The sequence below is a fragment of the Ornithorhynchus anatinus genome, chromosome 7 (genome assembly GCF_004115215.2).
Source record: "Ornithorhynchus anatinus isolate Pmale09 chromosome 7, mOrnAna1.pri.v4, whole genome shotgun sequence".
Taxonomy (NCBI): Eukaryota; Metazoa; Chordata; class Mammalia; order Monotremata; family Ornithorhynchidae; genus Ornithorhynchus; species Ornithorhynchus anatinus.
In genome coordinates this window covers 15,319,648-15,387,470 of record NC_041734.1, presented here as the reverse complement: position 1 = coordinate 15,387,470, position 67,823 = coordinate 15,319,648, and the positions used below count along the sequence as shown (strand labels likewise).

General features: G+C 45.0%; 1 long non-coding RNA gene across 2 annotated transcripts; it reads left to right on the top strand.

Moving 5' to 3' along the window:
* The first annotated feature begins 7,795 nt into the window (after window positions 1-7,795).
* LOC120638502 lies at window positions 7,796-59,090 on the top strand. 2 transcript variants are annotated; one of them, XR_005660197.1, is made up of 4 exons: window positions 7,796-7,907; window positions 39,673-39,845; window positions 40,706-40,734; window positions 57,543-59,090. It is a non-coding gene; the product is annotated as an uncharacterized LOC120638502 (long non-coding RNA). The 2 variants fall into 2 exon arrangements; XR_005660196.1 differs by lacking the exon at window positions 39,673-39,845.
* The last annotated feature ends 8,733 nt before the right edge of the window (window positions 59,091-67,823 follow it).

Here is a 67,823-nt window from a genome sequence, read left to right as displayed (position 1 = left end):
TAATCCCAGCTCTACCAGTTGACTACTGTGTGTTCGCAAGCATGTTGTTTAACTTCTCTGTGCTTCTGTTTCTTCAACTGTAAAATGGGGATTCAATATCTGCTCTCCCTCCCCCTTAAACTGTGCACTCCATTAAGGGCAGGGACTAAATCTGATCTTATTATCTTGTATCTACCTGATCACTTAGTAGGCACAGCTGCCCACTGACAGAGTATTTTGGCTTCTCCACTCTAGTGTGATCTTCGACCCCATTAGTCAGTCAGTCATACTTACTGAATGCCTACAACTCATTCATTCATTCATTCAATAGTAATTATTGAGCACTTACTATGTGCAGAGCACTGTATTAAGCGCTTGGAATGTACAATTCGGCAACAGATAGAGACAATCCCTGCCCAGTGACAGGCTCACAGTCTAAACGGGGGAGACAGACAGCAAAACAAAACAAAACAAGACAACATCATCAAGATAAATAGAATCAAGGAGATATACACCTCATTAACAAAATAAATAGGGTAATAAATAATATATACAAATGAGCACAGTGCTGAGGGGAGGGGAAGGAGGAAGAGCAGATGGAAAGGGGGGCTCAGTCTGGGAAGGCCTCCTGGAGGAGGTGAGCTCTCAGTAGGGCTTTGAAGAGGGCAAGAGTGTTAGTTTGGCGGATGTGAGGAGGGAGGGCATTCCAGGACAGTGGTAGGATGTGGGCCAGAGGTCGATGGCATGATAGGCGTGAAAGGGGGACAGTGAGGAGGTGAGCGGCAGAAGAGTGGAGTGTACCGGGTGGGCAGTAGAAAGAGAGAAGGGAGGAGAGGTAGGAAGGGACAAGGTGATGGAGAGCTTTGAAGCCAAGAGTGAGGAGTTTTTGTTTCGTGAAAAGGTTGATAGGCAACCACTGGAGGTTTTTGAGGAGGGGAGTGACATGCCCAGAGTGTTTCTGTAGGAAGATGATCTGGGCAGCGGAATGAAGAATAGACCGGAGTGGGGAGAGACAGGAGGAAGGGAGGTCCGAGAGGAGGCTGACATAATAATCCAGTCGGGATATTATGAGAGCTTGTACCAGCACGATAGCAGTTTGGATGGAGAGGAAAGGGCAGATCTTGGTGATACTATAAGAAGAGCACTGTTCTAAGCTCTTGGAAAAATAAAATGGAGGAAAAGGACATAATCACCAATCTCCAGGATCTTACAACCTACTAGGGGAGGCAGGCATCAATCAAACAATGTCATTTATCAAGTATTTTCTGTGTGCAGAATACTGTACTAAGCACTTAGGAGAGTACTAGATGGAAAGCTTCTTGTGGGCAAGGGACATGTCTACAGAAGCAGTGTGGCCTAGTGGAAAGAGCACAGGTGTGGAAGTCAGAGGACGTGGGCTCTAACCCCGATTCTGCTACATGTCTGCTGTGTGACCTTAGCAAATCACTTAACTTCTCTGGGCCTAAGTTACCTCACCTGTAAAATGAGGATTAAGACTGTGAGCTCCATGTGGGACAGTTACAGTGTCCAACTTGATCACCTTGTATCTTCCCCAGTGCTTGGAACAGTACTTGGCAAATAGTAAGCCCTTAACAAATACCACAGTTATTATTATTATTATTGTACTCTCCCAAGAATTTAGAACAGTGCTCTGCACACAGAAAGTGTTCAATAATTACCACTGATAATACAACAGAATTGGTACAAATGTTCTCTGCCTTCATGGAGATATATGTAATTTCTGAGGGTGGGACATATCCTCACTAACACACTGCACAGGGCATCAGGGAAGCTCCCAGAGTCCTGGCCAATTGAAAACTGGGTGAGGAGAGCAGCCCAGAGCCACTAGCCCCCCAAAGGTGGCAACTCGCATCAGGCCTCTCTGGCCAATCCTGAGGCTGGATGAGGATGTGAATTCATGGAGATCACCTTGTCTCACTTATGACTTGGAAACTGCAGGCTGTAGGCTCCTCCCTCTAGACTATAAGTTCCCTTCTTTAAAATGGTATTTATTAAGTGCTTAGTAAGTTCCAGGCACTGTACTAAGTGCTGGGGTAGATACAAAATAATCAGATTGGACTCAGTCCACACCCCACGTAGGACTCACAGTCTCAATCCCATTTTACAGATGAGGCAACTGAAGCACAGAGAATTTAAATGACTTACCCAAGGTCACATAGTAGATGAAATGCAGAGCCAGGATTAGAACCCAGGTCCTCTGACTCCCAGGCCTGTGCTAGTTCCACTAGGCCACACTGTTTCTCCTTGTGGGGAGGGACTTTGTCTAACAACTCTTTCAAACTGAGCCCTCCCTACCACTTAGTACAATGCTAGGTAGACAGTAAATGCTTAATAAATACCATTGATGGATTGATCGATGGATTGATTGATTATCAGGATCCAAGTGGATTGAACTGCAATACTAAATGCTATCAGTCAATCAATCAGTCAGTCAATTATGGTTGTTGAGGACTTATTGTTTGCAGAGCAGTACTAAGCACTTGGGAGAGTCCAATACAACAAAGTTAGTACACATGTTCTTTGCCCACAGTGAGGTTACGGTCTAGAGGTGGATACAGACAGATGTTGACATTATATTTTGAGAGCTGGGGGCAGGGATGGAACTTGGTAGGGAGCAGGTAGGCTAACCCCTGACAGACAGGTTGGGGCAGGGAATTGTTACCTGCCTTCCACATCACATGGCCTCCAAGCATTTCCACACTTAGCTCAGTCCTGTTCTTTTAGGAAGCAGGGGAAATATTTAGTTAGTTTAGGAAATAGGAGCTTCACAACTAGCTCTCCTTTCCTCTTCTCCCACTCCCTTATGTATCACCCTGGCTTGCTCGCTTTATTCATCACCCCCGCCCCACACCCAGCCCTACAGCACTTATGTACATATCTGTAATTTATTTATAGTCATGTCTGACTCCTCCTCTAGACTGAAAGCTTATTGTGGGTAGGGAATGTGTCTGTTTATTATTACATTGTACAAAGTAAGCTCTCAATAAATATGATTGAATGAATGACTGACTAGTCTCAAAGACTTCTGTTAGGCTTTCAGTGCCAGTTGCTTCTGGCTGCATGACCAGGCCTGACTGCCATCAGAGCTGAACCACAGTTTGGGACTGAGCATCTGGAGAGTGTTGCATTGTGAGGAAGGACAGGAAGCAGAGTGAGGTCAGGAACAGACTAGGGTCAGCTGTGGAGGGAGAGAGGAGCAGGAGCTGTGAAGATACTGATGGAGGGAGGGATCTGTGGCTGAGTCAGCAAGCGCTGCCAGAAAGCAGTTCAAGTCTCAGTGAAGAATTAAATAGAGCAAAGACAATCGGTGCTCCCGTTCCAGGTTCCACTCATAAAACAACGTGGGGTAGGTCAGGGGTCAGTGATTGGAAGGAACTTGGCTTCCAACAGGCCCCAGAGTTTTGTATATTATCATCAGTGGTGTTTACTGAGCACTTACCTATGGAGAGCACTGTCGACAGAGTCCCTGTCCCACATGGATGGATGGAGAGCAGAATTCAAGCAGGGCTGCCCTCCCTCTTCCCCATTGTTCAGGGATCTGCATAGGGAATGGTTATGTCGCTGCCGCTGAAGATCACCTAACATTTCTACCTCAGTCCACCTGCCTGTCCCTGAGACCCTCCAGTAGCCTGATAGACTTTCCTTGAAATTCCTCTCCCTTTGTTTCCGAATTCCAAGCATGCCGCGGATTAAACTTTACCCAGCAGACATTACCACCAAATAATGAATGCCGAGGAAGGATTTTACTCTCCCCTGACTTTCTGGATGGTATTTGTGAATACCCATTCGTTTTTCCACAGATTTTCCCAGGACAGCAGACTGTTCAACATAATCTCGCATTTTAGGAATTACCCATTCCGCACTGTCTGTCTATTGTTTGTGTCGCTGTCTGTCAGAGACCCGGGGTTAAAACTATTGGAGGTCCAGATGACATCTGGCTTCTCAGCTCCACCAGAATATTGGCTGCAGTGTTTATCAGTGCATTATTCATCAAAACTGATGATGCAAAGTACAACATGCTGTCTGCAGCTCAGTCGATGAGTAGTTGGCAGAAATGCCTGGTGTACTGTGAGCAGCATGTAATCAATAGTCTAGGTGCATGTTCACTTTATGTTCATGATTATTCCCTCTGGTACATCTTTGTATATTTTGGGGTTCTCTGTATTGACAGCTGGGCATTTTTTCTTTCTCTCCTTGATACTAGTTACGATAGAGCAGAAGGGCCAACCTTCCTGTACTAAAGGTGTCAAATTAGATAAACAAGTCACAGAAAGTGTGGCACCAGGTACTGGAGACAAAAGACAAGTTCAAGAATTTCCAAGCGTGACTGATAATAAAATTCAATAGAATTGGGGCTAATTTCTATCGAGAAAGATTCCTTTTCCATTCAGGCTAGAATAAGAGAAAAATCGAAGAACACCAGAACACCCTAGACGTCTTCAACGATTTCTCTAGATGCTCGCTTTATTTTCCCTGAAACTTGTGTTTAAACACGTGTGTGTGTGTGTATGTGTGTGTTTGTATGTGAGACAGACAGTACTCTCATGTGAAAATTTGTTACTCATAATTTTATGGGTGCTTCCATCAAATGGAGATTAAATACCTTTTCTCCAGCCCTGATTAAATACCTTTACTCCCACCCTTTTAGACTGTGAACCTCGGGAGAAATAAGGACTACATTCGACCTAACTATCTTGTATCTTCCCAAGGACTTAGTATGGTTCTTGGCACGTAGTAAAAACTTAACAAATACCACAATTAAAGCACTATTCTGTAGTCTGATTCTCTCTCATCATCACTTCGGTTGTTGCTAAGCAATGGTATTTTCTGAGGGCTTACTCCATGCAGAACACTGTATTAAGGACTTGGGAGAGTACAATAGAGTTAGTAGACAATCTCTGCCCTCAAGAAGCTTACAGTCTGACACTATACTAAATTACAGGTAGGAAGAAGCCACTGAGTTCAAAGAAATCAGTGTTATTATAGGGGGAGGGTGGAGAAGGGGTGGTACCGAAATGCTTAGCAGGTAAAGATTCACAGCTGACACAGTAGGGAGGGAAATAGGATGTGGATATGAGATGTTGGTCAGGGAAGAACTTCTGGAGGAGATTTAGATAGAACTTTAAAGATGGGGAGAGTTGCGATCTGTCAAATGTGAAGCAGGGAAGGAGTGTCAGGAAGGAGGGAGAGCATGAGCAAAGGGATCAACAGTAGGAGACAAGAAAACGGCACACAGTGAGTAGGTTGGCATTAGAAGAACAAAGCGTGAAGGTTGAGTTATGTGGAAGAAGAGCAAGGATAGATGGAGACACCTTCTAGGCTTAGTTTTCTTGAGGAGGCAACTTATTTTTTAATGCTATTTGTTAAGTTCTTACTTCGTGCCAGGCATTAAGCGTTGGGGTAGAGTCAAGCTAGTCGGGTTGGACACAGTCCATGTCCCACATGGAACTCACAGTCTTAACCCCCATTTTACAGATGAGGTAACTGAGGCTCAAAGAAGTGAAGTGACTTGCCCAAGGTCGCCCAGAGTAGATAAGTGGCAGTGCTAGGATTAGAACCCAGGTCCTCAGACTTCCAGGTCTGTGCTCTTTCCACTAAGCCGTGCTACTTCTCATATAACTTTTCATTATAAAAGATCACTCTGATGGAGAAGGCAGGCTCTCCTTTTCCATTTAATCAATCTATCAATTAACTAGTTGATTAATTGATGGATTTTTATTACAAAAGAGAAAGAAAAGATCACTCTGACAGAGAAACCAGACTCTCTGTTTACAATCCAGTCTCAGCATATTGGCGCAGAGCCTACTTTGGCTGCTATTCATCATTTCAGTGGTCTCCAGTAAGATGGAGATCGAGTAAGCTGAGCCTAAAGTGGGGTGGAATTTAGTGGTGAGGCTTCAAAAGCAGGAACGACTAATCAATCCATCAATCAGATTCATTGAGCGCTTACTGTGTGCTGAGCACTGCACTAAACTTTTGGGAGAGTACGTTATAACAATATAACAGACACATTCCCCACCCACAGCAAGCTCACAGTCTAGAGGGGGCGGACAGATATTATTATAAATAAACAAATTATGAATATGGACTTCAGTGCTGATGGGACTAAGAGAGGGGTGAGTAAACAGAGCAAATCAGGGCGACACAGAAGAGAGTGGGAGAAGAAGAAATGAGGACTTGGTCAGGGAAGGCCTCTTGCAGGAGAAGTGCCTTCAGTACGGCTTCGAAGGTGAGGAGAGTAATTGTCGGATATGAAGAGAGAGGATGCTCCAGATCACAGGCAGGATGTGGGTGGGGGATCTGTGGCAAGATAGAAAAGATTGAGGTACTGTGAGTAGGTTGGCATTAAAGGAGTGAAGAGTGCAGGCTGGGTTGTAGTAGGAGAGGCCTTAGCCCGGGCAACCTCTGATGAGAGGGACTGACTCTTAGGGCAATGGAGAGGTACCAATCATACAGTGAAGAAACTTTCCACATGGGCTGAAATTAACAGCTTCATCTTATCCTCAAGCCAATCGACAGTAAGAGCTACTCACAAGTCTCATTTATGCTCAGTGGAGAACCCGGCTGCTACCGTTCGTGCCATTAAGAAATGCATGGACCCCGGACTTTCCTGTCTTTCAAAATGAACGTTGGTTAGACCCCAGACAGAGAGCAGTCAGCATTCCTCTTTGGAAGATTGGAATCCATCTGGCCAGCAAATCTAGGTGCCTTTACGTTCAGCATTCCAATTGCTGGTTCTCTCTTTCAGTACCTCTTTTACTATAAAACTTTACCGCTTGCCTTATGGGAAATTTGATGATCCTTGTTGCCAGGAGACAGTGAAGAGGTCTACCCTTTGAGTGGCAGCCAAGTGCTCAGATTGGTCCCCAGACTTTCTGGGGTGTCCTATCTGTCAAGTTAACTAGAGTCTATATATAAATTTGGGCCCAAATTGTCTGGAAACCACAGCCAAAATAAACCCACCCATATGAGAAAGTTGAAGCTGAAGGGGATTGTTAGGGCTTGAATGAGCTGGAAAATTTGGGTGCCTAAATGTAGCTTCAGCCCCTCCTTTTTATGGTTTTCTTAAGCGTTTTTGATGTGCCAGGCACTTCTCTAAGCACTGGGGTAGATACAAAAAAATCAGGTGGGACATAGTCCCTATCCCCCATGGGGCTTACGGTCTTAATCCTCGTTTTACAGATGAGGTAACGAGGCCCAGAGAAGGCAAGTGGCTTGCCCAAGGTCACACAGCAGACAAGTGGCAAAGCTGGGCTTAGAACCCAGGTCCTTATGACGCCCAGACCCGTGCTCTATCCATTAAGCCATGCTGCTCCTCAGAGAGAAAAATACACTCTTTATATTGGTGGTCATTGTGGTTTTGGAAGCCAGAATGAAGATACCGATTTGGAGAAAGAGTTGCCATGACACAGGGTATATGTGATGCCCGCTGTTCAGCAGCGACTCCTAAACCCATAAAATTAAACTTGCAATCCCAGTCCACCAAAGCTAAGAGTGCACAGCTTTCTGCATCGGTTCCCTGGCTTAACTCTTTGTGTATCTAGGGGAGGGGGAGAGAAGAGAGCGGGGTGGATCTGTTATAAATGTTAAAATATTCACGTGGGGCAGCTGGGTGAGAATCCTTTACAGATGGCCCAGAAAGAAAAAACCAAGTCTGTTGCTTTTGGTCAGTTTCCAGGCAAGAGATGTGTCGTTTGGCCAACTCTGTCATTAACAGGAATCCCACCCACCCTTGACCCAGGAAGCAGAGAGCAGAGAGGGACTCCAGCTCAGTGCTTTCTCCAGCAGGGTTCAGTCGGGGAAGGGGCTGGGTGATGAGCAACAATCAGTATCACATCAGAGATCCGGCAGCGGGGAGGAGAGCAGTGGAGACCCAGAATGCTCAGGAAAACATCAAGAGAAAATGGGTAAAACTCCTCTTCTTTCACTCTGTGTTTTATATCACTGAGCAATTTGATTAAGGCAAATCAGCAGGACAAAAAAATGGAGTGGCTTTTCTATAGGGAGAGGAAACCGATGAGAAGGATCGAGGGTGAGGATATATCCCACGGAGACACAGGGGAGACAACACATTGGCTGGAAAGAGAGGGGAATTCTTCAGAATCAGCCACCTTCTTCAACACAGACAAGGATGCTTTCATTTCATGGTTTGCTTTCTATGCCAGGGAAATGTCTAAGGATTAATATCCCACAGCCTGGAAGGATCTTAAAAGTATTTAGCGTTCCTGTCTTAGACTTGATGAGAGGAGGCTCTTCAGAGTATTAATTTTAGACTCTAAAACAAGAAGTGTCTTTCTAAAGACATGTGGGTCAGAATCACTTTAATCCAATTCTGAGATAAACGATATGGTGGAATCGATGAAATCAATCGATCAATCGATGGTATTTATTGAGCACTGTATTAAACACTTGGAAGAGTATAATAGAGTGATAGGACATGATCTCTGCTCTCAGGATATATGTACATAAGTGCTAGGGCCAGGAATTGAGGGTAAAAAGGATTGTATTATTCTTGCCCAAGAGTTTAGTATAGTGCTCTGCACACAGTAAGCACTTGATGAATACAATTGAATGAATAAATATAAATTCAAGTCCATAGGTGACATGGGGTGGGGGTGGCGAGAATACACATTAGTCAGGGAAGGCTTCCTGGAGGAGATGTGATTTTAGGAATGCTTCAAAGATGGGTAGAGTGGTGATCATGCTTCAAAGATGGGTAGAGTGGTGATCTGTCTGATATGAAAGGGGAGGAAGTTCAGACTGGCTCTTAATTTCAAGCCAGAATCCATATCTACTATTCTCCTCATCACTACTGAAAACAGTAGCACATTTTAGGGTGCCTTATTGTGATTTTTTTGTGCGGGTCAGGGAGGTAAGCGTACTGCTCTGGGAATCAGGAGACCTGAGACCTGAGTTCTAACCTTGTTTATGCCCCTACCTGGCTAACATGGACAAAGACTGCCCACACACTTCACAATGTGCTACACACTTTACTGTCTACACACTTTTGCAGTCTATGCCCTGCGGGAACACCTCTGCCTAGGAGGAGAGAGTGAGAGTGGCAGAAGCCACAAACACTATAATCAATTCCCCGGCACAGATTCCGGGTCTGGAAATCTCAGGTCCGAGGCTCATCGGTTGTTCCTGACGAGAGACTCCATCTCCTTTTTCTAAAGTCACTTTCAGTTCCTGTACCTGTTTGACTGTGTCCGGATCAAATGCTCAGTAATTGTTTTTCAGAATCCTGTGCTGACTAGCCTCTCAAAGGTAGGCTGCAGCCTTTTGAAAACTGAAAAAAATGACTTAGCTTGGAAAGAAATCAAATCCTCTAAGAAATTGAGAGCTTCTTATTTTGCCTTCAAAGTTACTTCATTTAAAATCAACACCAAGTTTCTTGAAAATATAGAACCGAGTATGTTTTTGAGTGTCTCAGGGAGCAAAGAGATAAATGATAGGGCAAGTCTTTCTCTTCGAGAAATGTCTCTTCCCTGATAATGCAAAGACAGTTGCCATTCTTAATGTGATCCCTGCTGCTGCCAGCACTATCTGCCTTAGTCAAGACAAAACTTGGGAAGCAGCATGGCCTAGTGGACAGGAAATGGGCCTGGGAGTCATAAGGACCTGGCTTCTAATCCTGGCTCTGTCAGCTGTCTGCCGTGTAACCTTGGGCAAGTCACTTCAGTGCTCTGGGCCTCAGTTACCTCATCTGTAAAATGGGGATTAAGACTGTGAGCCCTCTGTGGGACATGGACTGTATCCAAATTGATAAACTTGCATCTTGTATCTACTCCAACGCTTAGAACAGTGACTGGAACATAGTAAGTGCTTAACAAATACCATGAATGAAACAAACAGAAAAAAACTGGTCTGTACCAATCCTCTCAGATCTATTAATCAATCAATGAAATGTATTTGGCGCTTAGAAGAATACAATATAATTAGTAGGATCTCTGCCCTTAGGGGAGTCAGATTTAAAAGACATTACAGATAGGAGAAGCAACCTGGTAGAAAGAGATGCGCGTAAGTGCTTTTTACCTCTACTAGTAACTTTAAGAAGGAGGACACAGGAAGGCATAACTCCCCAGTTTCAGAGGAAGAGTGGCATAAGCCAATAACATGTGAGTATTTTTAAAATATTATTTAAGTTTTTACTATGTGCCAGGCACTGCACAATGAGCTGAGGTAGGTATAAGCTAATCAGGTTGGACACAGTCCACGTCCTACATGGGGCTTACATTCTTAAACCCCATTTTACAGTTGCGGTAACTGAGACATAGAGAAGTGAAGTGACTTGCCCAAGATCACACAGCAAACAAGCAGCAGAGCCAGAATTAAAACCCAGGTCCTTCTGGCTCCCAGGCCCCTGCTCTATCCACTAGGCCACACTACTTCTCTTAAGGCACTTAAAGCACTTGCTTGAAGCACTGCTGACTTTCTATGGTTCAGTATTATGCTTCAAAAACTTCCAAATTCCCTTCATTTTTCAGGATTTCCCTTTCCTCTTTGTTTTCTAGCTGGCAATTGCCCCTGAGAATTGTTTCTTCTCATGTTAAGGAACTCCCTCACAGAACCAAAACCAAGACAAAAGACGTGCATTTAGGATACAAAATTTTTTGAAAACAACTCACCTCCCCTGCTAACCTTCCCCCAACAAATAATAATAAAAAACCCCCAATTCCTTAGATTTCCAACAATCTTCTGCCTTCTATCCAAACCACCACCCTCCGCTCTGAAGAATGATCTCAACCAATACCACAGGAATTGAGAAGACCAATTTCCAAATCATCTGGTGTAATTAATTCCAGTGGTTGGAGTTAATTATGATGAGGCAATTCATAAAGTATACAGTAGAAAAAATGAAGCAATTGATGATACTTCAGTTGCAGTGGGATTTTTTTTTTCCAAAGGCATTAGGCTGAAATGCTGTTCAAAGTTACATGTCCATGTGCTTCTGTGTACTTCAGCGCTATTCTTTGCGTACAGCCCTACGTGCATAAATATACTCAGTGAGAGTAGTATACTTACATGCTAAGTTTACTAATTTTAGAATCTCTCTTCTACTTGAGTGTAAGCTCCTCGAGGACAGGGGTCATGTCTACTATCTCTACAGAAGCAGTGTGGCTAAAAAGCAGTATGGCTTAGTAGATAGAGCACAGGCCCGGGAGTCAGAAGTATCTGGATTCTAATTCCAGTTCTGCCACTTGCCTGCTGTGTGACCTTGGGCAAATTGCTTCACTTCTCTCTGCCTCACTTGGAAAATGGGGATTAAGACTGTGAGCCCCAAGTGGGACAGGGACAGTGTCCAACGCAATTACCTTGTATCTACCCCAGCCCTTAGTATAGTGCTTGGCACACAGTAAGTGCTTAACAAATACCACAATTATTATTATCATTATCATTACTTTTCATCTCAAGTGATTAGTTCAGTGTCTACTCATATTAGGCACTCGATAAATAACAATAACTTTGGTATTTTGTTAAGCACTTACTATGTGCTAAGCACTGTTCTAAGAGCTGGGGTAGATACAAGGTAATCAGGTTGTCCCAAGTGGGGTTTACAGTCTTAATCCCCATTTTACAGATGATGTAACTGAGGTACAGAGAAGTTAAGTGACTTGCCCAAGGTCACACAGCAGACACTATTGATGAATAAAGTGGTATCATTTGGAAGGGTCCCCAAAACAAAGAAAGTACAGGCTACTGTATAAAATCTAGCACTACCACACTTTAGGTACTAGGTCACTTCTGGTTGTCTCTTTGACTTATTAAAGTAGGAGAAGGTACGCAGGCAACTAGATGAACACAGGGTGGAACAGGACTCCATAAGAGTACAAACTGAAAAGATTAAGACTCTACAGTCTGGAAAGATGAAAGCTAAGAAAGGTCGCGAAAGAAGTTTGCAAAATCATTCACCGAGTGGACAATGCAAACAGAAATGTTGTTCCTTAGTTCTCACAACATAAACTCTAGGGGACACCCACTGAAGCTTGAAGGTGGAAGGGTCAAAACAAACCAAAGGAGGCATTTCTTCCCATAGCATGCAGCAAGCCTGTGAAAGCCATTACCTCAGAAAGTTGTGCTCACAGAAAATCTAAAAAGAAGGATAAATTCATGGGGAAGAGGGAAAATTGTGGATGTCAGATGATCCTCTAGACCGTAAGCTTCTCTTGGGCAGGGAATATGTCCATCAATTCTGTCGTATTGTGCTCTCCCAAGCACTTAGTACATGTGCTCTGTACAAAGCAAATGCTCAATAATTACCACTGATGAAGATAGATTCCAAACCGTGAGGGTGAATGGTCAAGAGGACAACTATTCCTCAGTCAATCCATCAATCAGTCAATCATTGCTGTGGAATGATGTGGGATACGGAACCCTGAGCTGGTCTTGTCCAGGATGGAAATTCTTATGTTTTTGTGTTCCAACCAGTGTGAATTCAACATTATCAATCAATTAATGGTAAATATTGAGCACTTACTATGTGCAGAGCACTGTACTAAGCCTTTGAGAGACTACAATACAACAGGGTTAGCAGAACCGTTCCCTGCCCATCCTGAGCTTACGGTCTAGAGGGGGAGACAGACGTTAATAGTCATAGGCACACCAGCTCTTCTATGCTTTTCATGTTCGTAGCTGCATAAACCAATCTGTACTGTGAACATTTCTACACAGAAGCCAAAGGCCATGGGTTAGATTAATATCAACACTATGATGTGTCACACAAAATGATAAACAGGAGAAGCCCGCTGCTCTATATTATAAAAATATGCAGTGACACAATACTAGATCGTATACACTTTATGATTCTATAATAAGGCACTTTTAAAATAAAGTTCCAATTTCATAGTTAATGCTGTTGCCAAACCCCCTTCACTTAATTAGGTAGCCTTGTTTTAGATAATTACTTATTCTGATTGTATAGCCAAGAGCTTCTATTAAAGAGCTCTATTGTTCAAACATGACATCAGAGCCATGAGCTAAGTCATCTGAAGTTTTATCTTGGTCTTTGCCCAAAAGTGGACTCCTCTGGAAGCTTTCACTGAAATACAATCTATTATTCTGAAAATATGCAGAGATACTACATTGTTTTGTTTTTCTGTACAGGTACATGTAAGTTTCTGGGACACAGAAAGTGGAAAAGAAAGGAGAGGGTTGAATGCCCCTAGACCACTGATTCTCAGAGGCAGATAGATTTTAGTGCTGGCAGGTGTCTGTTTATTGTTGTATTATGCTCTCCCAAGTGCTTAGTACAGTACTCTGCACACAGTAAAGCACTCAATATTTATGATTGAATGAATGAATGAATTTGGAAATTTATTAGAAAATATTCCTTTCCTCCCTTTTAAAAGTTGCTTCTTCAGAGGGATTTTTTTTCCCCTGAATGGATGTAATAGCAACAAATTCCAATTCCCCTGTTCATGGACCATGGTAAGTGTCCAAGTAATTTGGCCCTCCCAAACAGGACAGCCAAATCCCAAGCTAGAGGGGAAAATTTCTTAAACAACACTGTGCACAACTACCCCACAGCTGTTCAGTCTCCAGCACTGCTGAAGGATCATCTCCCCCTCAAAAACCCCTAGTCTCACAGGCAGAATTTGACAGTTCCAAGGACCTTTTTAATAATAAAAAAAGCCTCATGAAATGTCATGAATATATCAAGCTCTATAATTTGTCTATAATTTTTCTGTGAAAAACATTTTCTGCACACATCATAGAGTTCAGGGATAGTCACGGATGTCTGAGTTTTATTCCTCTTTCCTAGTTTTGGAACTGCTATTCTCACTGGTGTAGGAACCACGATTTAAAGCCCAAGTTTAATTCTATTTCTCTCTCTCTCTTTTAGTCTTTAAAAAACCCAGGGAGACAAAATACAATTTTTTTGTTTAGGAAACATTAGCATCAAAGCCCAGAAAAGAGAAGTGATCACATCCAATCTAACACTGATTCATGGGAAGCAGCATGGTCAAGTGGACAGAGCCTGGGAGCCAGAAAGACCTAGGTTCTAACCCCTGCTCTGTCACTTGTCTGCTGTGTGCCCTTGGGCAAGACATTTAACTTCTCTGTGCCTCTGTGTCCACACGGCCCAGGGACTGTGTCCAACCTGATTAGATTGTATCTACCCCAGCGCTTATTACAGTTCTTGGCACAGAGAAAGCATTTACACAAATACCATAGAAAACAAAAAAAAAACAGCGCACAATCTCCTCATAAATGGGATGCTGCATCAAATATACCTCCATGATAGTTGGATACTCAATCCATCCCGACATGACACCTTTTTCGGTGAGAGAGCAGGCTCTTGGAAACACCTTCTTTCACCTTACAGGAGGTTCTTGGAAACACCTTCTTTCACCTTACAGGAGGTTAGATTTACTCTCCATCTCTTGAGCAGAGTGCTCCCCATTCTCCAACCACAACACTTCCACACAACAAGAGGTAAAGCAGCGTGGGTGACAGAGGCCAGAAGGGAAATTACACTAGCTTTGGATGTGCTGGGGTGAGGTCTTGGCTTGTCCTATCTACAAAGGGGGATTTCCTAGTTGACCCCGAATGGGAAAGTCAGAGAAGCAAGGCATGGAAAAAGAACCGGGGAGAATTGTACATTGGTTATCTGATTGATTGAATTGGGCCCAAGAGACAAGGCAGGGGTGGCCTCATATTTATTTATTTGTAAAGTTTTAGTCCTCCCAGATTTGACTTTCCTCAGTGGAGGGTGCCTTAGAAGTCAGTTGTGATGGTAAAGGTCATCAGAGGTCATGAGTTCAAATTCCAGCTCTGCAACTTGTCAGCTGTGTGACTGTGGGCAAGTCACTTAACTTCTCTGTGCCTCAGTTACCTCATCTGTAAAATGGGGATTAAGACTGTGAGCCCCACGTAGGATATCCCCCTTTCCCTCTGCTCCTCCCCCCTCCCTTCCCATCCCCTCAGCACTGTACTCGTCCGCTCAACTGTATATATTTCCATTACCCTATTCATTTTGTTAATGAATTGCACATTGCCTTGATTCTATTTAGTTGCCATTGTTTTTATGAGATGTTCTTCCCCTTGACTCTATTTATTGCCATTGTTCTTGTCTGTCCGTCTCCCCCGATTAGACTGTAAGCCCGTCAAACGGCAGGGACTGTCTCTATCTGTTGCCGACTTGTTCATTCCAACCGCTTAGTACAGTGCTCTGCACATAGTAAGCGCTCAATAAATACTATTGAATGAATGAATGAATATCCTGATTCCCCTGAGTCTACCCCAGTGCTCAGAACAGTGCTCGGCACATAGTAAGCGCTTAACAAATACCAACATTAATTTCTTCAAGTAGACTCTCAAACCATCTCTTGTTGAATTATCTTTTTAAAAAAATATTTGTTAAGTACTTACTATGCTCCAGGCACTGTACTAAGCCTGGGGTAGATACAAGCTAATCAGTTTGGATACAGTCCATGCCTCACATGAGGCTCACAGTCTTAATCCCCATTTTACAGATGAAGGAACTGAGGCACAGAGAAGTGAAGTGTCTTGCCCAAGGTCGCAGAGCAGACAAATGGCAGAGCCGGGATTAGGACTCAGATCATTCTGACTCCCAGGCCCATGTTCTATCCACTAGACCATGCAGCTTCTCACCCTTTTCCAGTGTGTTTCATTTTCTGTTTGTGAAAAATCGTTTTACTCAAATATATGGTCACCAAACCACTAATCAGTCTGCATGAACCTTTCTTGAGAGGCCAGAGTAATAGGCTGCTCTCTCCAAGTTTGTAGAAGACATTATCCATGAGCCTTGGGAGTTCAGTGGAGGGGCAAGAGGGGCTACCTCAGGTAGGTGTGAATACCCTGAACTGGGAGTTTGCCTTGGGGACAAAGGGGCTAGGATAATGGTAGAGGGTGGGAGGGGGAATGGGTACATGAGAGGATAGAACCCCAGAAGACATTCATGAATAGATGACATAAATCTTTCCTCACTGTTCTTCTACTGCAACCAAGAATGCTAACTTCACTCCTCTAAAGCCAACCTACTCACTGTACCTCAATCTCAGCTATTTTACCACCATCCCTTTGTCCTTTGCCTTCGACCTGGAACTCCCTCTCCCTTCTTACGGGACCAACCAACACTCTCCCCACCTTCAAATTCTTATTAAAATCCCATTTCCCCTAAGAGGCTTTCCCTGACTAAACCCTCATTTCCCCTACTTTGTCTTCCTTCTGCCTCACAGTTGTACGTGGATTTGTATACCCTTTATTCACCACGCCCTCAGCCCCAGAGCATTTATGAACATACCTGTAATTTATTTTAATGTCTGCCTCCCCCTCTAGGCCATTAATGCCTTGTGGGCAGGGAACATATCTACCAACTCTGTTATACTGTACTCTTCTAAGCACTTAATGCAGTGTTCTGCAGAGAGTAAGCACCCAAGAAAAACAGTCGATTGATTGAATCCCTGAATGCTCTTAAATTCCAAAAGTACATCTCTCCAAACTGAGTGTAGTTTCCACATTCAGGAGTGATTTGTTTGAACAAATACGTTTGTATGGATACTACAACTTTTTAGTGTCCTCACTTAGAACATGGTGGTTCTTCATGGATATAGGTGTGCCTTAGGACCTGGCTTTCTTATATAGAGCACTATAAAGATAACTATGCCCTCTAGCAATAAACGCCTGGGTCTCTTGACTAATTCACAGGATTCCCTCCAAGGGAGGGATTGTTTTGCATTTGAACTCCAAAACACCTTTCGAGACTGTTAAACTTAACATCGGCTTGGAAATCCCAGTCATGCTGGAGATCAATTATCTGCTTCTAGTGCTCCACTAGCTCCCCTTTTAAGGTGTCCGCATGTTACAGTTAGCAATTTCTCATTAGCACAATTATCCAAAATAAGAAAAGACATTATTATTGACAGTGTGGAGGAAGAGGACTGATCTACTACACAGTATCTCTCCTTCAGCTGTCCTTTATTTTGGCAGATGACACTACAGCCTGGGTGATCCTAGCTATGTGCGGGAATGGGGCAAAAAAAAATTGATGCCTGACTGGCACACTTTTCTGCATTATCTGCACTTTCATTCCTTGCTGCACTAGGGGATTTGTTCCATTCTGTCTCTGTTTTAGAGCCTGCCTCTTGGCCTTCTGATGTTCATGAAGCTTTCTCTTGAGGAGAACAAAATACTTGTTCTACCTCCCACTTCTCATATTAGTCCCATGTGAGATAAGGACTGGGTACCCAATGTGAGGCACATAGTAAGTATTTAACAAATACCATTATCATTATTATCAATTCAGTGGTACTTATTGAGTCCTTGCTGAGTGCACATCACTGTACTAAGTGCTTTTTTCCCTTTTAATGGCATTTGTTAAGTGCTCACTATGTGCCGGGCACTGTACTAAGTGCTGGGTTAGATACAAGCAAATCAGGTTGGACACAGTCTATGTCCCACATGGGGCTCACAGTCTTAACTCCTCTGGGCCTCAGTTCCCTCATCTGTAAAATGGGGATTAAGACTGTGAGCCCCATGTGGGACATAGACTGTGTCCGACCTGATTTGCTTGTATCTACTCCAGCACTTACCTCCTCTGGGCCTCAGTTCCCTCATCTGTAAAATGGGGATTAAGTGACTTGCCCAAGGTCATTCATTCATTCATTCAATAGTATTTATTGAGCGCTTACTATGTGCAGAGCACTGTACTAAGCGCTTGGGATGAACAAGTCGGCAACAGATAGAGACAGTCCCTGCCGTTTGACGGGTTTACAGTCTAATCGGGGGAGACGGACAGACAAGAACAATGGCAATAAGTAGAGTCAAGGGGAAGAACATCTCGTAAAAACAATGGCAACTAAATAGAATCGAGGCGATGTACAATTCATTAACAAAATAAATAGGGCAATGGAAATATATACAGTTGAGCGGACAAGTACAGTGCTGTGGGGAAGGGAAGGGAGAGGTGGAGGAGCAGAGGGAAAAGGGGAAAAAGAGGGTTTAGCTGCGGAGAGGTAAAGCGGGGGTGGCAGAGGGAGTAGAGGGAGAAGAGGAGCTCAGTCTGGGAAGGCCTCTTGGAGGAGGTGAGTTTTAAGTAGGGTTTTGAAGAGGGAAAGAGAATCAGTTTGGCGGAGGTGAGGAGGGAGGGCGTTCCAGGACCGCGGGAGGACGTGGCCCAGGGGTCAACGGCGGGATAGGCGAGACCGAGGGACGGTGAGGAGGTGGGCGGCGGAGGAGCGGAGCGTGCGGGGTGGGTGGTAGAAAGAGAGAAGGGAGGAGAGGTAGGAAGGGGCAAGGTGATGGAGAGCCTTGAAGCCTAGAGTGAGGAGTTTTTGTTTGGAGCGGAGGTCGATAAGCAACCACTGGAGTTGTTTAATAAGGGGAGTGACATGCCCAGATCGTTTCTGCAGGAAGATGAGCCGGGCAGCGGAGTGAAGAATAGACTGGAGCGGGGCGAGAGAGGAGGAAGGGAGGTCAGAGAGAAGGCTGACACAGTAGTCTAGCCGGGATATAACGAGACACACAGCAGACAAGTGGACAGGATCCGTGTCCAACCTGATTAGCTCATATCTACTCCAGCACTTAGTACAGTGCTTGGAATTTAGTAAGCACTTACCAAATAGCATAAAAGAAAATCCACATTCTCGCCACATTCTCATCCCCTCCCCCAGACTCTGATTAGTCCAATGTATTTCATTTTTGGCAAGGATAGTATTTTTTTTCAAAAAATCCTCGGAAAGTTTTCAGCCCACCTACACATTAGACCACTTCAATTCACTAAAGAAAGGAATAGGAAGGAATGTGGCCTTTTCAAGTGTGTCATCATGTGTATATTTAGTAATGGGTCAAATTTGTCAGTTAATCAGGTAAGATGCTTTCTAAGCAAATGCTGTTAATGAAAAATCAGGAGAAAATTCACCACAAATTATCCACACTGACGGGGGAGAGCCTTAGTCTGGAAAATCCAACATAGCACATAATATAAAATGGGTGAGGAGGCCTTGACAAAGATGGGCTTGGGATGGCAGGTGGAAGAGGTTATAAGGAGGCAGGTTCATGGCTGTTGAGAGTTTACAAACTCTGCTGCGGATAATCCACAAAGGGTATAATCCATTCCTAGATGCTAATGTGGAACATTTTCTTTTCAGGTCCTGACAAAATTGAACATCAGAATTTATTCATTCATTCATTCATTCAATAGTATTTATTGAGCGCTTACTATGTGCAGAGCACTGTACTAAGCGCTTGGGATGAACAAGTCGGCAACAGATAGAGACAGTCCCTGCCGTTTGACGGATTTACAGTCTAATCGGGGGAGACGGACAGACAAGAACAATGGCAATAAATAGAGTCAAGGGGAAGAATATCTCGTAAAAATTTAAACCAGGCAACGGCACCAGTGGGTTTTGGGTTCATTTGCATTGGGGCATAACTGGTGAACAATCTGAGTAACAGTGAAAACAAAACCTGCTCGTGATCTGGAGAGTTTATGTCCTAACTAGCTCTCGAAAGCAAAAATCTTTGTTCTGTCCCTGAACACCTATGCTTCCCGATCCCCTATTTCTTGTTAGGATTTGTAAATAACCTCATAAAGCACCACTCTGTCCTGCCTCTCTAGGGAAGTGGGGCTGAGAACAGAATGAAAAATCAACAAATCTATCAATCAATAGCATTTATCGATGGCTTACTCTGCAGAATGCTGTACAAAGTGCTTGGGAAAGTATAAATAGTGTTAGTAGACACGACCCTTGCCCTGAAGGAGCTTACGACCTAGTGAGAGGTAAACAGACGTAGTGAGAGGTAAACAAATCAGCTTCTCCTCCTCTCACCAAGGGCAAGTCATTACTGGTCCTGGGAGAGTAGATGAGGGGCTATACTGGACTGATCTTCCTCATTGAGAATCTGATGCTTGGGTTGAATTGCACTGGCTAATCTCATTCACAAAGCCCTCCTTGAGTCGGGGTTGACTAATCCAGACCTCTGCTAGGGAGATTCTCCGTTAACAATCCACGTGAGAGTGACATGACAACTTGACCCAGGATGGGAAGGGAAGGGCAGAAAAAAGATGCCTCCTTTGCAGTTCTTTGGGGAGGAACGGGGCCTCCTGGCTGGGAGACTACAGAAGGTGGGCCGGAGAAGTTGCCCTTTAACTCCAAGGGCCAGGCAGTCACCAGGAGAGAAGATGAAAGGAGGTTGACATTGCACAAGTTGCTCAAGCATGTACTGGGCTGAATTCCACCCTTTCAGGTCGACGTGGTTGAGCAAGCTGGGTTCCTTTTAATGGTTCACTCTGTTATGGCTACCTGGAAATTATAATGAGACCATGTGTGTGTGTGTGTGAGCGTGCACGTGTGTGTGTGTGTGTTTGAGCCTCAGGTTTGAAGGGACAGAGAGGGAGCAGGAAACTGATAAACAGAGCCCAGGTTCTAATATGCGGCCTCTCTCCCAAATATATCCCTCCAGCCCTGGGGCTTCTCAGTAACCCCCACAGAGAAAATCTGCCAGGTACGAGGCTCAGGGTAAGACCTGTTTTCCCTCTTCTACAAGATCAGACGGCTGCATTTCAGTTAATAATTTCTACATAGGGTTCCTTAAGTGCTTTGGAATCTTACTGGCAGAGCGGAATTATGTAAATATAAATGGTTATTACTGTTGTCATTTTTTTAATTACTCTTTCTCCTCTGGTATTACTGCTGGGTATAATAAAGGTAAATTTGGGGAACATGGTGGAGAAGCGGAGGGGGGGTCTTGTTCTATTGCTGGCTTTTGCATTAAATCCACGCTAATTTAATTATCTATGTTCTCCTGGGCAATTGTGAGAAGGTGGACTCCATGCTGTCTGCAGTGACTTCAGTCATTCTTTTACGGCCCATGTGCCCATGACACTGTGTGAGACCCGCAGATGCTAAACAACCTTTCCCTGCACCAGCTCAGACAGGAAACGTTAACCATATGCAACTCCAACCTGTTTATCCTTGAGCAATGCGAAGGCTTGCAGCGCTACGACAGGGCGGTGAAGGAGAGATAGTGTAGCTGATACCTCAGACCAGCTCCGGGTGAGTCAAGGATAGAAGGAATTTCTGATTCTTGGTACTTGGCCCATTCTCCCAACCCAATTTTCTTCCCTTCCTTTTGGTGGCATTGAATTTTAGAGATAAACTATCACCGTTACCTGCAAGAGAGAGGTTCTCCAATAAAGTCCCCTCTCTCGATACTGGGGAAGAGCCTTTATATTTCCTCTAAACTGTAAGCTCTTTGTATATACGTGTCTACCAACTCGGTTATATTGTGCTCTCCCAAGTGCTTAGGACAGTGCTCTGTACACAGTAAGCTCTTAATATATACAGCTGATTGATCAATTGTTGATACTTCAGGGACCAAGAGGAGTGTGGATGAGCATCAGAGAGAAAACATACAAGTGATGATACTGCACACACATACATACACACACACACACACACACACACACATCTGTAGATGAAGAGAAGCAGCGTGGCTCAGTGGAAAGAGCCCGGGCTTGGGAGTCAGAGGTCATGGGTTCGAATCCCTACTCTGCCCCTTGTCAGCTATGTGACTGTGGGCAAGTCACTTCACTTCTCTGTGCGTCAGTTCCCTCATCTGTAAAATGGGGATGAAGACTGTGAGCCTCACGTGGGACAACCTCATTCCCCTGTATCTATCCCAGTGCTTAGAACAGTGCTCTGCACGTAGTAAGTGCTTAACAAATACCAACATTATTATTATTATTACTTCCTTCTTTTGGGAAATGATTCTGCTCACGATGAAAGCCAATCCATGAGTGTGGGTATCAGTTGATCAATCGTATTTATTGATCGCTGACTGTGTGCAGAGCGCTATACTAGGCACTTGAGGAGGAAGCTTGTGAACAAACGGGCAGCTGATTTCTTCCAGATTGCGTACACAACCACACCTAAATATAGCTCTTTGCCATGCTGATGCCTTTACCCCAAACACCGTCTGCCTCTCTTCATCAGCCTTCCTCTTGATATCCTGATCCTTCCTGAAGAAAGCCACCCTTGATCTGTTTCAGGCTGCTGTCTCCCAAAAGGCCATGTTGTTCCAGACTGTGCTTTGCCAAGACTTAAAATAATTTCTTCTGCCCTCCCTGCTTGCATGTGTCCCTTTGCAGTCCTTCAACCAGAAGCTTAGGAATGTTGCCATGCCATCATTCACTTCTCCCACATGTGCCATAGAGTGAACTATGTTGGTGTGAGTGTTTCCTCAAGTACTGCAGGGCTTGGTTCACTGATGATAATGTGGTCTGCGTGTGATGTTGAGAGAGGTTCGGTGTTTGCACCAGGGACAGTGCTCGAGAGGATGAATGAATTCAGGTCTCATGGCTTTAAAGAAGTTCAACTAGGTGGGAAGCTTGATGCTCCTTTGACCCCACACTCTGTTAGTCTCCTGGAAGCCATGCTTGCTTTTTTGATTCTGCTTTCTCCCTTCTTCTTCAGCTGGGCACCTTTGGATAGTGTACTGGCCAGCTTGCAGAATGCAGTGATGGAAGTGAGTTCTATGAATAAGCTCCCTAAGTTACTCAACGTAAGGGAGAGTCAGGACTTCCATACTTTTTGGGGTCGTTAATTGCATTTGTTAAGTACTTACTATGTGCCAGGCACTATAGTAAGGGCTGGGGTAGATACAAGTTAATCAGATTGGACACAGTAGTCCATGTCCCACATGGAGCTCACAGTCTTAATCCACGTTTCACAGATGAGAAACTGAGGCCCAGAAAAGTTAGGTGACTTGCCCAAGGTTCCACAGCGGACAAGTTGCAGAGTCGGGGGATTAGAACTCAAGTCTTTCTGACTTCCAGGCCTGTGCTCCATCCACTAGGCCACACTGCTTCTCTACACTGAACAAAAGCAAAGACAATCCTTAACTGCATGGCCATGTTAGTGGCTCTTCTAGATGGGTCAAGTGCATTTTTGAAGATCGTATGAATAAGGCAAACCTAATGTAGGTGGGAACTGTGCTGGGCAGCCTAGGTAGATATTTTTCCAGCTAAGCTCCTCTAGTACCCTCTCTGAGCTCTCCCACTAACAGCTCATCTATCCTTCCTCACTCTCTCCCAGTCCAACTGCCAGTTCCTTCAAGGTCATTCTTAGAACCTGGGCAGGTTGGAGGCAGGGTGAGAGAGAAAATGCAGGGCTTTCAGGGCCTCCAGGCAGTGGCTGTCAATCAAGATTCCCAGGATAATTAGGAGATCACATGCTACAAGCCAACACTGTAATACCATTCTGTGCAGAGCTGTGGTAAAAAGTACCAGTAGGAAATCTCCCTGAAGTTAACTGGCTAATTTGTCAGATTCCATTACCACCTTAAGATGCAGTGAGACACAGAAAGCCCAGCTTTGCCCCATGCTGACATGGTTAGTGAGAGGAACCCAACAGGACTTCTGTTTCTATAGTGTCTTAGTCATGTAAGTTAATGACTCATTAAATGCATCTCGGGTTCACATGCACCCAGTTGCCTGGTCTTTACTTGACACTCTGAAGAACATAGAATTTTCATAGCCAAGATGGTGGCTTCTCCCTGCCTCTCTCCCATACCGCTTCGGATCAATCAGTCAATCATATTTATTGAGCACTTACTGTATACAGAGCACTGGGAGAATACGATATCACAGAATTGGTAGATGTATTCTGTGAGGCTTTCCTCCACCATTCATCCCAACCTACATTTATTCTAACAGCTCAGCATTTAGTTTCCTTTGAAGAAAATGAACAGACACCAGGGAATTTTTCTACCGTTTTCTTCCTATAATATGTACTTCAGAAATGGATTCAATTATATAAAAAAGTATTGGATAAGAAATTAGCTTTTTGAAGATCTAATCGTGGTTGATCTTTATAAGGGAGGCACTTATTAACTGAGATATTTAATTTTCGAGTGTGTCTCTTGCACACGCATCTAGAGAACATGGTCCTTTTCAAAATCCACTTTCATTCCCATGTGAGGACACTCACGTTTTCACTGCCTCTGAACACTGTAGAGCAGCAGGCATGAAGCTGATGACCCAGAATGTGTGAGCCAGAGGGGGACTTCAGCAAAGGATTCTGCCCCTTCTTAGGGAGGCAGGAGCAGTGAGGGGTGAGAAATCAAGGAGGAAAGAGAAGGACATGACTGTGAGATGCTTCCCAAATACCCAAAGCATTGATAATAACCCAAAGTGGATTTGTGGTTTTCCCAAAAACTTCCAGATGAGTCATTCTGTCCCTCAGCTTGAACAGTTTTGGGTGCCCTGCTGTGCTGGGTCTCAACATCACTGCAAATATTATTCTGGTTCAATCAACCAATCATCAGCCACACTCAGAGGGCGCTTACTCTGTAAAGAACACCTTCCTAAGCACTTGGGAGAAGGCAGTACAGCATATCCCCTGCCCTGAAGGATCTTACCGTCTAGCAGGGGAGAAAGACATTGAAATAAATGTAAGTAGGGGTAAGCAATCAAGTTTAAAGAAGCACCACCAACTAGTGGAAAGAGAGTGGGCCCTGGGAATCAGAGGACTTGGGTTCTAATCCTGGATTCTGTTTTGTGTCAGTTACCTCACCTGTAAAATAAGGATAAAAAATCTGTTCTTTTTAGAATGTGAGCCCCATGTGGGTCAGGGATTGTTCCCACCTGATGATCTTTTATCTACACCAGTGCTTAGCACAGCACTTGACACATGGTAAGACCTTAACAAATACCACAGTAATAATAATTGTAATTTTTATGTCCCTAAGTATTGTTGGGTGAATATCTAAGTGCTTAGGGGAGAAGTCTCTGTGCCTAAGTGGTGCAGTTGCTAGAGAGATTGAATGGGTCAGTGAATAGTGTGATTTGAAATTATCCCAGTTAAGATATCTCCCTCCTCCTTCTCCTTTTCCACCTTCTCAATCAATTAATCAATAATATTAATTAAGCACTTACTGTATGCAGACCACTGTACTAAGCACTCAGTAGAGTACAATAAAGCAATATAACAAAGTTGGTGGACACATTCCCTGCCTAAAGTGAGCTTACAGTTTAGATGGGGAGACAGACATTAATATAAACAATTGATGGATATGAACATAAATGCTGTGGGGTGGGGGAGGGGTGAATAAACGGAGCAAATCAGGGTGACAAAGTGGGAGAAGAGGAAATGAGGACTTGGTCATGGATGTTTGTCCCTTCCACAAACTTTTATCAGCTGGGTCAAAACACAAAAGTGCCCTGGATTTTCTTTGTTTCAACTAGATTTTTGGGTCCTACTGTCCAAGATCTTCTAATCTATTAGAGTGATAGAATGGATAATTCCAGAAGGAATCTCAAAAGTGGGTTGGATAGAATTCATGTGTCCAGTGGCATTCCAGTGTTGATGCTGTAATAAATCCCAGATCCAGAGAAATTATGCTATTTTTGTCATACTTAAAATCAAAGACAAGAACTCCAAGGAACAGTGATGGAGTTAACCACCAACTGAAGAGGCAAACAATTGCCTGTGGAGACTCAGAGTTCTTGCTGCTGACATCTGTACCCCTCCAGTCAGACACTGTCTGGACTTGTTCACAGGAACAAAAATGAGCAGCCTTAGCTTAGACTTTAGCTAGGAACATGGTAAAGCCACTTTGCTGTTAATTGAAACAGTCCAATATTTGGAGTGATATACAACAGTACACACAAAGCTGCTAAAATTATTAAAGCTTCTCTGACAATAATAATATTGATATTTCTTAAGCATTTCCTTATGGGCAGGGAGTGTGTCTGCTAATTCTGTTGTACTGTACTCTCCCAAGTGCTTAGTATAATGCTCTGCATATAGTAAGCCCCCAATTGATTTACTATGTTCTTGAGGTATAGAGAAGTGAAGTGACTTGCCTAAGGTCACACAGCAGACAAGTGGCAGAGAACTCATGCTCTTTCCACTACTTCCCTCTGTGAAGCCCAGAGCTATTCACCTATGCTTGTCTTCAGCTATGTTTGGTAGCCCATGCTGCCCCGGGACCCCAGCTGAGTCTGGGGCAAACCTTGTAACTTGGGGAGATAGCACGAGACGTTTGGCAAATTTAGCTACCAAGAGACCCTTTGTTCTGCTGCTCCTGGGTGACCCAGATGTATTCTGCATTCCCGGATGTGTCCACCTGGGCCTGATCAGCTCCCTTGGGGTCTCAGCAGCTCGGTCCCTCTTCAAACCTCACAGCCCTGGTAAATTAATAATAGCAAGAATAATTATGGTACTTGTTAAGTGCTTACTGTAAGCCAAGTACTGTTTTAAGTGCTGGAGTAGATACAAGCTAAAAGGGTTGGACACAGACCCTGTCCGACATAGGGCTCACACTCTTCATCCCCATTTTACAGATGAGATAACTGAGGCCTAGAGAAGTTAAGTGACTTGCCCAAGGTCACACAGCAGGCATGTGGCAGAGCCGGGATTAGGACTTAAATCTTTCTGACTCCCAGGCCCATGCTCTATCCACTAAGCCACACTGTTTCCCTGTGGAAGGCCGAGAGGTCTGACCGGGCCTCTCCCCTAACCGCACCCCACTCCCCGGCATCTGCTCAACAAGAGGCCTTTGTGATGTGGTCAAAATTCAGTCCAGGCCTTATCGACCCCTGGGGCAACTGCAGCCCAACAGATTTCCCAGATTCTCATCCAAAAACTCTCTATCCGACCATGCCTGGAGGAAATCCCAGATGATTCTGCTGCCAGAGGTCATTAAACTTACAGGAAAGGAAGCATGGGAGACAAGTCCCCTTCTCCCTAGATAAGTAGAGGGCAAAAGAGAACAGAGAAGTAGAGGGGCTTCCTGGATGTGGCCTTAGTGGAGAAAGCACGGGGTGGGAGGCAGGAGAACTTGGTTCTAATCCTTGCTTGGCCCCTTGCCGGCTGTGTGACCTTGAGCAAATCACTTCCCTACTCAGTTTCCTTACCTTTAAAATGACAATTGAATACCTGTTTCCCCCACCTCTTAAACTGTGGGCCCCATGAGGGACGGGAAGTGTGTCTGATCATCTCACGTTGTATCAACCCAGGGCTCAGCACAAAGTAAGCAACACCCCAATCATTATTATTATTATCATTATTAGAGATCGATGGCAACTGTTTCCCCCACCTCTTAAACTGTGGGCCCCATGAGGGACGGGAAGTGTGTCTGATCATCTCACGTTGTATCGACCCAGGGCTCAGCACAAAGTAAGCAACACCCCAATCATTATTATTATTATCATTATTAGAGATCGATGGCAACTGAGGGTATTCCAAATCTGGGGGCTCCAACTTTCTTCTGGGGGAGGGTGGGGGTAGTCAGTCCTCTCTGGAGGTCCCAGGAGGTGGTTTAGAAATGAACCCACCGAGAAGTCCATCAAATTCAACTGGACTATGTTTGAATCACATAGAAGACAAGAATAAATCACCTCACAAATGTCCTGGGTGTAATTTTCCTGTCTTCTTCCACCTGCCCCCCTCCCCCTAGCCCCCCGGGCTTCCACCCCTTTTGTTCCTCGTGCATGTTTTTGTTAGGAGCAGGCGCTGCTGTGGGGTTGCTTTTTGGTATTTTCTGTGGGTGAGCAGGGTGTAAGCTAGGTGCTGCTGCAGTGTGAATCTTTTAAAAGCAGCCTAAGAAATATTTAAGACCCTGCTCTAGGAGGAACGGCTCTCACAGGCATAATTTTTGGTGGTGGTTGCAGCAGGGAGCGTATGCTGTGAGGAAAGTATTATTTTTCTAAATGGAAGGTGTCAGATGGTCACGCAATGTGACTGCATGTTCGAGATCACTGCCTCCCATCTGCAATTTGTGACGTGTGAAAGATTCTGCCCAAATGTGCTCACCAACTGGAAATCCTCTGCACTTTTTTTCTTATCAGGAGAGACCAAGATAACCAATGGTTTACAGATCAAGGATCCTATCGAATTAATATCATTCTAGGATAAAATCTATTTTAAATACAGCCTCCTAAACTCCAGCAAAGTTAACCAGGACATACAAGTTCATTCATCGGGTTAAAAAAAAATCTCCATTAGTAAGACAACAAAATCAGGATTGCTTTTTCCTCCCCCTCCAAAATGGGCTACACTTGAACCTTTCACAAGCAGGTTTGATATAAAAGGTGACAGTCTTTTGCAGGGCTAATTAATGCCACCTAATTACAACACTTCCCAGGGCCTACAGAAGGCATTCATAAATCAGGTATAGTTTTTGCTTGGTTGTGCTCTCTGATTCAGTCAGATAGCTTTTCCCTTGCCTCTCCCTCCTCTCTCTCTCTATCTCTCTCTCTGTCTCTCAGTGTGTCTCACTCTCTCCAGATTTCAACATCTTGGCCCTGAAGGGACAGACCCTTTGTCCAGGTTAACCCCTTCAAGGGATACCATGTTTGAGTGGGCTCCAACCTTGAGGTTTCATTTATTCCTGGATTGGCCTGAATTCCTGCTTCAGAGCCAAGACAGTGCTATAAAAAGGCTGATTGGGTGCCTCCAACATCAAATAGCTCATTCCCCAAATACCTTGATCAGTTAAATGCAAATGAATCACGAATAATGGACCCCATTCCCAAGACTTGAGGAGAAAAGAGTTTGACTTTGCATGACCTACTTTGGGCTTTGACCCACCAATGAATTTAGCAATTCACTCAGAGGTGAATTTGGTAGAAGAGAAGCAGTCTTGCCTATTGGAAAGAGCATGGATCTAGGAGTCAGAGGACCTGGGTTCTAAACCCAGATCTGCCATTTGTCTGCAGGGTGACCTTGAGTCACTTCACTTCTCTGGGCCTCAATTCCCTCACCTGTAAAATGGGGATTAAGACTTGTGAGCCTCATGTGGGGCATGACCTTTGTCCAACCTGGTTATCTTGTATCTACCCCAGTGCTTAGTACAGAGCCTGATGCATAGTAGGTGCTTAACAAATGCTATTAAAATAAATTAATTAAAATTGAAATAAACTACTTGGGCTTTGACCCACCACCAAATGTAGCAATTTGCTCAGAGGTGAATTTGGTGGGCTCAGTCCAATTTCTCTCCTGGATGAGGTAAAAAAGGAAAGAAATATGCCAATACTTCAGAATTATTGGCCAAACACAGTGGGATTAGACATCCCAGAGTGGGATCACCATCTAGGACAGAGGCCTGCTGCCTTCGACTATCCCGAGAACTCATGAAGCTCACGGATCAGCAGCAGCCTTTCATGCTAAAGCAATGCTCAGGACCATAAAAGGCACACACAAGATACATTGGTAAGAGCCTATTGGTCACCTAAGCAGCAGAAGAGGAGCAGGCCATAGCAAACTCTCAACCTTAAGAAAGCAAAGCACACTGAACAGCCAGGGCTCGGGGGCAAGCATATGGCAACACTTTGAGTCGCACCCAATGCCCAGATTCGTCAAACAAGATGGCCAAGGGGGATCTTGCTTGGGCCTGAATGACTGTTAGAATGCCATTAGAAGGAAACATATGGAAGGGAAAAGGAGGTTGGTCATTTTGTAAGTATTCAAGACAGAACAAAGACAAGGGAGGTGGTGGTCATATACAATGGGAAGTAAGTGGTTGTCATGGGTGTATGTGTGTGGAGGGGTGGTGGATGGGTGTTTGGGGGGGGGGGGGAGAGTATGTGTGTGTGTGTGTGTGTGTGTGTGTGTGTGTGTATGTATGTGTGTTGAGTCTTCCCTTGCTGTTCCTTGATTCTGTTTATTGTTGTTCCTTGATTCTATTTATTGCTATTGTTATTGCTTTTATTGCTATTCTTGTCTGTCCGTCTTCCCTGATTAGACTGTAAGCCCGTCAAAGGGCAGGGACTGTCTCTATCTGTTACCGATCTGTACATTCCAAGCGCTTAGTACAGTGGTCTGCACATAGTAAGCGCTCAATAAATACTATTGAATTAATGAATGAATGTTCCCTTTCTCTCAGAGAAAGAGACTCCTTAGGCATGAGCTTCCTACTGCTGGGCACTGATGTGGTTGGCAGCTGGTTGTTGGAGTTTGTAATCTGGCTGCAGGAGAAAGATGAGAAAGTGAAACACTGCAGGCACTCCTCTTTCAACAACCTCCATCTGCCACTGTGATTTACCCCAAAGTATCTCCAAGGTGCAGTTGCAGGGGCCTGGGTGACAGAGGACCTGGGTTCTAATCCCGGGTTGGCTGTTTGCCTGTCCAGTGACCCTGGTCACGTCACTTAACTTCTCTGAGTCTCAGCTTCCTCAACTATAAAGTAGGAATGAAATACCTGTTCACTCTCCTACTTTGACTATGAACCCAATGAGGGACAGGGACTGTTTCTGATGAATCTGTACCTACTCCAGAGCTTAGAACAGTGCTTGACACATAGTAAGTGCCAGGCGAAGTGGATAGAGCATGGGTCTGGGAGTAAGAAGGTCATGGGTTTCAATCCTGCTCTGCCATTTGACTGCTGTATGACCTTGGGCAAGTCACTTCACTTCTCTGGGCCTCAGTTACCTCATCTGTAAAATGGGGATTGAGACTGGGAGCCCCATGTGGGACAGGGACTGTGCCCAACCCACTTTTATTTTATCCACTCCAGTGCTTAGTACAGTGCCTGACACATAGTAAGGGTTAATAAGTGATCCCGTAGTTGGGCAGGGATTGTCTCTATCTGTTGCCGAATTGTACTCTCCAAGCGCTTAGTACTGTGCTTTGCACACAGTAAGCGCTCAATAAACACGATTGAATGAATGATTATTATTATTACTATTATTTGAACTTGATGAGGGACAGGGACTGTGTCTGATCTGATTATCTTGTATTTACCCCAGCGTTCAGTGTAGTGCTTAGCAGAGAGCAAGCACTTAACAAACACCACCCCTATTTTTACTAACCTTTCAGAGTGAATTTAAGATAGGCAGCAGAAATTAGTTTAAGAAGGGAGGGCACCTTCTACTGACATTGAGCCAATGCTACCTCTCTAGGCTTTCTTGATTCTGGTCAGAAGCCTGAGAGGGTATTCTCCACTTTCATGCTGTAGCGACTTTGAAAGGTTGGGATTAGGGAGAAATTATTTAGTGGGGAGTGGATTGTGGGTTTGGGCAGGGCAGGGCACTGGACTGGTCTAGAGGTAGAGTTACCGTCAGTCCAACAGTCCTGACCTGTTGTGTCAGCTCCTCTTTCGACTCCATTAGCAGCAGCGACAACTTATTTATCGTCTCTCCTATAAAATGGGAATGAAAGTCTTCTTTGATTATCTCCCTCCCTCACATGTTGCCAGACTTTATGGCCTAATGCTTGAAAAGTTCTGTAATTTTACAAAGCATTAGTTACTTTGTAACATCCACCAAACAGTCACCCGCTGATATCATGTGAAAAATTGGAAATAACTCATGGCCACTAGTCACTAAAAGGCTTTGTTCTCTCTCTCTCTCTCTCTCTCTCTCTCTCTCTTCCTTACTCTCTCTATATTCTCTCTCTCTTCCTCTCTCTCACCCTCTTTCTCTCCTGTCTGTAGCTGGTAGTCTGTCCCACTATTTTCCCCTTCTTTAGAAATGCCAGAACTCTGAATGGACAGTAGACTGAGAGGCATTCACCCCCTCCCTGCTTCCCAAGTGCTGTAACCCACAGTGCCGTTCCTACCCAAGTCCTTTCCAAATCCATCATTCTTTCGAGATGCTCTTCCAAGGGCCAGTAAGGACAGCCTTGAGCTAACCTGCTTCGTGATGGAGAAATCTGCCACAGCCTCCACCTAGTATTGATCAACTGGCCTCAGGCTGCTTTTCCAGTCTCCTTACAGCTGTTTCTTGAGTGTTGGAAGCCAGGGGGGAGCAAGTCAATATTTCCTGAGGGCTGACAGTGGCAATCCTACTGCTTCAATCTCAAACCCATGGAGGATGGGGGTTACTTCTTGGGGGCCACCCACCGGAGGGGATGGTCCATAAATGCTATCATAGAATGTTGCTGAAGGAATATGAGAGAGGTCGCCTTTGGCATCACCAAAGATGTGCAAAACTGATGGAGGTGGAGATTGCTGGGCAGTTGAGGTAAAGTACCTCATGGGTACTCACCCCACCAACTCCTGCCTACACCATCACACTTATGTACATATCTTTCTACTGTGTTGCTTCTCCCAGCCTGATATTGTTTTAGTGTAAGCTCATCAGTCAATCAGTGTTATTTATTGGGTGCCTACTGTGTGCAGAGCACTGTACTAAGCACTTGGGAGAGTACACTATAACAGAGTTGGTAGATGCAATCCTTGCCCACGATAAACTTACAGTCTAGAGGGGAAGACAGAAATTAAAATAAATCATGGATACGTTCTTAAGGAGGCAGACATTAATATAAGTAAATAAATTACGGATATTTCCTACTACAGCCCAGCCCACACACTTCACTCCTCTAACACCAACTTATTCACAATTCTTTGATCTCATTCATCTTTCCCACATCCTCCCTCTGGCCTGGAACTCCCTCCCCCTTCATATATGACAGACTACCACACCCAATAATTTCAAGTCTTATTAAAATCTGATCTCCTCCTAGATGCCTTCCCTGATTAAGCCCTCACTTCCGCTACCCCTTCTCCCTTCTGCATCAGTTATGCGCTTGGATCTGTACCCTTCAAGCACTTGACAATAACCACACCCACAGCCCCTCAGCACTTATGTACATACCTGTAATTTATTTTAATATCTGTCTTCCCCTCCTTTTCGCAGGTCCTTGTGGGCAGGGAACGTGTCTACCGACTCTCTCCCAAGCATTTTTAATACAGTGCTATGCATAAATTAAGGGCTCAATAAATGCCATTGATTGATTCATCGAAAGTTGACCCTGAATAGGTGCACCGCTTGGCTGAAGGAGCTAATGGTAGAAAGGTTCTCAAACTTTATCAACTGTGGCATACAATTATGATCACAGATGAAATGTAGCAGCACTCAGGGACAGCTGTCTTATTTAGGGGTGCACTGCTCCCTACAATAAAATGGGGCTAGCTAGGGTGCTCTGAGAATTGCCTGCCTCATCACACTCAAATCGCATATGCTGTACCTTCTTCTTTCCCCTCGGATAGGCTCTCACAATTTTAGCATCACATTTGAAGACGAAGGCCAGACAAAAATATATTTTTAGACGTATAATAACAACGGTATTTGTTAAGCACTCACAATGGGCCAGACACTGTGTTAAGCACTGAGGTGAATATGACCACATCGGGTTGGACACAGTCCTTGTCCCACATGGGCCGCACAGCCTTAATCCCCGCTTTACAGATGCGGTAACTGAAGCACAGAAAAGTTAAGTGACTTGGCCAAGGTCTCCCATCAGACAAGCAACAAAGTTGGGGTGAGAAGTCAGGTATATATATATAAACATGTATACATGTTTATCTATAGATATATCTGATAGCAGGTAGCAGCTCTATTGACTGCCAGCATGTACAGTCCCATTCCCGTCTCAGAAAAAACACTAGGGAATCATGATGGGACAATGAGTCCAGTGCTTCCAGCACAATCGCAAGGACTGAACAACTGCTTTGCTGCCCTCCAGTGACTCACACCTTCTCCCAAACGCTTAATACAGAGCTCTGTACACAGTAAATGCTCGATAGATATGACTGAATGAACCTTGAGTCCACACACTGGTTTGTACTTGTGCAGGGCTGAGCTGGGCATATCCATGCAAAACTATAATTATGTTGTTTTGCAAACTCAGAAGAGGGCAGATTGAGTTCCTGGAGTATTTGTGTTTTCCCTCCTGCTTCCCCGCATGGCCTAGTGGAAAGAGAATGGGCCTGGGAGTCAGGGGACCTAGGTGCTCTTCCACATTCTGCCAATTACCTCCTGTGTGATGTTGAGCAAGTCACTTAACTATTCTGTGCCTCAGACTCCTCCTCTGTAAAATGGGGATGAGAATAACCTGCTCTTCCTCCTATTTAGACTGTGAACCCCATGCGGGATTGGAATTGACTCCAACCTGATTAGCTTGTATCTATCCCAGCTCTTAGTTCAGTACTTGGCACAGACTAAACAGTTAACAAATACCCAAATTACTATTATGTAAACAATGTACTTCTGTCTGTATCTCCCTTTAAATCAGTCAATAGTATATATCCCTTTTTACATCATTCAGTGGCATTTAGTGAGCACTTTCTGTGTACTAAGCACTTGGGAGACTATAATACAATAGAGTTGATAGACACAATCCCAACCCAAATGAAAGGAGTAGTGGCTAGAGCATGGGCCTGGGAGTCAGTAGGTCTTGGGTTCTAATTCCAGCTCCATCACTTGTTCCCTGTGTGACCTTTGGTAAGTCATTTCATTTCTCTGGGCCTTAGTTACCTCATCTGTAAAATGGGTATTGAGACTGTGAGCCACAGACTCAGAAGGTATTCAATAAGAACTAATGAATAAAGAGCCAAGTAGTACTTTCCAGCATTAGATCATTTAACTTCCATCCAACAGGCCTCAATCAATCAACCAGTCAAAAATATTTACTAACCTCTTACTCTGTGCAGAGCAGTATTACGAACTTGAGACAGTACAAAAGAATTAACAAATATGAAACCTGGCCTCCAGGAGCTTACAGTCTAGCTGGGGAGACAGACACTAAAATTAGTTACAGGTAGGAGAAAGAAGTACAGTGTAAAGGTCTATGTCCATGACTGCAGCGCTAATGGTGTGAATAACTAAGTGTTTAGGTGATGAGCAAGTGCTGAAATGGCTGTTAGCTGGGGAATAGGGTACAGGGATGAAAGGTTAATTAGGGAGGCTCCCTGGAGGAGGTGTGATTTCAGAAGGACCTTGAAAACAATCATTCGTTCATTCAATCATATTTATCGAATGCCTACTGTGTGCAAAACACTGTACTGAGCTCTTGGGAGAGTACAACAGAACAACAGACACATTCTCTGCTCACAACAAGCTCATACACAAGTCATTTGATCTTTACCTACAAACTTGTTTTAAACTTTACATGGGATCGCATGTAAAATGTATAGGGGAAAGGATCAGAGAAAGACTTGCTACTTAATGAGCTGCTGCTCAAACTGGTGTTCAAACAGATTAACAGAAGTTCCAGCCTTACCAAAAGAGAAAGCTTTTCTTCGATCAGTGGAAATAACAGTAGAAAACAGCTCAACTTCCAGAGCTGCTTTGATATAGAAACAGTTTCCTCTTCATCACACACTAACTTAACCAATCACTTACTCAAAACAGAGAGAACGGTGGTTAGCTGGATGTAAAGGAAAAGATCCAGGCTGAGAGGGGGGAGTGTGGGTAGGAGCTTCATTCATTCATTCATTCATTCATTCATTCATTCATTCATTCATTCATTCAATCATATTTATTTGTCAGTGAGAGGGTCAAGAATGAGCCACGGAGGAATGAAGTATGTGAGCTGGGGTGTACTGGGAGAAGACAGAGGATAAGTTGTGGGAAGAGAGCTGATTGAGACCCTTAAAGTCAATGGTCATGAGCTTCTGCTTGATGCAGAGATACAAGGGCAACCGTAGGAGTAGGGGAGACATGAGCGGTATGGTGTTTTAGGAAAATGATCCTAGCAGCAGAATGAAGTGCAGACTAGGGAGGGGAGAGACAGGAGGCAGGGAGATCGGCCATGCAATAGTCAAATCAGGATGTGACAAGTGCCTGGATTTGTGTGGTGGCAGGTTGGATGGAGAACAGGGGCGGATTCTGGAAATGTCGTGGAGGAAGAACTCACTGATGATGGACTGATGGGCAAGTTGGAAGCGAGGGAGGAGAATCAAAAATAATACCAAGATGGCAGGCTTGGGAAACAGGACGGATGGTGGTCTGGTCGACAGTGATGGGAAAGTAGGTGGAGAGGATTTGGGAGTCAGTCAACTGTATTTATTGAGCACTTACTGTGGGCAGAGCTCTAAGCGGTTGGGAGAGCACAAAATACAAAAAACAGACACATTCCCTGCCCACAGTGAGCTTTCAGTCTAGAGGATGAGAGTTGAATTCTGGACATATTGAGCCTGAGTGATGAGACATCTTGAAGCCACTAAGTGCCCAAGAACAACCCACCCAGCCTTGCCCTTCAGAACCAGACCCTTCACAACTGGACTGCTGTTATCCTGCTCTTTCCCACCTGCTCGACATGGGGATGACATAGTGCACTCTGTTAATTAACACTTAAATCTGATGCAGGTTAAAGCAAACAAGCGCACCCATTCCAGTTCCACTTCTTTGCCCTCCCCACCGAGACGGTGGCACAGTTTGTTTTACAGCCTCCCCCATCACGTGGGCCCCAGATAATGAAACCTCTAATCTCTATTTTCCTAAAGTCTGGGTGGATACAGATGGCTCTGTTTTGGTCTCTGGGTTTTATTCCTATTTTGCCACGATTTTAACCTTTTATGCATCTCTTTTTGCGAGATGCACTCTGCGTATCTTCAGTGCCTAAAGGCTGGGTGAGCCGTTTAATTTGGATATTTCTCCCATCTTGGTGCGCTCCCGCTATTTAGGATTGTTTCTAAGTCAGGGCACACGGCTTGACTTCTGTGCCGTCATGAGCTTGCCCCCCAGGGACGCCTCATAGAAGAGCAGCGTGGCCTAGTGGAAAGAGCCCGGTCCTGGGAATCAGAGGTCCTAGGTTCTAATTCTGGCTCTACCACTTGCCTGCTCTGCGACCTTGGGCAATTCAATTAACTTCTCTCTACCTCAGTTTCCGCAGATGTTCAAATGGAGATTCAGTACCTGTTCTCCTTCCCTCTCGGACTGTGAACCCTGAGTGGCAGGGACCGTGTCTGATCTGTTTATGTTGTACCAATACCCCAGGGCTTGGCACATAGTAAACCCTTAACAAATATCACAGTTATTAGGAAGATAAAGAGATGACTAATAATAATAATAATTGTGGTATTTGCTAAGCACTTACTATCTGTCAAGCACCTTTCTAAGCGCAGATAGAAGATGATCAGGTTGGACACAGTCCCTATCCCACACAAGGCTTACATTTTAAGTATGATGGAGAATAGTTATTGAATTCCCATTTTACAGAAGGGGTAACTGAGGCACCGAGAAGTGAAGTGCCTTGACGTAGGTGTCCCAGCAGGCCTGTGGAAGAGCCAGGAATCGAATCCAGGTTTCCTGACCCCCAGGTCTGAGCTCTATCAACTAGGCCATGCTGCTGCTACTAGGCCAGGCCGTGTCTGGGCTAACCTCATCGGTGGCAGAGGGGTTCCAAAGAAGAAGCATCATCCTCAGAGAAGCACGCAAAAATTGCCACTAAAGCTACCCAACAAGCTGATCCCCGCGATCCCAGTTGGACATTCAGCTTTTCATTACCTGAAGTCGAGTAGTCAAAGGCAACAGGGATTACCAAAGCCTCCACCTCCCATTGCCCTGAGAGAGGTAAGATGCTTGCTGCAAGGAGGAGATTGAAAAGAAGACTGTATTGTTCATAGAGTCATTCAAGCAGTGTGCGGGTGGAATTCCATCTGTTCAGTTCAGTTTGGTTCAGTGAGCTGGGTCACTTTTAATGGTTCACTAAATTCTGACTATCTAAAAATTACAGTTAATGTGTTTTAAAAATCTTGAGCTGCATGACAAGAACACCTTATTACTTGTTCTCTCTTGCCCTTGGGTTTATCACCTCAGAGAATGGAGAAATCACAGTCCCTCCCATGAGGGATAGGAATCGATTTGATTTTTATTTCCACCCTCTAGGCCCCAGTGTCCTCTTACAGAGAAGCACTGTAACTCACTACCCTTCTGACATAACAGGAAATTAAACTTATTTGATATTATTTTGTTTTTTTTTAAAAAAGATTGTTTGTCAGTTTCTCTGTGGGCCTGGCGTTTTAAAGCACCTGAATTTCTCTTTTGCCTCTCTGGGGAGATCTGGGGTTCTCCATTGCCCAACCCTGCTGCTGGCCTACCAGGGGACCCGTACAGAAAGGCCACCTAGAGGCACCTTGTTAGGGGAGTTATGGGGCAGTTAGATACCAACACGGAGCAGCTTCTGAGAAATATGTCTTCTCTGCTTCCCACAGAGTTAGGAGTATGGAATATCCTTCCTGACCGAACCCAGCAATCATTCCTCAAACTCCAGTGGGATAGTGGAAATTCCCCCTAAAATGGCAGGCATGGGAGAGAATCAATCAATGATCCCAGAGTTGTTGCGTCCCCTCTGAGCACCAGGTGCCACTTCTAAGATGGTGGACTTGGGTGCAGGAGTCGAGGCAGAGGGAAGCTGGGCTTTTAAAATAAAAAACCAGACAGGGAACAGACTGGCTGAAATCCAGACCGCCTGGTATCAAATCAGCAGAGCAGGTCCTTACAAACAGCACTGAGAGAAACCACGTGAACTAGTACAAAGAGCATAGGACTAGTGGGTTCCACTCCTGGTTCCACCACTTGCCAGCTGTATGACCCTGGGCAAGTCACTTGACTTCTCTGAACCTCAGTTTCCTAATCTACAAAATGGGGTTTGACTATCTGTTTTTCCTCTCATCTAAACTGAGCCCCTTGGGGACAGGAACTCTTTCTGAACTGATTGTTTGTATTTTCCTCATTTCTGAGTACAGCACTTGGATCATAGTAAGCACTAAACAAATTCCACAATTCTCGTTAATGGGTTTGCTTCCTGCACTTCTTGTGGCTCAGATGTCTGAACATTGTTTCTTCTTCTTAATTCAATATTCCCACAGGGATGTTATCAAACCAAGGTTACAATCTTTTCATAGATGATAATAATACTTGTAAAGTGCTTACTATGTGCCAAACACTGTTCTAAGCACTGGGGTAGATACAAGTTAATTAGGTTAGACATAGTCCCTGTCCCACATGGGGCTCACACTCTTAATCTCCATTTTATAGATGAAGTAACTGAGGCCCAGAGAAGTTAAGTGACTTGCCCAAGTTCACACAGGAGACGTGTGACAGAGCTGGGATTAGGACCTAGGTCCTTCTGACTCCCAGGCTTGTGCTTTAACCACTGAGCCACCCTGTTTCTCTATTTTGGTATATTGGTGTGTTCTAGACTCACCTTCTCCTCTCCCCTGCCACCACAGCCTGCGACCAATTAAATTGAGGTCGTGGGTTCTAATCCCAACTCTGCTGCTTGTCAACTGTGTGATCTTGGGCAAGTCACTTAAATTCTTTGGGCCTCAGTTACCTCATCTGGAAAATGGGGATTGAGACTGTGAGCCCCATGTGGGACAACCTGATTACTTTGTATCTACCCCAGCGCTTAGAACAGTGCTTGGCACATAGTAAGTGCTTAACAATACCAACAGCATTATTCCCTTCAACTTAAGACCAGTGATACAGGACATTGCTTTGAAACTTTGACCATTAGCATCTACTCCACAGTGAAGCACTGACTGAAGTTCTCAGAAAAATACCATTGCCATTTGTCTCCAGCCATTTTAACTGTTCTACACATTTCCCTAAGAATATCAGAAGAAACTGGGGAAGAATCATAACCTGGCAAAAAGAGAACAAGCCTGGGAGTCAGGGGATGTGGGATCTAATCCCAGCCCCGGGTGACCTTTGGGCAAGGCTCTTTTCTTCTCAGGGCTTCAATCCCTCATCTGCAAAATGGGTTCTCAATACCTGTTCTCTCTCCCACTTAGACCACATGTGGAACCTCATTATCTGGTATCGAACCCAAAGCTTAGTTCAGAGCTTGGCACATTGTAAGCACTTAACAAATATTATTATTAGCATTATTATTAACGTAATTTGAGTCCTTGAATCCTAAGTAATGCTTAAAGTAGGCTGTATCCCAGGATCTCAAATCTAATTCTGTTTTTCAGGATAGAGTAAAGAGCAGAAGGTGAAGCTCTACATAGGTAACTTGCCTCAAGGAGAGGGGCTTATCCTTATTCCTGATTTTGTAGGATTAACCTTTTTAAAGACTAGGAGCCCCATGTATCCAGTTTGATTGACTTGCATCTACCCCAGGACTTAGGACCGAGCTCGACACATAGTAAGTATTTAACAAATTCCATAATTATTAATTATTAAAGACCCTTTAACCTCACAACATGGCCGAACATTAACAGACCATAACATATCCGTTTCTTACTCTTTGTAATGGGTATGTAAGCAGTCTCATTCCATCAGCTCAAGGGCTTCTCTTCCCCAGTCTCCACACTTCAAAGCTGTGGTTGGGTTTGGCACCAATGGGACAGGAAATCCAAAAGACAATTGAAGCAAGAGAATCAAATTCCCCCCAGTGAACCATTTTCCCAGGCAAACTCAGCCTCTGACTACTGGGAAAGGGGGTGCCACCATTCCTGTTTGGCAGATAAGTCGACTGAAGTCCAGAGTGGCTTTGGGACTTGTTTGGGGCAACCATGTGGCTATATATTCCCGTTCTGGAAGCACGTTCTAGACTATGGATTCTAGACCGTCAGTTCCCTGTGGGCAGGGAATGTGCCTCCCAATTCTTTTATATTGTACTCTCCCAAGTGCTTAGTACAGTGCTCTGCACACAGTAAGCGTTCAATAAATACCAATGATTGATTGATTGATTATGTCTCACTGTGAGGGTTCGGTCTCTGACTTCTCAGGTCTGAATATGGCGGGCTTGGAAGATTGAGCCTGTCCCTTGGTGGTCTCCTCGAAAAGTGGCAGGGATGAGATTTTTCCTGGCCGGGAAGTTGGAAGTTTTCTGGTTCCTGCAAATAAGCATCTGTGCCGCATTTATTAGCAGGCCGGAGGGGTTCAGAGTCTGCCTGGCAACTGGATAAAGACCGTCAGTGAAAACACTAAAGGTCAGAATTTCAGAAGTCTCGTGCAATTGTAATACCATAAAGTACTAATAAGTCTCTCTTTTTTTTTTAGGGGCTTGGTCATGTCCAAGGGAATGCCAGGTACATTTTTCTTAATGTATGAGCACAAGTTACACATAACAACCTAACAACACAATACTGCCTCTTTAATGCTAATCTATTCCTTGCAATCTACTAGATACATGTAGAATCATTGGTGTGTATCAAGAGAGCAAAATCAGATTCTGAAAATATCTGAAAGGATGCACTAGAGTGTACATAATAATGTATTTTAATCTGCCAGGCCTTAAAATTAATCATGAATTCCCACAGAGATTTTAATAATTTTGAGATGATGGTTTTTTGGGTTTTTTTTTCATCTAGCAATATTCTTGGACAGAGTTCTCTAAATGCTGCTTGGAAGAAAGGGGTGGGGGAGGGGAAAGAAGGGCTATTCCTCACTTATCAAGTTCTCAGGAGGCCTGTTTACTAGGGGAACCATCCTAACATGTTGTTGCCTTCCCTACTAAGTAAAATGCAAGGAAGGTCTTTCAGGGAAAAGCTTTATCACTTCATAAAAGTTGGCCTGTGGCAGGATGTTTATTAGGGGTAATAATGTGCATTTGTAAAGCAGTGGAAGCTGTCCTGAAGGAAACACGGTGGCGGGAGGAGCAGGGGATGTTAAAAGGAGCCTAAGTCGACTTCGCCATCCCTCATTTTCGACTCCCCCCGGAAAGCTGGAGGGTTCGGGCAGTGATGGTACTGTTAGTCCTGGCCTGCACTAAGATCCAGGAGACGTAGAGCTTCTAGAGCCCTCCATCTCGTGAACTGCATGACCCTGGGCAAGTCATTGCACCACTGCATCAATCACCTGTCCGTCTGACTCCCAGCTGACAAGTACTGGCACTCTTTTCTCCACAGGGCTGAGATGGTGAATGGGAACCTGTCCCACTCATGTAATAATAAAAATGGTGGTACTTGTTATGTGCTCACCATGTGCCAAGTACTGTTCTAAGCACTAAAGGAGATCAATCAATTGAATTTATTGAGCATTTACTGTCTGCAGAGCACTGAACTAAGCACTTCGGAGAGTACAGTATTAAAATATAACAGAATTGGTAGGCGTGCCCCGCCCACAATGAGTTTACAGTCTAGAGAAGATACAGATGAGATACATGATACCAGTCGATTAGGTTGGATACGCTCCCAGTTCTAAATGGGGCTCACAGCCTAAGTTGGAGGGAGAACAGGTATTCCACTCCCATTTTATAGATAAGGAAACTGAGGCATGGAGAAGTCCAAGTGATTTGCCCAAGTCATCACCCAGCAGGCAAATGGTGGAGCCGGGATTAGAACCCAGGACCTCAGATTTCCAGGCCATGCTCCCAATAGGACACTCTGCTTCTCCTGTCAGGGAAGGGGGGCGGTGCTTTTAGGCTTCCGAGACCTCAACCTCCACTCTGCTTGGGTGAGGCACCTCTGCATGACCCTGTTCTCTTAGCCTCTTGGAAAAGGCACAGGAACCCAGAAGTCAGGTGACCTGGTTTTTCATTCAACCTCCAACGCTTGCCTCTTGCTTGATCTTGGGCAAGTCACTCGACTTCTCTGTGCTTCAGTTTCTTCATCTGCTATTTAGAGATTAAGCTCCTGTTCTCCCTCACCCTTAGATTGTCAGTCTCATTTGAAAGGGCCTGTGACTGATCTAATTGCATCCAACCGATGGCTTCCACCTTAATCCAAGCACTAAACCTACTGTATTAGCCTCCTTGCTGACCTACCTGCCTCCTGTCTCTCTCCGCTTCAGTCCGTACTTCACTCTGCTGCCCAGATCGTTTTTCTACAAGAACATTCAGTCCATGTTTCCCCACTCCTCAAGAGCCTCCAGCGGTTGCCCATCCACCTCCTCATCAAACAGAAAGACCTTATCAGCTTGAAAGCATTCAATCACCTTACTCCCTCCTACCTCACCTTGCTGCTCTCCTACTACAACCCAGCCCTCACACTTCACTCCTCTAAAGCCAACCTACTTACTGTACCTCACTCTCATCTATCTCACCACGACCTGCCTCTGTCCTGGTACACCCTCTCTTCATATCTGACAGATAGACCATTATTCTTTCCACCTTCAAAGCCCTATTGAAGGCACATCTCACCCAAGAAGCCTTTCCTGGCTAAGTCCTTATTTCCTTTTCTCCCACTTCCTTCTGCATCCCCCGATTTGTTTCTTTATTCTCTGCCCACCCCTTCCCCAGCTTCCATCAGCCCCACAGGACTTATGTACATATCTGTAATTTACTTATTTATATTAATGTCTGTTTCCCCCTTTAGACCGCAAGCTTGTTGTGGGGAGGCAATGTGTCTGTTATACTGTTATACAGTACTCTCCCAAGTGCTTAGTACAATGCTCTGCAAACTGAAAGCAGTCAATATATCTGATTGATTGATTGAATGACTGGGTTGTAGCTACCCATCATGCTTTGATGGAATTACACACTACAAGACCTCTTTTCTCCCTTCAGTAATAATGGTAATGATAGTAAGGACAATTATGGTATTCTTAAATGGCGTTTGTTAAGCGCTTACAATGTGTCAAACACTGTTCTGAGTGTTAAGGTGGATAGAAGTTAATTAGGTTGGACACAGTACCTATCCCACATGGCATTCACAGTCTAAATAAGAGGGAGAACTGAGGCACAGAGAAGTTATGTGACATGCCCAAGGTCACACAGCAAGCAACTGGTAGAGTCAGGATTAGAACACTAATCCTCTGACTTCCAGCCACATTCTTTAATAATAGTAATAATAATTGTGGTATTTGTTTAATGCTGACTATGTTCCAAGCACTGTACTAAGAGCTGCAGTGGATACCAGCAAATTGGGTTGGACACAGTCCCTGTTCCGCAAAAGGCTCACAGTCTTAATCCACATTTTACAGATGAGGTAACTGAAGCAAAGAGAAGCAAAGAAAAGCCAGACAGCCGATAAGTGGTGGAGCCGGAATTAGAACCCATGATCTCCTGACTCCCAAGCCCAGTGCTCTATCTACTATGCCATGTTATTTCCCACGAGGCCCTGTTGCTATTTGTTAAGTGTTTCCTGACTGTCATTTCCTTGTTGGGCAGTCAGCCTTAAAGACTACTTCATGATGATAGTCAGGATACCTGACCCCAAAATAAATCAAGGAGGTATTGTCCGGCCCCTCTTCCTAAATACATCCCAAGCAAAGGGCTCAGGCCAAAGCTCTGTCTGCTTCTCTCTGGGTACATCTCTGCAATGACAAAGGAGAGGTCAGTGGAGGAAGGGGGTGGGGATAGCGGCTTTTTTCATTAGGGAGCTGACCCCCAGGGCTGGAGGGGATTGCCTCGAATTTCAACTTCCCATTAGGCTGGATTGTGTAGGAATGGCTTCCAAAGACCTTGGAGGACCAGAGTTTGGTGTGATGGAGGTGGAGATGGGAGCTGCTAGAAGAGAGCAACAAAAGTAAATCAATGGTATTTATTGAGTGCTTAATGCAGGCAGAGCACTACATAAGTGAAGGGAGAGTACACGGGCCCAGGGCAGAAATGTGAAAGGAATTAGGGCTCTCTGCCGAGTTGTGTCAGCCTAATAACCATCCTCGGCACTTACGTATTTACCCTTGTCCTCAACTTTATGTATGCAATATCAATGTATATTCGATTATTGATTTGGCTATTTTATCCTGACTACCAAATGAATCTTGGCTGTTCCTTCTGCTCTCTCTATTTGTAAATCATTGTGTCTGCCTGGTCTCTCTAAGATGCTGAGTATAGTGGTCAGCACACAGTATGCACTCAGTAGATATCCATCGATCCATCAGTGGAATTTATGGAGCACTTATTCTGTACAGAGCACTGGACTAAGCGCTTGGGAGAGTACAATACAACAGAGTTGGTAGATCTAATCCCTACCCACAACAAGCTTACAGTCTAGAGGAGTTGATTTCAGCATGAAATGCAACTACCAGGCTTAAGTATTTGAAGTGTCCATGTGGTTGAAGGGCTATCGCAAGGAGGACCTGGAACAAGTGACCTCCCCTCTCTCCATATAACAGAGAGGTTAAAGGTTCAAGGCTAAAATCATGGCAAGAGAGATTTAGGTTGGATTACGAGAACTGCCAGAGAATGAGTGTTTCAACGAAGGGCCCCTCTGGGGAGAATTCAGGGGTTTGCCCAGTGAACTAAGAGGTAAGTTGCACTTTCAGTATTTTTCCAGAAAAGCAGGGAAAGCAACAGCACTTCTGTACAGCCTCTGAGCCTTGTGATCAATCAATATATGGTATTTGTTAAGCGCTTACTATGTGCTAAGCACTGTTCTAAGCGCTGGGGTAGATACAAGCTAATCAGGTTGTCCCACGTGGGGCTCACAGCCTTAATTCCCATTTTGCAGATGAGGTAACTGAGGCACAAGGAAGTGGCTTGCCCAAGGTCACACAGCAGATGAGTGGTGGAGCCGGGATTAGAATCCAGGACTTCTGATTCCCAAGCCTGTGCTCTTGCCACTAAGCCACGTTGCTTACTGTGTGCAGAGCACTGTACTAAGCACTTGGGAAAGTATACTACAACAGAATCAGTAGACAAGTTCCCTGCCCATAATGACACAAACTGTCGTTATTATCATCACCGAAAGGATTTACTGAGTATCTACAAAGAGTAAGATCTGGTGCCTGTCCTTGAGAAGCTAACACATTGGAGATCTGATACAATCGGATTGTGTCGATTATAGACTGTAAGCCCGTCAGTGGGCAGGGATTGTCTCTATCTGTTGCCGAATTGTACATTCCAAGTGCTTAGTACAGTGTTCTGCACATAGTAAGCACTCAATAAATACTATTGAATGAATATTCTCGCAAACATTCACTACAGTGGCCTGCCCATAGAAATTGCTCAATAAATACCAGTGGTAGGTTGACAAGCACATAGAAATAAAAACATATAGTGGGTGAAAGAAACTAAGTCTAGATATTTCCCCTATCTCTAATCTATTTTAATGTCTTCTCACCCTGTAGACTGTAAGCTCCCGGTTGGTAAAGATCGCAACAAACAACTCTGTTGTATTGTACTTTCCCAAATGCTTAGCTCAGTTTTCTGCACAGAGTAAGGGCTCAGTAAACACCGCAGATCAACAGATACAAGTAGTAAGGCTAAGTGGATGAATGAATATCAAATGAACAAATGGATAAAATAGCAGCGTGGCTCAGTGGAAAGAGCACGGGTTTGGGAGTCAGAGGTCATGGGTTCGAATCCCAGCTCTGCTACTTGTCAGCTGTGTGACTGTGGGCAAGTCACTTAACTTCTCTGTGCCTCAATTACCTCATCTGTAAAATGGGGATTAAGACTGTGAGCCTCACGTGGGACAACCTTTCATTCATTCAATATTCAATAGTATTTATTGAGCGCTTACTATGTGCAGAGCACTGTACTAAGCGCTTGGGATGAACAAGTCGGCAACAGATAGAGACAGTCCCTGCCGTTTGACGGGCTTACAGTCTAATCGGGGGAGACGGACAGACAAGAACAATGGCACTAAACAGCGTCAAGGGGAAGAACATCTCGTAAAAACAATGGCAACTAAATAGAATCAAGGCGATGTACAATTCATTAACAAAATAAATAGGGTAACGAAAATATATACAGTTGAGCGGACGGGTACGGTGCTGTGGGGATGGGAAGGGAGAGGTGGAGGAGCAGAGGGAAAAGGGGAAAATGAGGCTTTAGCTGCGGAGAAGTAAAGGGGGGATGGCAGAGGGAGTAGAGGGGGAAGAGGAGCTCAGTCTGGGAAGGCCTCTTGGAGGAGGTGATTTTTAAGTAAGGTTTTGAAGAGGGAAAGAGAATCAGTTTGGCGGAGGTGAGGAGGGAGGGCGTTCCAGGACCGCGGGAGGACGTGACCCAGGGGTCGACGGCAGGATAGGCGAGACCGAGGGACGGCGAGGAGGTGGGCGGCAGAGGAGCGGAGCGTGCGGGGTGGGCGGTAGAAAGAGAGAAGGGAGGAGAGGTAGGAAGGGGCAAGGTGATGGAGAGCCTTGAAGCCTAGAGTGAGGAGTTTTTGTTTGGAGCGGAGGTCGATAGGCAACCACTGGAGTTGTTTAAGAAGGGGAGTGACATGCCCAGATCGTTTCTGCAGGAAGATGAGCCGGGCAGCGGAGTGAAGAATAGACCGGAGCGGGGCGAGAGAGGAGGAAGGGAGGTCAGAGAGAAGGCTGACACAGTAGTCTAGCCGGGATATAACGAGAGCCCGTAATAGTAAGGTAGCCGTTTGGGTGGAGAGGAAAGGGCGGATCTTGGCGATATTGTAGAGGTGAAACCGGCAGGTCTCGGTAACGGATAGGATGTGTGGGGTGAACGAGAGGGACGAGTCAAGGATGACACCGAGATTGCGGGCCTGCGGGACGGGAAGGATGGTCGTGCCATCCACGGTGATGGAGAAGTCTGGGAGCGGACCGGGCTTGGGAGGGAAGATGAGGAGCTCAGTCTTGCTCATGTTGAGTTTTAGGTGGCGGGCCGACATCCAGGTGGAGACGTCCCGGAGGCAGGAGGAGATGCGAGCCTGAAGGGAGGGGGAGAGGACAGGGGCGGAGATGTAGATCTGCGTGTCATCTGCGTAGAGATGGTAGTCAAAGCCGTGAGAGCGGATGAGTTCACCGAGGGAGTGAGTGTAAATGGAGAACAGAAGAGGGCCAAGAACTGACCCTTGAGGAACTCCAACGGTTAAAGGATGGGAGGGGGAAACCTGATTACCCTGTATCTACCCCAGCGCTTAGAACAGTGCTCTGCACATAGTAAGCGCTTAACAAATACCAACATTATTATATAACGAGATTCACACATGCTGCTGTTAGATAAGTAATCAGGGAAGACCTTGTCATTTCTAAAGATTTGAAAATGAGAGGGGATGTGGTTTGGCAAAGCTGAAGGGGGAAGGCAAGAACAACTGGTTGGAGGTAGGTCACTCCCCTGCCCCTTAGCTTTTATAGATGACATTATTGCGGCCGCTGGAGCTAAAATGGGAAGCTCTGGTTCACGGCACTGTGGGATGAGAGGCTGGCTGTTTTAGCAGCCACTAGCTAAAACCTCATCTCCTCCAGGAAACTTTCCCTAAGTGATCTCTCATCTCTCCACCGCATCTCCCTCCCTACTTCATGACTTTCCTCTTAAGCACTTTAGGTATTCATCCCATCCCTTCCAGTCACAGCACTTAGGTTCATATCTTTAAACTCCTCTGCTTCCCTCTCCCTGCCATTTGTCGAGAAGCCGCATGGTGTAGTGGATAGATCACGGGCCTGGGAGTCAGAAGGTCGTGGGCTCTAATCCTAGCTCCACCATTTGTCTGCTGTGTGACCTTGGGCAAGTCCCTTCACTTCTCTGGGCCTCACTTACCTCATCCATAAAATGGAGATTGAGACTGTGAGTCGCACATGGGACTGGGACTGTGTCCAACCCCATTTTCTTGTACCCACCCCAGCGCTTCTTATAGTGGCTGGTATATAGTAAATGCTTAACACATGCCATGATTATTTTTATTATTATTTTCATGTCTGTATCCCTGACTAGATTGTAAGTTTTTTGAGGACACACTGCATCTGCTAAGGCTACTGTGCTCAACCAAGCGCTTAATGCAGCATTCTGCACAGAGTAAGCACTCAATAAATACTACCGATTGATTGATTGATTGATTGAACTCTCAAGTGTCTGGGACGGAAATCCTTAATCTGAAGGTTTGAGCATGCTGGAGATCCTTTTCTGCCTGATTAACTGTCAAAACAACATTTGATATTCTCTAAAGAGGTGCAGATGGCTGTTTCAATAATCACAGTCAGTATCCAGTTTTGGAAATAAGGTGGGATTAGGTGGTGCTGGAGGGAAGATGGGAGACTGCAGGCCAGAATCTCCTGGTTCACTTCTGCGGAAATATAAAAGAGCCAGAGACCAAAGTGTCATCTTGTCACATCCATTTCGGTACCGATCCTGCACGTTCCTTCTAAGTCTTTGGAAAGAGCACACCCAGAAGTGGCATGGCCTAGTGGAAAGAGCACAGGCCCGAGAGTCAGAGGACCTGGGTTCTAAAGCCAGCTCTGCTGGGTGACTCGTCCAAGTCACTTAACTTTTCTTTGCCTCAGTTTCCTCCCTTGTAAAATGGGGATTAAATACCTGATTTCCCTCCTAGTTAGACCGTTGAGCCCCATGCCGGACAGGGACTGTGTTTGTACCTACCCCCAATACTTAGAATAGCATATGATACATGGTAAGCCCTTAAATACCAATAAAACAAAATAAAGACAAAAACCCAGCCAGACCTAAGACAGTGAATGAGGAGTGGGTTGGACAAAGTGGTCCATCCAGCCCAGTGAGCTGGCTCTCACAGTGCTTGAAGGAACGATGTGAAGGTTGCTCTCTTGGTATCCTGGTAAAGGCAGATTTCAAACAGAAGGAACCAGCCCAGAAAGGGAAAGTCCTTTACTCTCAAAGCAAGTGAGCCAGATCTAGGGCCCGAAACATCAGACACATAGTTCACTGCTCTAATGCCCCTCTGACCCTCATCCCTAATCTGTCTGAAGGACAAATGGCTCTCTCAGCATCTCTCCGGAACCACCAGGATTGGGCCATGGGGGAAGAAGCTGTCAGTGCTAAGAGGAGTCTATTTAGCCACCTTCCAAAACCAACCTTGTAATGTTTTCAATTAAACTATATTACTTATGTTCCACTATTTATATGGATTTTGCACAGCTGTTTACACTAATATGCATTAAAATGGGTAATTACCACAGCAATCACGGTTTGACACAATACTCTTGCCAGCTCTTAAATATAGAGCAGTGTCTTAGTCAAACAAGCACACAGTTGTGTACCCCACCCAACCTGAAACATTTGTATGCCGGGAATAAGGTCAATACGCCTTGCCGTCTTATCACGAAGCCAATATGTTGCATATTTCAGATCTGAGTGGCAATTTATTTGTTTGGGATTTTTCTCTTGGTTTTCCGGGGAGAGACAATTATTTGTTGACAAAGGGCAGCGGAGCCCAATTGTGTTTTTTTATGGTGAGCAGGTGGAGGTGGGGGCTGAGGAGAGCCAGGAAGTGCTTGACTGCGTCTGACACAGCAGTTTCTCTTCTGTATTACTTTTTTATTTTATTTTTTATGAGGCTGCAGCAAATTGATGGCCCCCAATACCTTAGTCAATAAAATGTTGTGGAAATTCCAGCTGTGGATTAGGAAGGGTTTAGATGAAAAAAGAGGGATGGGATGAAGGTCTCAGCTGAAGTTGCTGCTCTGCTTTGGGAGGAGCTGAAGTCATGAGAAGCAACATGGCCTAGTGGGCAGAGCCTGGTCTTAGAAAGCAGAGGACATGGGCTCTAATCTCCACTACTTTCCTGATGTGTGACCTTGGGCAAGCTCCTTTGTTTTGGTGTTTCTGTTTCCTCATCTGTAAAATGGGGAAGCAGCGAGACCTAGTGGAAAGAGTATGGGCCTGGGAGTCAGAGGACCTGGATTCTAATTCCAGCTCTGCCACCTGTCTGCTGGGAGACCTTAGGCAAGTCACTTAACTTGTCCCAAAGCGACAGGTGTAAATTAAATCCTCCTCCCTCCATCTTAGACTGTGAACCCTTTGTGGGATATTGACTGTGCCCAACATGATCAGCTTGTAGATTAGTTTAGCACAGTGCTTGCTTGACAAATGGTAAACACTTAACAAATACCATAAAAAAAATCCCCATTCTCCCTCCTACAGATGGTGCATCTCTTGTGGGGAAGGGACTGGATCCAGTTGGATTATCTTGACTCTAGTATAGTGCTTGGCACCTAGTAAGCACTTAACAAATACCACAATTATTAGGCTACTGAAAACACAAGCTGCTCTTTTGTTTTGCAATAACCGTAGTTTTGGTTAAGCACTTATTACATGCTAAGCACTGTACTAAGCATCAGGGAAAATACAAGATAATTAGGTTCCACTTGGGTCTCACTCTTTAAGTAGGAGGAAGAACAGTTATTGAATCCCCATTTTGCACATGAGGGAATTGAGGCAGAGAGCAGTCAAGGATTTGCCCCAGGTCATACAGCAGGAATCAATGGTATTTATTGAGCGCTTACTATGTGCAGAGCACTGTACTAATCTCAATGGAGAGTATGATACAAGATAATTTTCAGACATGTTCCCGGTCCATAATGAGTTTACAGTCTAGAGGTACAGGTACATGGTGGAGCTGAGATTAGAATCCAGGTACTCTGACTCCCAGGCCCATGCTCTTACCATTAGGTCATGTTGCTTCCCTCAGAAGTGTTGTACCCTCTAAAGTGTTCAGTAGAGTGCTCTGCACACAGTCAGCAATAAATAAATTCCACTGATTGACTGACAAAGTCTCCACAGAAAAATCTGCTGTGTCTGCATGAAGGTCGCTCTGGCTTTCAGCGTTCGGCCTCACGGCGGCTTATGCTAAGGCCTGACGGATGCTCCGAATTAGCGGCTTGGGCCCACTCCTCAGGAAAAGGGCGACAGCAAGGCTCACAGCCCAAAAGGGCCAAAAAATGGGCTGCAGTTCACCTGAGCATTGAATTTGACCCCTGGCTCCAGGCTGACCACAGAATAGGTTGCAGGGTGCATGGTTCCCAGACCCAGGGATCGACTGTGAGCCCCATATGAGACAGAGACTGTGTCTAACCTCCTGATTTCCTTGTATCCACCCCACCGTTTAGTACAGTGCCTGGAACATAATAAGCGGTTAACAAATACCACAATTATTATTATTATTGTTTGGTACTCAGAGGAGAGAAGCATCATTCCATAACTTGGGGCCAGAGGCTGATGGCCAAACATGTGTGAGAGTAACTGCATAGGACGTGTGTGTCCAGCCAAAAAGAACTTTAAGAGATTCCATCGTTTAGCTGTTTCTCCAAAAATACCAGTGACTGACTGACTGACTGCCACCTGAGAGACAGAATTTCCTGTTGCATCAATCGATACAATTAAGCAATAATATTGAGTGCTTACTCTGTGCAAAGCATTCTGAGTAAGTGAGGCGATCGTTACCTAAGTGCTTCTGGGGTATGGATTCCAGTGTGTGGGTGACTGAACGGGCACTAGGCACCCCCTCCGAGTGAGACCACTCCCGGCTGTGCCTGACACACACACGCCAAGCCGCTTCCCTTTTAACTGGAGATTTCCCCAGCGTGAATTGCACTGAAAACTTCAGGGGCTTCTGTTCCACTTTAAATTTCACCCCATTCCTGTCCACAGTAAAAGTTCACCCGATACCATGGGCTAGCACAGTTAATAGAGTGTGATGCTCCCGCATACTGTTAGATAGGAACTCAGAGTCCCACTGGCACCCAGCTACCTCTAGGCTAGAACTCAGTAGCTTTTAGAGAGCTCGTCGCCACAGCCCAGAACAGCTCGGGACTATATCACCTCATCAATTACTATTTATTGAGCACCCCACAGGGTGCTGTTCCAGATCCCGCCCTTCCTGGGAGGAGAATGGCTTCACACCTCGGTGAAGCTGCAGGAGACTCTGAGGAGGCAGAGAGGTGACCAGCACCTTCTGACCAGACATGACCCCGCTCACCCGGCTGGTCTTCCATTGGATTGGCTCCCGTCTCTGTCTTCCTCAGGGATGACAGAAGGGCAGTAAAGAGCCACATAGCATTCTGAGGCAGCTATGGTTAGCCTGGCAAATTCCAACAGCGGTGGTGATGAGATGAGATGAGATGAGATGAGATGAGATGAGATGAGATGAGATATGAACCAAGATCCTTGGAGATCCCAAAGGCGGACCTGGGGTGGGGTCGCAGGGCGATAAACCGGGGGGGCACGGACCACTTAAATCACTTTGGGCAGGGAATGTGCCTGTTTATTGTCACTTCTGACTCTCCCAAGTGCTTAGTACAGTGCTCTGCACACAGTAAGCGCTCAATAAATATGACTGAGTGAATACTCTCCCAAGCACTTAATATGGTGCTCTGCCCAGAGTAAGCGCTCAAAAAGTATCATGGATTTCAGGCTGGAAAAAGGGATACATTTGGAGGATGAGAACTAGGAAGACCCGTATGCCCTAATTCCCCAGCAAGTTATGGAGCCTAGTGAAGGCCGGGGTGAAATCCTGATTCAATAAAAGAAGTTCTTTAGCATCAGTTTGGGATTGTCTGGGATTTAGGACACCTTCGCTCTGAACCAAACCCAGATATCTAAGTTTGCTCAACAACGTACAACAAATGGGAGCCTATTTTTTTTTTAACTTTCTATTAAGACTGAGGCCCAGGGAGGACTCAGTAAAATCTTTCATGGATGGGAAAAAAAGCCCTGCACAGATAATACTGTGGGTCAGGACTATCTCTACCATCTCTACTGTGTTGTACTGTCCCAAGCAGTTACTACAGTCCTCTGCACAAAGTAAGCGCTCAATCTAAATTCCTGATTGATTGCTTCTTTGCTCTGCCGGCATAGACAGGTATGTCGGACTGAGAAGAGAATCACCTTGGTGTGGAAACAAGGCTGTTGAGACTGGGGCAGGGGTTGCAATCTGGAGCTCCACCTCAGGGTGTAGCACAGTGCTGAGCATACAGTATGAATTTAGATTGTGAGCCCCTCCCCCACAGCGAGGCAAAGGGACAGGATCTAATTCCCACCTCTGTATTCTTTCCCAGTGCTTAATGCAGTGCTCTGTACACAGTAAGTGTTTAATAAATACTAATACTACTAATAAATACTATTACTAGTTACCAGATACTACAATTATCATTATTAAACAGTGCCTGGCACTGCAAACATCACACATGACTACGTAACAAGTGACAGGAATGATCACAATGCAGTTGGGGCTGTGGGTGGAGCTTTGGCTTTTGCAGTTATACAAGACCTCGAGTGAATTTCACAGTCAGTGGTGTCTTTTTGAAACACAAAGGACAGCCATATGGAAGCCCCACATAACCTGCGTAATAAGCACAGTGAAATGTTCATCTCTTACTTCTGAGTTGGTAAATAAAGGCAGATAATACTGTGGGCGGGAAACATATCTACCAACTCTAGACTATAAACTCGTTGTGGGCAGGGAATATGTCCATTCATTGTTATATTGCACTCTCCCAAGTTCTTTACCCTCTGCAGAGTTTCCGGTCCTCTACCAGTCTCAACTACAGGAGGGAAAGTCAACCAGAGGCCTATTCCATTCCTAGCTAGCTAGTGGAAGGCAATCTGCTACAAGTCAAAACTCACCTGTGCTGGGAAGCAGCAGCACGGGAGAGAGGTGAGGGCAGAGACTCGTTTAATGCAGGAAAGGAAGCAATGATGAACTACTTCCCATATTTTTACCAAGGAAACTCTATGAACCCGCTACCAGAACGATTGCAGTTGTAAGCGGGGTGTTATGGGAGAGATGTGTCCATGGCATTGCTATGGGTCGGACATGACTCGACAGCATAAGACAACAATAACAACCCAAGTGCTTAGTACAGTGCTTTGCACACAATAAGTGCTTAATATATATATGACTGAATCAATGAAGTTTGTTGTACTCTCCCAAGCACTTAGTACAGTGTTCCTCACAAAGTCAGCACTCAACATAAACCACTGACTGATTTTTACTCTGTGGGCATAGATGGGTATATTGGACTGAGACGTGAACCCCCACAGTGTGGAAACAAGGCTGTTGAGGCTGGGGCATCATTTCTGGTATCCTGCTAGTGCCATCATTGTCCCCCCTCACCCAGTTAATTCAGTGGTATTTATTGAGCACTTACTGTGTGCACAGCACTGTACTAATCACTTGGGTGAGTACAATATAATAATAATGTTGGTATTTGTTAAGCGCTTACTATGTGCAGAGCACTGTTCTAAGCGCTGGGGTAGATACAGGGTGATCAGGTTGTCCCGCGTGGGGCTCACAGTTTTAATGCCCATTTTATAGATGAGGTAACTGAGGCACCGAGAAGTTAAGTGACTTCCTCACAGTCACACAACTGACAAGTGACAAAGTCAGGATTCGAACCCTTGACCTCTGACTCCCAAGCCCGTGTTCTTTCCACTGAGCCACGCTGCTTCTCTAACCATATATAATATAACCATATAACAGACACATTCCATGCTGAAGTGGGTGGGGTGCATTGAATACAAAAAATATCTGTGGTATTTGCAAAGCCCCTACTAGGTTCCAAGCACTGGGGTACAAGACAATCATGTTGGACACGGCCCCTATTTCACAAGGGACTCTCAGCGTAAGTAGGAGGAAGAACCGGTACTGAATCGGCATTTTACAAATGAGGGAACTGAGGCACAAAAAAGTAAAGTGACTTGTCCAAGATCACACAACAGACAAGTGGCATGGCTGGATTTAGAACCCAGGGGCTCTAACGCCCAGGTCTGGGTTCTTTCCACTAGGTCACAGTGCTTCTCTAAATTTCCCCCCGCCCCCTACCACAAACACACAACACTGTATGTGATTGCATTATCTCCATCATCATCATCATCAGTGGAATTTATTGAGTTCTTACTATGGTGCAGAGCACTGTATTCAACACTTGGAAGAGTACAATAGAGCAGAGTTGGTAGACATATTCCCTGCCCACAATGACTTTTCAGTCTAGAGTTTATATTATGCTTTGTATGTTATGCTGGGGATGTGAAGTCCCACAGAGGCCTGCATGAGTCTACCTGAACCCCTGAACCAGAAGGATTTCTCTAGGGTGGCCCTTGACCCCACTCCTCGCTCCAGAGCCATTGTGTACCCCTCCCAGGGGCCGCGTCCTCCAACTGCCAAACCCATATGGGGCCTGCCTCTACCGGACTGGGCTCAATCAAAACCTACTTCTCATCTCTTTCTCAGGCACCAGGGCCAAACATTTTTAAAGTCTATTCCTGTTGGAGCCTAGGTTTCTCCGGAATGGCATTTGTTATTATGATTTATCATGTCTTTGGCTTTACTGGTTTCCTTGTTACTGCACAGGACATCAAAAAGACACAGTCCTTGCCTTAGGGCTGAAAATCAGACTTGAGCCAATAGACAAAATGTACCAGATAAGGAGGTAGTTAGATCTCAGAGATGCAAATTCCCAGATTTATATTTGTGCTTTTTTCCTTCCCTCTCCTTTTAACCAGTAAAAGGATTCTTTGTCGGGAAACAAACGAGAAATTCCCCCTTTTATTTTTCTCGGAACAAGAGCAATGACAAATCCCTAAAAGAAAATGAGAGGTCTTAGGTCTGTGCTTCTCAGTGATGAGGCTTTGGATTTTGAGTCAGGTCTCAGTCCTGATCATCCGGTGGCCTGGGGGAATTCCCCTAACCTGTCCCTGCCTCCATTTTCCTTCACCGGAATGAATGATCCTCCTCAGAATTGGCAAATATTATTAATTCAGGGCCAAGTAAGGCAAGGCTTTATGTCAGGTGCTGTCTGAAGCAGTTTTGACAGGCATGGTCTCTTCCCTTGAGGAACATAAACTCTAAAACATTTCCCTGAAGAAAAATGAAGGGATTTTTGCTCCAAGCTTCTATCCAAGAGCAAATTAACGTGGCAGGGAAATTGACATTTCCCTTATGGTTTTTTTTTTGAACTTTTTGTTGTTTCAAAATATTTGAGGAAGAGCAAACAAATAAAAATAGGCTTCCTATTATTTTCTATTCAGAAACATTTACCTTTTAATTTTTCTTCTGCTATCTTTCTTAAACAGGACAGAAGCAATCATGGCTCCATTTTGTATGTGTTGTTTCACACAGTAAAAAGACAACATGTATGAAAGATTGGGAAGTTGGAGGATGTGGGGGGCACCCGAAAAACTTCTCCTAGACCAGCGCTGTGGTCCTGGATCTCATTTCCCCAGCTTTCAATAAACTGGGCATCTACTTTCCGAAATGATAAGCTCCCTGTGGGCAGGGAACAAATCTACCAACACTTTTGTATTGTATTCTCCCAAGCGCTTTGTACAGTGCTCTGCAGTCAGTAAGTGCTCAATAAATACCATCAATTGATTGATTGAGGTAAAATTGTCAAAATCTGACACCAACGTTCTCAAAATGGTGATTTAATGGACAGGGAAAAAGGACCTGCCTCATTGGTAGCACTTACGTACATATCTTACATACTCTATTTTTTTAGTACTAACCCATATGTGTATCGGCTTTTTCTTATTCGTTCAATTCATTCATGCATTCATTTATTCATTCATTCACTAATTCAATCATATTTAGTGAGTATTTCCTGTGTTCAAAGCACTGTACTAAGCGCTTGGAAGAGTACGATTCAACAGTAAACGGCCATATTCCTGGCCCACAATGAGCTCACAGTCTTACTTTAATATTTGTCTCCCCCACTGGAATGTCAGCTCCCTGAGGTCAGGGATCGTATTTACTCACCCAACTGAACTCTCCTAAATGTTTAGTACAGTGATCTGCAGAGGAGAAGCTCTTGGTAAATACTACTCGACTGGCTGGTAATCACGGAATGAGGGTCATCAGACCAGGGTGGGGGAGGAGGGGAGGCAGGAGGGAAGGGGTGTGAATCTCATCTGATCAGGGCAGAAAAGTGAAAAATGACACCATCTTTGCAGCACCTTTCTCTGTCTGAACCGGCTGCACCTCCTCCTTGGAATTTTAATCTGGAAATCGTCTCGAAGAGGATGAAGAGCAAAACCAGGCGTGATGCATATTTAGGGCTTGGTTTCTGAAGTTTCCATTTAATGGTGCTTTCTCATCAAGCGCAGGAGCGCGGTACGCACCTCCAGATGGTCTATACAAATGCTTTGCCGTACTTCACTCACTCTTTGCATGTCAAGCATCTCTGGGACTAAATACATCACCAATTAGCATCTTATAATCATTTGACAGAAATGATTCCTCATTATTTCATACATTTGCTTTGACAATATTTGCACATTGTGATCTTCCTCTCTTGATTTTTATCAATCCAGGCAGGAGTGACTGGGAGAGGGCTTTTTAGTCCTTGGATCATTTGCCCCAGTTACAAAATACTGAAGGAAGAGAAACGGTGGAAGATTCTTTAAGAGTACCGTGTCCCTGAAAATGGAGAAGGCTTACCGTATTTCCTGCAATATAAGTATATCTATTCACACACAGGATGTTGCTAGCTGTTTGGTTGTACCTCACCTGGCCCACCTCCCTGGATATTTGTACGTTAACCATCACAATGGACAGTTACTCGATGGATTAGTAAAAGTTAAGTGCGAGTTTGTATTTGGATAGGTAGGTTAGGATAGGTAGATGGTTAAGATCATATGCCAGATATCTGAAAGCCTGAGATGTAGCACAAAAAGCGATCCAAACTCTGAAGAAGAAGTTGTCTATGTCACAGAACCTGTGATCAAACTGGCAAGGACAGAGGGGAAAATAGATTGAGGCAGAGCTGAAGGAGCAAAGCAAGGTGAAAACAGCAAGTCAATACCTGAAAGGCATCAGGACCCCCTCAGATCTTGAAAGGGCATTGACGGGGCAGCCTCCGGAACCATGTGCCCCATGAGGCAAGAGCCCGACTGGTCACTCCCTTGCGTGACCTGATGATGTCATGTGCTATGCTCTGTGTGACATCATCCCATTGCACCAACTGCCCAGTACAGGAGGAGGCCCTCCCTGGAACCACCCACTCCAATTTCAGAGAGCACCCACCCGCCTGCTGAACGCTGGGAGGATGGGTGGGTGCCAGGCCTAGTGGGACGGGGGAGCGGGAGTGAATACTCCACAGGGCATGGCGGTGGTGGTGCTGGGGAGCTGGGTCAGAGCTACTGCTCCCACCCCGGCCACAACAGAACATGAGCCATTTTCCTGGCACTACCACTGCCAGGCCCAGCAGTTTTTGCCAGGCTATGGAGAAAGACAAGGAGGTGGAGGAGGAGGAGGAGAAGGAGGGCAACACCAAGGGAGTTCCATCCATGCCTGACTCCCAGGGACGGTGCTGAGGCTGGGCTCTAGTTCTCTCCCTCTCCCTCTCCGTTCGCTCCTGCCTCCTGCCCTCTCCAACAGGACCCTGGCTCCCTCAGCCTCATATCCACACATTCCCTCCTACAGACCCATCCTCTTATTGCCCACCATGGCCCTCTTCCCCAGTATCATGCCATGCAATGCCCCCCAAACCTTGTGGCAGAGTTTTTTTCCATCTCAGGGGAGAGTGGAGTTGATGAGAGGCAAGGGAGGATTACTGAAAAAGGAAATCAACATCGTTGCCTTACATACGCAACCTCAGAGGGGCATGGCAGGGGCTGTGCACATACCTGTTGGCCATCATGTTGAAGGTTCTGGTTCAAGCGCCGTCTTGAATGTCCCAAGAGGCCTCCACGTTGACTATGCTGAGAGAAGTGCCATCCCATCTTCTGTGTGTAGCCCTGAGGAAACCATTTACTTTTCTTGCCATCAGAGGTTGACCTGTAAATATTCCCAAAATAACTAGTTCATTCTGCACTATGATGGTGTTACTACTAAATACTGAAAAAGGAAAAAGGAACTTACATAGATCGTGGAGCCTTAATTCTGGAAAGTATTCCCCGCTGGTTCGCTCAGGGTTTTGACGATACATCTGCCAGTAGCCATGTACAAGTTAGGGGCTGAGGGATTGAGAGGACACTCGACAATCCTACTCAGAGGAGATTTCTGATTGAAGGACAGAAGTTCTTGGGTCGGCCACTGAAGATCCAGACTTTCTGTCCAGATTCGGTTGAGCCTTGAACCAAAATAAAAAACTACAGTGAGTTAAAGGAACAGAAGGGGAGTTTTCACAACTGGATGCCGATAGTGGGTACGACATCATTCACAGGGGAACCTTAAAGCCGGACTCTCGATATCCAGGGACCATTCCAACTAGCCTTCATGCCCCATGTATAATATCTGGTTGACAGAAGTCTAATCTAACACGGACCACAGGGAGAAAGTTTGCCCTCCTCTACTATGTCCCAAAGCACCACATCTATAGCTTATCAATTATTTGCCCCAATAACATGGAGACATGGTTCCCAAATACTTTATACAACAGAGATAATCAATTCTTAAAAGTCACTGAAATCCTCAGTGTTGACCCATCCACAAGGCAGTACGTGAAGCACTGCCATGTGGAGATTTCTTTAAAGAGGGAAAACCAAGTGAGTACGTATAAAGTGGAAAAGCTAAGAGGTAAAAAGATGATGTGGGAAAATGTCCTGGAATGAAAAGAAGGAAGAAAGTTATTTGCATTGTAGTGTTTATTTTAGGAAGCAGAGTGGCCTAGTTGAAAGGGCATGGACTAGGGAGTCAGAGGATCTGAGTTCTAATCCCGGCTCTGCCACTTGCCTCCTGTGGAACCTTGGCAAGTCACTTAACTTCTCTCTGCTCACTTAACTTCTCTCTGCCGCAGATCCCTCACCTGCAAATAGGGATTCAATACCTCTTCTCCCTCCTACTTAAACCACAAGCCCTGTCTGGGACCTGATTATCTTATATCTACCCCAGATACTTAGTACAGTGTTTGGCACATAGTAAGCACTTAGCAAATGGTATTATTATTATTATTATTGCTATTATGGACTTTGGGTGCAGGTTGGGGGATATTTGGAGTGAGCATTAAACCCATCCTCCATCTCTAGCACTTATAAACATATTTACGCCCATCCTCAGCACTTTTGTATGTAATTCATTCAATTGCACATTCAATTATTTAACAATCAATCAATGGTTTTTATTGAGAGCTTCTTAACTACTCTATTTTGTAGTCTGTCCCCTTGTGGGCATGCAATATGTCACTTTTTTGTGTTCTGTACTGCACATGGCACCGAATGGGCACTCAATAAAAACTAATACTAGGACGGCTATTGATATGTCCCAGAGGATCCCAGCTGATGCCGAGCTGGAGAGTGCTTGTGACACTGTGCACCCAAGAGGCCTTATCTGCAGAGCCATGGCCTCCTTCACCTGGGGCAAATCAAGCAGCCAGAGATTGGCGCCTTGGAAAAGCTCAGGCTGTACTCATTGAAAGGGATAAACAAAGGGTAAGAACCAGTGCCCCAGGGTAAAGTGGGGCCCAGGCTTCAGGAGCCCAAGAATTTGATGTGTGTGTGACCCCTCCCAGCACTCCTGAGCTCTGGAGATGTATAAATTCAAGGGGAGAGCTTTATGGGGGTTGGGACCAGGTTCTCTATCACTCATTAATAAATCAATCAATGATATTTATGGAGCGCTTACTGTGTACACTAAGTGCTTGGAAAAGTACAACACGGCATGGTTTGCGGACACATTCCCTTCCCATCTGGAGGCCAGAGGGGGAGCTGGACATTAAATTATGAATACGTTCATAAGTCTGTGAGGCTGAAAATGGAGTGATTATCAATCAATCAATCACATTTATTGAGCACTTAGTATGTGCAGAGCCCTCTACTAAACTCTCTGCACAGTATGATACAACAGAAGTAATAGTAATAAGAATAATAATTATGGCATTGTTAAGCTCTTACTGCGTGCCAGGCACTGTGCTAAGTACTGAGGTAGATAAAAGCAAATCAGGTTGGACACAGTCCCTGTCCCACGTGGGACTCACAGTCTCAATCCCCATTTTACAGATGAGATTACTGAGGCTCAGAGAAGTGAAGTGACTTGCCCAAGGTCACCCAGAAGACCCGGGATTAGAACCCATAACCTTATGACTCCAAGTCCCATGGTCTATCCACTACTCCATGCTGCTTCTCAAGTTTCCTGCCCATAAAGAGCTTACAGTCTAGAGCCCTTAAAGGGTACTTCAAGTACTTAAAGGGTGCAAATACAAGTGTAAAAGAAGACGCAGAAGGGAGAATAATAATGTAATAATAATGTTGGTATTTGTTAAGCGCTTACTATGTGCAGATTACTGTTCTAAGCGCTGGGGTAGATACAGGGTAATCAGGTTGTCCCACGTGAGGCTCACAGTCTTAATTCCCATTTTACAGATGAGGTAACTGAGGTACAGAGATGTTAAGTGACTTGCCCATAGTCACACAGCTGACAAGTGGCAGAGGGAAATGAGGGCTTAGTCAAAGAAGGTCTCTTGGGGGAGATGGGATTTTAATAAGGTATTTAAGGCGGGGATAGTGGTGGTTTGTCATATATGAAGGGAGCATTCCTGGGCAGAGGAAGGACCACGTTAAGGGGTCGGTAGCAAGAAAAATGACATCGAGGTACAGTGAGTTGGGTGATTCTGTAAGGGAAGTGAGCGGCTGGATTGTAGTAGGAGCTTAGCCAGGTAAGGCAGGAGCAGGGGGGAGAGGTGATGTGGTGCTTTAAAGCCCCTAGTAAGGAGCTTTTCTTTGATGCAGAGGTAGATAGTCAACCAATTTGCCCATTCCATCACCCAAATTTTCAAAAAGCCGGGGCAAGAGAATTGTAACCCGGTGCTGAGTTCTAGTTCTAGGAGCAGAATGGAAGCCCTTCTACTGGGGGATAATTCATCATATGGCCAGCAAGGGGCGTGAGTTTTATATCATCGATATGACTAGTATTTGAACTGTAATATTAAAGATCAAGGTGGGGCTTGAGAGAAGGAGAGAAGCACCGATTTGGAAATTTCGTTGGGGAAGGTGAAATCCTGTTCAGGGGAGCTAAGATAAGTCTCTTTTAGGTAGATTGTGACCACTAGTTGGTTCACAGGCTTTTGGATTAAACGTGCCCAGGGATTAAACTCTTTAAAATTAGAATTGGCCCATCAATAACTACCCTGGGTTGCGTTGAGAGGTTGGTTTGTCAAAGGGTGATATAAAGCCTTCAGGAGTGCAGGTGATGTGGGTCTTTGGAGAAAAATGAAGAATACTGAAGAAAGGGTATTAATGAAGAAGGAAAGAGAGAGCAATGGAAAGAGGGAGAAGGAAAGAGAGAAAGAAAGAGAAAGGCAGAAGCAGCGAGGATGAGGGATAGAGAAAGGGAGAAAATGGGGGAAAGTGGGAAGGGAAAGCAAAGAGAGACAGAGAGAGGATGAATGGCAGAACAATGGAGTGTATGTAACTCTTTTTCTCTCCCTCTTCAAAAAGAGTAAAAAAACCCAAAACAAAACCAACTGAAAACTTGAGAAAAGCAACTATTCCTAAAAGGGGAACAGAGACAGACTTGAAGATGGCACCGAGGCTGCTTACTGAAGATGAACCAAATAGAGCAATCCATAAATTTCAGTCTGCCTTATTTGGTTCCTGCTTAATAAATGCACCTGGGGCCTGGAGTCCAATTGCCGACGAGATAAAGCAGCTGGGACCATGTCTCCTCCTCACCTCCACCTCTGCACTCCTCCCCACTGCAGATCAGCCCCAAAATATGGCTCCCTTTGCAGCTGCACTGGAGTGTAATCAATCAATCAGGGATATTTATTGAGCACTTACTCTGTTCAGAGCACTGTACTAAGCACTTGGGAAAACACAGTACAACACAATTAGCAGGCACGTTCCCCGCTCAGAATGAGCTTACAGTCTAGAGTGTACCTGGCCAGCCCTCTTCTGATACAAGCCACCCCACAACCTTCATTTCCATAACCTTATAGTTTCTTTAAACACAAACATGGCAACATTCAAAGACCCATTTACCCCTTTTCTCTTTCTCCCTTTGGGCAAGTGCAGAAATAGTGGCCAAGAATAGGGAGAAGGGCATTGTAGTGTGTGGGGTTAAATTCCATGTAGGAAGCGATCGTCAAGGATTTCCGACATTATCACTTATACACAGTGTTTAGCCTCTCAGGTGAATTAGGAAACTAAAACGCAAGCGGTTTTTAAACACGTATATTATGTTTGTGAAAGGCGAGAACTTTTGGAGCAAATCCGACCTCTCCCTTCAGTCTACTTTCAAACATGTCCTCTCAGCCTCCTGCTCCAGCGGATTATTTGGGGCGATATCATCACCCAGATCCAGCAGTTGGAAACATTAAGGGGGGAGAAAGGAAGAGCCGACAGCTAAGCGTCATCATCTGTTTCCATTCCCAGCTGAGGAGAGCCATCAACCAGCCGTATTTACTGGGTGTTTACTGTGTGCACAGCACTGTACTAAACGCTTGGGAGAGTACAACGGAACAGTAAAATAGAGTTGGTAAACAGGTTCCCTGCTGACCATGAACCCTATGAACCCTATGTGTGCAGGGATTGTGTCCCTTCTGATTGTCTCATATTGAAGCCAGGGCTTGGCAGAGTGCATGACACTGTGCAAGTGCTTAACCAATACCATAATTATTATTCGTACCTATCCTATCCTTCTGGGTGCCTATCCTTCTGGGTGGAAGGGGGCAGTCGGGGGCAGCCTGTGGAGAATGGAGAGGTCCTCTGGACTCAAAGCCCATTGTGGGCAGGGAATGTGTCTATTATATTGTTATCTTGTACTCTCTCAAGTGCTTAGTACCATGATCTGCACATAGTAAATGCCCAATAAATACGACTGACTGACTCTTTGCCCTCCTGAGCAGTTGTGCTTAAGGAGGCATGGCTCACCCAAATGGCAAGGGGCAAGGAAAGACACCCACTCCATTTCCACAGGCACAGGTTGCAAGAGATGTCTCAAAGGAACTCACTCAGACAGATGCCCTCCCTGACAGCAGCGCTGACCACAAAAGCCAGTCACCAGATGAGGCTCACAGTCCCTATCAATCAATGGTATTAATGAGCATTCACTGTGTGCAGAGCACTGTACTAAACACCTGGGGGAGTACAAAACAACAGAATTGGCAGACATTATCCCTGCCCACAAGAAGCCTTCAGTCTAGAGGACTTGGGCCTGCTAAATAGAACAATGCCATCAAATGGGCTGCTTTAAAATTGCCCTGAGGTCAGAGAGCACTCATTTCCAGCTCCTCCACTAGACTGTAAGTCCCTTGAGTGCAGGGATGATGTCTACCAACTCTATTGTACTCACCCAAGTGCTTACTACAGTGCTCTCCATATAGTAAGCACTCATTAAAAACCACGGACTGAGTGCTTCTGGAGCCAGAGCAAAAGCTGAAACATCTTCACAGACATATTTATTCAAAATCTGGTCCTCCCCCAAAAGTTTCCACTAGGCTGAACGGTTACAAGCTACCAGTGTTCGAGCCTTGGGAATTCTACAGCCGACGAACAAACACCTCAAAGCCCTTGGGTTTACGGTGGAAATGCTAAAACCCAGCATTGGCTAGGGAGAAACCAACAGTATTGTTATAATAATTTTGTAACCTCATGTTGACATAACCCACGAGCCAGCAGAAGAATCCCTTCATGGAGGGGAAATAGAGAAACTATAATGATTTTCAGATACAGTTGACAAGAGACCATTTAGTAAACTTTTATTTTTTTTTAACTAACAGTATGCAGGGATGTTGTATTCTAGGCTGCTACTAATAATCTCATCAGAATGCAAAAGCAGCGACTGTGTTATAAAACCAATGATCTGTTATATTCTGCAAGAATTTACAAAAGCCTAATGTCATTTACTACACCACGAGAACCATACTTGGATAAAAAAAAAAAAACAACAGAATTCAAAAACTGATTACAGCTGACGAAAAAAATAAACTGTTTGCTAATGCAGTGCTTTAAAGGTATAACGTACTGCGGGTTTAAACACGGAGCCGCGGTGGCTTCCGATCGGAAAAGGAATGAATCGGGCACTTGGAAATGGAGAAGTACGGTACGTCATTTAGGGCCGTGCTGGAATCCTGCATTGTTCCAAGCCAAAGATTCCCTGGTCTGCGGCTGATACCGGATGTTTGCTGTGGACTTAGGCTCTAGCCTTGAAAGGCTCAGTTGGTTTTTCCCCAACGACCCCTTGGGCACAAGCCCTATAGTGGCACTGGGAGGACCTCCTGCCTGGCATAGAAGATGGAGAAAACGCCTGATGGATCGGGGCTGGACCGTAGCCCTGGAGAGAAGTGTGGTTAGTGCTTGCATGGCAGATCAATGGCAGAATTCTTGGAGAGCTGCCTGTCTGTGGGTGTGATCAAGGGCTTTGTGGATTCACTCCTGCAGATCAGGTAATCCTAAATCATGACTCAGACCACCCCCAAAGGTAAACTATGAGCCCCCACCACTTCAGTCAATTGTATTTATTGAACACTTACTGTGTGCAGAGCCCTGTACTAAGTGTCTGGGAGAGTACGATATGAGAGACTTCTTTAGACACCTTCTCTGCCCACAACAAGCCCAGGACTTCCCCTTCCCTTTCCCCTCCCGCAATTTGTTTGCTGAATCACATGGTGGTGTTGAGGCATTAACTCTCTGAAACGGAAGCCCAGGACAAACAAGCACATCCTCTTTTTCCACCCCCTGCCCCCGCATCCTCCACTCCCCAGACTGTTCCCTAGACTGTCTGTAAGCTTCTTGTGGGCAGGAATCATGTCGCCCAACTCTGTTGTTTTGTACGTTACCAAGTGCTTAGTTCAGAAGCAGCACGGCCTAGAGGAAAGAACATAGGTTGGGAGTCTGAGGACCTGGGTTCTACCCCAGTGCTTAGAACAGTGCTTGGCACATAGTAAGCACTCAACAAATACCATTATTACTATTAATCCTGGCTTTGCCTGGGCAAGTCACTTCACTTCTCTGTGCTCAGTTCCCTCATCTGCAAAATGGGGATTCGATACCTCTTCTCCCTCCTAATTAAACTGTGAGCCCCATGTGGGATCTGATTATCTTGTATCTGCCCCAGCTCTTAGCAGTGCTTGGCACATAGTAAGCATTTAATAAATACCATTATTATTTATTGCCATGCTCTGCACACAGTAAGTGCTCAATAAATACCACTGATTGATTGTTTGACTGACCACTCAACAATAATAATTGTGCTACTCATTAAGTGCTTACTGTGTTCTAAGCACTGGCCTATACATGAATAATCAGGTCAGGCACAATCCCTGCCCCAAATGGAACTCAGTGTATAAGGGAAAGAGAGAACAGGTCTTTAATCCCCATTTTACCAATGAGGAAACTAAGGCATGGAGAAAGTTAAGTGACTTGCTCAGGACACACAAGGCAAGTGGCAGAGCCAGGATGAGAACCCAGGTCTCCTAACTCCCAGCCCTGTCTCTCTCCACTCGGTCACACTGCTTCCAGCAGAACAAAACATCCTTTTTTCAAATGAAGCTCTTCAAGCTCCAAAACTCATATGATTTTCCTGGCAGTAAGTTGTTTCCTGGCTTTGTTTCTCTTCCATGTAAGAGACTGGAGTCCTCATCACACCCAGCAGCCTCTCTGACCCAGGATCAGACTCTATAGAGAAGGAACATTCCCTCCACATGAAAGTAGTAGGAGCTAGAACTGGATCTCATCCCTGCCAAGTTGGCAGTGACTTAAAACACCCCCAGGGAGTGGTAAAAAGGTTTTGCAGAAAGTGGTTGGTGCAGGGGGACTATGATATTCAAAGGTGTTTTCACAGCCCCACAAACCAGCTAGGGATGAATTGTCCCTGCTGAAAATCATTCCTGGATGTCCTTGAAGACACACTCACTCTTACAGTGCCAGGATTCATTTTGAAGTGTTGACTTAGGTGCCTGTACGACATCTGGTTGTAATGAAGATGGAGCTTTTAATGCTTTGAGATTTTATGAATGAGTCAGAGGAGAGCCACTGATGAATCATTACAACGCCACACCACTGAAATGGGCCTTCATATTTCACGGCTATGAGGAAGTTGTGCAGATGGATAGCTGTCCAGAACAGACCTACTTTAAGTCTGAATTCCTTCAGGCCAATTCAGTAAAAGGCAAAGGAAAAGACCTTCGTTTGCTTTTAAATGGTATTTCTTAAGTGCTTACTCCGTGCTAGGCACCGGACTAAACGCTGGGGTAGTTACAAGCTAATCAGGTTGGACTCAGTCCCTGTCCCACATGGGGCTCGCAGTCTTAATCCCCTTTTACAGATGAGGTAACTGAGGCACAGACGTTAAGTTACTTGCCCAAGATCACACAGCAGACAAGTGGTGAAGCCAGGATTAGAGCCCAGGTCCTGGTGGCTTCCAGGCCTGAGCTTGATCCACTAGGCCATGTTGTTTTTCAAGAGGAAGTATCACATAAATCCATTAGATTCTAAAGTCCTTGAGGGTAGAGATTTTGTCTTCTAAACCTATTGTACTCTCCTAGTTCATTCAATAGTATTTATTGAGCTCCTACTATGTGCAGAGTACTGTTCTAAGTGTTTGGAATGTACAATTCTGCAACAGATAGAGACAATCCCTGCCCAATGACGGGTTCACAGTCTTTAGTTCAGGGTTCTGCACACAGTAGAATCTGCTCAGTAAATACTATTGATTGA